We start from the raw sequence: 72,089 nt of genomic DNA on the forward strand, positions 1-72,089 counted from the left end.
AGTCTAAGGGGGTAAAGAGGGAAATGACCAAAGTGCCCCTTAAATAAAAGTTGAAAACTATCACCCAGTCGTTATGGGTGACCTTAAGACTTAAAGAGTCACCCTACGACTTGTGGCCATAAGTCGTAGATTAGAAAGTGTCCATGGTCATCCATATTGGTTTGGTTATGAGAAGCACCATATGGCTTGTAACGTAACCCTATGAGTCGTGGTCAAGATATAGCCACCAAGGCCCTACACTGGTTACCTTATGGAAGGTACATTAAGACTCGTAATGAATCTATATGACTCACTGAGTCTAGTTTTAGTGACATAAGAAACATTGGGATACTACACTGGTTGGCCTACATTTAGACTATACGACTCTAATGACTCCTAACGACTTGTAAGGTAGAAGTCGTACTCAGAGCAGAACACTAGGAAAACATACTGGACAAGCTATGATTGGGGTCTCAAGACCCGTATAGAGACCCTACGACTCGTACAGTGAGTTCAAAACTTGAAATTTTTCAGAGGCCAACACCTATGGTATTTCAATTTAAGTTTTCCAAGCCAGCTATTATTGTGGATGGGTCTCATTTGAGTGGTGCATATAAAGGTACATTTACGTCGGCAAACACTCTTGATGGGGCAGGAACCTAATTTGATATGTGACAAATACAATGTGGAGACTTAATTTTCTTTTTTTAGTTAATGTACTTGGTTTGTGGAAACTTTAAAAATTACATAATGATTTATTTTTATGATTATTAGTTGCATATTACCAATAGCTTAATGTGTTGTAGATTCAGAGAATGATAGTTCATGGACGTGATCTTTTGAGAAGTTAAAAGTGATTTTGAAAAGAAAGAAAATATGTATGTTATATCTGATCGTAATGAAATCATAATAAAGTCTGTTAGCATTTTGTATCGTAACATTCTGCATCTAGCATGTATCTAGCATCTATGGAAGAATGTATACACAAACTTTAATAAAAGCAAAGACAGACTTAGCGAAGCATACTATGCAATGGAAAAGCCATACAAACAAGAAGACTTTGACTTTTTAATGGATCAAGTTGGCAAGGTGGATCATAGGGTTAAGGCATACCTTAACAAGGCTGGATATGAAAAATGGGCACGAGTGTACGCACCAGTTAATTGAGGTAGAATGATGACTTCAAATATTATTAAATATGTAAATGACAAACTGGTTAAGACATGTGAACTGCCTATCTTAGATTTTCCGGAACATGCAAGAATATTTTTTGGATCTTGGAATTACAAAAAACGAAGAAAGAGCAACATATAGAAAAGAAACATTGGGTAAAAGACTTGAGAGTATTCTTCATCAAAATACGAAAAAATCTTTTCAGTTAATACTTAGGTTGTTTGTTTACATCACCCTACAATATTATTCACTCCGTTAGAATACATCTGAATTAGAGTTTATTTTGTGTTGCATGGTTTTTCATCTTCTTTAAGTTGTTGCTTCATGTGAGAAAAATATTTGTTATAATATACAAGAGATACATCCATTGTTAATAAGTGACACATAGTGATTTTGTGTCACGACCTGAACCAGGGCCTAGCCGTAACGGGCATCTCAAGTCCCCGTAACGGGCATCTCAAGTCCTACATAGACCATAAATCACCCCCTGCACCTTACCAATAAAAACACATCATACCATAAGGTTGGATGAATTTCATATAACAAGATAGCTTGCAATGGCTTAAGAAAACTTTAATTCATGTCTATAATCGATGACTGGTGATAGGCCAATCAACCGACAAACACTACACAATAACCACAGTAATCCAAACAAATCCTTCTAAGAATGAACCAAAACTAAATATCAATGAAGTGTCGGGACATGCCCCCGACTATAGCCAACAATAAGTCTAAATAGTATGAGACATAAGAGGCTGAAACATGAAATGTAGTATTCCGATGTATGAAAGCTCACCACTTCCATGTCAACTCATGAGCTAATCCCGAATTCTAATCACTAAGGGGGAGAAGTGGAAGTATGACCAATTCCTGAATTACGTAGGAATATAGCGTCCGAAGAAGGTTAGCAGGGTGAACTATATTATGTAACTCAAGGATAAGGATAACATAATGACATGATCAACAGTCTAACCTCATTCAAACTAATGCACACACACACATACACATATATATATATATCACATGCCGAGATAAGGAGCAAGGCTTAACATGGAATTCAAAACTTTAACTTGGATTATATATCCTAACCATCATAACATGTACCCATGGGCTATATGGGCCCCATATCTCACCCTCCTGATCGGGCCCCAGTGCGTGTAGTCATACAAACCAAAGAATAATCTCATATGTATGCATTGGGACCTCGAACCTCCCAATCATATACTAAGGTGACTTAAACATGTGATCATATAATGATTTATGTAGGACTTAAACCTCCATAATCATGAAATAATAATAAGGAAGACTCAATCCTCCTTGGTCACTTTGATCCCCGCATCGAAAAATGCAATGTTCGATATCGATCACTCGAACCTCCAATTTCACGACTCAGATACATCACCCTTATTAGAGCCCAATTAAAACAAGTATCACACATTCCCATTCATTGAACCATATTCCACATTAAGGCATACATTGTTGGTATCGTCATACCAACTACACTTGCTAGGTAATAACAACATGCCAAATAATTTCCATTGACTTAGGGAAAACAACTCCCTTTGTTCATTAATACAAGGTGGGGGAATACCCACTCCCTTTATTCATTAAATTAGACAATTGTATTTCAAATACCTCTTTGTACCATGCAATAGTTCAAGATTAGTTCAATTTTGAAAATTCCCACATTTCTCATAATTTAAAACCAATTTCACATTATAGTGTTGGGGTCATAACCACTTCAAAAGTCACAAGTTTGAGAAAATCACAATTCTCTAGTTCATTCATCGTACCTATGCACCCACAAGTTCAAAAACATAATTAAAGTAGGAAAATCATATGTAAAACATGAGAAAACATTGCTTAATTCATAATATTCAAAAAAACTAACCCTTGTTTCAAAACTAACATGAACATCTCATGAACAATACTTTAAACACATGCCTTTAACAAATTAACAACGAGGGAAGAGTAATATGCCTTACACACTAAAATATTTAGAGAGAAATCAAACCTTGAGACCTTAGATGACCAACAAGATGAGACCCTAGCTTAACTTGCTTAAGGGAATTCAGAGAGCCATTTAGAGTGTTTGAGAAGTTACATAGATTGTTTCTGAGTACTAATGAAACTCTAAAGTGGTTATAGGGCATGGGTTTAAATTTGGGTAAAAAAGGAAATGCCCAAGATGCCCTTAACTTAAAAGCTAGAAAAGTGTCGTCCTAAAATATGGGCTAATCAGTGACTCATAGGAACCCCACACACTGTCGACCCTATGACTTACCGGTACCACTCGTAATGAGACCCTACGATTTATAGAGTCCGTAGTCAAAATAAAACCCAATTGGGTAAATACTAGACATCCTACGATTTGCACCCAACGTCTCGTAATATGTCCTTACTGCTCATAGTGAGTCACTCATACTCTGAGCAGAACTTAGCCACTTAATTTCAAATTTTGGTTATGATTCCATCCCAATGACTCGTTATGAGTCTTTATGACCTGTGTCCCCATGGAGTACCCAAGACCGAAACTCACACGCCATTCATTGGACACCTTATGACTAGGGTCCCCCATCCTATTAAAATACCCTACGACTCGTCAGGCAAGTCGTTGCCAGGGAAAAAAGCTTAGAACTCAAAAAAAATTCGAGGACCAAAAACTTGGGGCGTTACATACTCCCCCCTTAGGATCATTTATCCTCAAATGAAAGAATAGGGCATTAATCAACATGATTTTACTTCACACACCCCTACTATTATCTTTGTCAAAGACATAAAACAAGATGCTAAAGAAATCACCATTTTCTTTCAAGAAAAAGGTCAAAAAACAAGGATGTTAAGGAATACACATACCTTAAGCACGATTATCCGAAACAGGAAACAAGAATGGATACTTGAACTTTATGTTCTCCTCGGCTTCCCAAGTAGCTTCCTGAACCTTTTGGTACTGAAGCCACGTCCTTCGGCTCTAACCGACGGACTTGCTGATCAAAAATCTCAACCTAGACCTCCTCGTAGGACAAGGAATCGAGATACCCACCTTTTTGAAATAAATAACCATCGAAGGATCACCCACATACTTTCTCAACATCAAAATGTTAAACACCAAAAAATGGGGCTCAAACTAGAAGGCAAATTTAATTTATAGGCAACATTACCAACCTTCTTCAAAACCAATTACGAACCAATATAACGAGGACTGAGTTTTCCATTCTTATCAAACTGCATCACTCCCTTCATGGGAGAAACCTTTAAGAGCACGCAATCGCTAATAATGAATTCCAACTGCCTTTGCCTTACATTCGTGTAGGATTTTAAGCTACTTTAGGAGGCCTTAAGTCTCTTCCGAATCACCTTCACCTTCTTTATGGCTTGGTGAACCAAATCACGGCCAAATAACTTATTTTTACCAACTTCAAACCACCCAATAAGAGACGTACAACTCCTACCTATAAGGACTCAAATGGAGCCATAGCAATGCTAGAGTGATAATGGTTATTATAGGAAAATTTTATGAGAGGCAGGTGGTCAACGTAACTACCCCCAAAATTAAATACATAAGCCCAAAGCGTATCTTCCAAAACCTGAATTATCTTTTTTGCTTTCCCATCCGTCTGCGGGTGGAAAATGGTACTAAGGGTCACCTTAGTCCCTAAACCTCACTTGAATGGCCTCCAAAAGTGAGATTAGAACTAAGTACCCTAATCAGATATGACAGAAACTAAAGTACTATGCAATTTGACGATCTCCTTAATGAACAACTTGTCATAACCTTTAGAAGAGAAATTTGTCGTCACTAGCAAGAAGTAAGTAGACTTAGTCATCCTATCCACAATGACCTTAATCGAATCAAATTGTTGGCGAGATTGAGGAAGACCAATATAAAAAAAAAAATTGATTATCTCTCATTTCCACGCCGGTAGCTCAATCTCTTGAGTCAACCCACTAAGCCTCAAGTCCTCTACCTTCACTTACTGATGCACCATGCTCTTAGCCACAAAATCGGCCACATCTTATTTCATATTATTCCACCAATAAATCACTCTACCCTGGTACCTCAAGATCCCATCACCACCAATCTCAAAAACTATCACTTTTTTCCTACCTATATAATTCTTGATTTGCACCTAGATGGGATCTAACACTTGTTTCTTATTTACCTCAGCACTAAGAGATGACCTTACCACCTCTTAAACAATCACACCACCATCCTCAAAATATAAGAGACGAACTCTGAGATTAGCCAAATGGTCAATATCCTTCACCAAATCTCACTTCTTCTCATCCACATGATACAAGCCTCCCATGGACAACTTACTAAGAGCATCAACAACTATGTTAGCTTTACTTAGATAATAGTGGAGACTCATGTCGTAGTCCTTTAGCAACTTGACCCACCTCCTTTGTCTGAGATTTAATTCCTTCTTGGTGAACACGTATTGTAGGCTCTTATGATCAGAATAAATATCAATATGAACCCCATACAAATAGTGCTGCCATATCTTTAATACAAATACCACAACTAATAATTCCAAATCATGGGTTGTATTCTTCTTCTCATGAACTTTAAACTATCTAGAGGCATAAAAAACTACCTTTCCACTGCATTAATAGGCAACCTAGTCCCATCCAAGATGTATCATAATAGAAAACAAAACCATCAGTGCCTTCAGGAAGAGTAAATACTAGAGTTGAAGTCAACGTATCCATCAGCTTCTTGAAACTAGCCTCACAAGAATCAAACCATAAGAATTTCACCTTATTCTGAGTCAACTTAGTCAATGGGGCAATGATAGAAGAGAAACTTTCCACAAACCTTTGATAGTAACTGGCTAAACTCGAGAAACTCCCAATATTGAATAGAGTCGTGGGTCTAGGCAACTTTTTAACCACCGTAACTTTCTATGGATCCACCATGATCCCTTTACTAGAAACAACATTACCCTGATATGTCACAACAATCAACCAAAACTCATACTTAGAGAACTTTGCATAAGAATATTGATCCTTTTGGGTTTGCAATATAAGGCGAAGGTGATCGGCATGATCCGCCTTATTTTGGGAATACAACAAAATATCATCGATAAAGACAATGATTAACAAATCCAAGAACTAATAGAAAACTCAATTCATAAGATCTATAAACACGGTCGGGGCATTAGTCAAACCAAAGGACATCACCAAAAACTCAAAATGACCATATCGCATTCAAAAAGTTGTCTTATGGATATCTAACTCCCTAATCTTTAACTAATGGTACCCAGACCAAAGGTTTATCTTGGAAAAAAATTTAGCACCCTAAACCTGATAAAAAAGATCATCAATCCTTAGAAGTGGATACTTATTCTTCTTGGTTACTTTATTCAGTTGGCGGCAATCAATACACATACGAAGGGAAATATTCTTTTTACACATGAAGAGAATAGGAGCACCCTATGGAGACACACTAGAGTAGATAAAACTCTTATCCCAAAAATCTTTTAACTGCTTCTTAAGTTCTTTCAACTCTGTCAGAGCTATTTTGTAAAGAGGGATAGAAATAGGATGAGTGTCTGGAAGAAGATCAATCTTAAAATCAATTCTCCTTTCACGAGTTACACCAGGAAGATCATCAGGTAACACCTCAGGAAATTCATAGACCACAGGGTCAGTCTGCAAAGAAGGACCTTCGAATCTAGAATCCTTAACATGTACTAAATGATAGAGGCATCCTTTGGAAACTAACTTCTGGGCTCTAAGATACAAGATAAACTTTCCCGTAGGCACTAGGGAACTACCTTCCCATTCAATCACTGGCTCATTTAGGAAATGGAAACTGACCCTTCAGGTCCGACAATCAAGAGATGCATAATACAAATACAACCAATCCATCCCTAAAATCACATTAGAGTCTAACATGTCCAACTTTATCATGTCCACCAAGGTCTCCCTACCATGAAATGACATCATATAACCCCCATAAACTTTTCTAACCACAATAAAATCACCCACTAGGGTGTACATAAAGAAAGGATCTGGAATATACTCTAGATTAAAACAAAAATGAATAGCCACATAAAGGGTCACATAAGAGATAGTAAACCCAGGATCAAGTAGACAATATACATCATGAGAAAAGAGTTTAAGTGTACCACAATAAAACCACCCACTAGCGTGCACATAAAGAAAGGATCTAGAATATACTCTGGATTAAAACGAAAATGAATAGCCACATAAAGGGTCACATAAAAGATAGTAAACCCAGGATTAAGTAGACAATATACATCACAAGAAATGAGTTTAAGTGTACCAGTAACAACATCGGGGGATGCCTCAAAATCCTGGTGAGTTGCAAGAACATACAGACGGTTTCAACCAGTGTTAGAGCCAGAAGAAGAAGTAGCACCTTTTGGTGTAGGAGCGAATGTAGCGACATGAATCTTATTTGCCCCAAAAGCAACCTTAGATGGATAATCCTTCTGCAGATGACCAGTCTGACTATATTTAAAGTACTTATTCCTTCCTTCCTCATAGAACCCATGATGCACTTGACCACAAAATTTGTAAGGAGGATATGAAGGAACTGACTGAGCCCTAATAGCTTACGATTGGGATCCTGGTGATCTAAACCCACCATCATACTAAGAACAACGGTCACCCAAAAGCTTTACATAAGGAGCATTAGATGTAGAGTATGAACCAAAATTGCCTCATTTTTAGACCACTTTCTATTGTCTCTACCACTTTGTTGTTGACCTCCACCCTGATCCATATAGTGAAAATTTTTATTTTGCCTTTCACTTATATCGTCTTGCTTCTTATTTCCTTTTTCCACTTATTTCATATACACCACAAGTCTAGAGATATCTATATCCTCATTCAATAAGGCAGCCTTGCTTTCCAAGATCAACTTATGGGATAACCCTAAAGTAAACTTACTCATTCTAGACCTTATACTAGATACTAATTCAGGAGCATAATACGATAGTTGATAAAACTTAAAGGCATACACCTTTACTGACATCCTGCCTTGCTTTAGATTTATAAATTCCTTAGCCTTTGCCTCTCTCAACTCCTGAGGAAAAAAATGGTCAAGTAAAGCACTATAAAAATGATCCCACAAGGCAAACTCAGCATCATTACCCCTAGACTGGTCCCACTCTGCATACCATTGGTATGCCATATCTTTAATTGATAAGCTATGAACTCCACACCCTCCATATTAGTAGAATATGTAACACGAAAGATTTTTTCCATCTCATCAATAAAGTTGTTAGGATCTTCCTCAACTTTAGAACTAATGAAAATAGAAAGACTCAACCTCATGAATTAGCCAACCTTAGTGGCCTCAGATGATGGAGCAATAAAAGCAACACACTTAGTTTAGAAGGCCACCAAATGGGTAAGCAAATGAATCAACCGGTGAAACTAAGAATTAGACACATTAGCTTAAGGTTCCTAAGGAGGGATAGGGGAACCGATGAAGATCCCTCAGATCAATTAGAAGCAGCGACCTTCAATCGGGTTTGAACTTGAAATACCCTAGGTTTTGTCCCTTAGAAAACTCTTGAGCATTGAGCTCACTGTCTGAGTAATGACTCATTATAAGAGTCATATAGTAAGGGTACGGTTCAGGTGACTCTAGTCGTTTGATGTCCAATGTATGGAGGTTGGTTTTTCAGTCTTGGTAATGACTTGGTGGTATGAGTCATTGGTGGTGGTCATGATTCATAAGGACGATCCTTAACCAAATTAGTAACTTAGTGAATTGACTTGTCTCTAAGTATAAGTGGCTCATTAAAAGTTGTGGAGATAGCTTACGCGTGGTAGGATTGAGTCATATATTGTCAGTGTCTAATTTCTTGGGTTCTGTCTTAGGTATGACTAGACCATATGAGTCATACGGTCAGGTCATGAGTGGGGTCATAGAGTCTTATGGTGGAAAGTGTATGGGTATACAACTCCCTATCTTAGTAACGACTCAAGGGTGTGAGTCGTATAATGTGGTGTCGAGTCGATGGGTTGACACGTAACCAACGATGGTTTTTTTATTGCTTTAAGCTGGGGACACTTTAGACATTTTCCACTCAAATCCCTTAAGACCCCACATCTCTATAACACTTTTTGGTCATTCATTTCACACTTTACAAGATTAAACATCCCTTTTACTCTCTCAAAATCCTCTCAAGCAAAATTGGCTAGGGTTTCTTCAAAGTGGTTATCTAAGCGATTAAGGATCAATTTCTCTTCATGAATCTTTATAATTAAAGCATGTGACTCTTCCCTCATTATTAGTTTACTAAGAGAATATTTTTAAAATATTACTCATGAATCATTAATGGTGGTTTGACACCAAGGTTGGGGGGTTTGAATGCATATAATTGAATATTATTTTCTATGTTTTAAATTGTGACTATGCATGTGTTTAATTATGGTTTTGCATGTGTGGGTGCATGGGGATGGTGATTTAATTAAGGGTTCATGGTTGAACTCCAAATTTGATGATTTTAGCTTTGATGAAGGCATTTTCTCAACCTATTTGTGAAATTATCTATGAGAATGATATGGTCACAAGTTTGAATTTTGTTTGAACTAAGGCTTGGCATAAAAAAGTTAATGGTTGATAAATGACTTTTAAAGGGGTATTGGTGGCCATAAATTGAATTGAATTGAAAACCTTGAGGGGTACATAGAAATTCACCAAGTGATTTTAATAATGGAGTCTACGAGGTACATGGCAATCCCCTAAGTATTGGCTAATGACATTGTTTGAAATCTATAGTCAGTATGACGATCCCCAAGAATTGGTGGTTTATTTATGTGCTAAAGGTTTTAATTGGTCAATAATGGGGGTTGTGATAGTTAGCTGTGAAGGTGTGGGTCCGAAGGATGGACATTGGAAACTCATGATTTTCGTCATGAGGTTTGGTCTTGATGACTTGTGTACATAGTTCACACTATGGATATGATTGTATCTTGGTTGATGTGGGGTCGGGGCATACCCTGGTCTTCCTTGATACCCCTGGTTTCTGTGGCTAACACACATTGAGGCCCTTTAAGTAGAGGGAGTTGAACTCATAGAGCCTGTGGGTAGATTTTTATGATGGTTAAGCTACATAACCCAGGTTAAGATTTTAAACACATGCTAAATATTGTTCCCTATCCCGGCATGACATATATATATATATGTACGTATGTATACATATGATTGTACATGGTTATTTGATTTGATTTTGAATTATGGTATTATTTTACCTTTATCCCTGAGTTACATGCTAGCATTCAGTCTGCTAACTGTATTTCGATGTTGTATCCCCACGGGATGCAGGAATCGGCTATACTACCATTCCTCCTACTTAGTGACTTAGATTCAGGGACAACTTTGAGTCATTGAAGTGGTGAGCTTCCATACTCCGGAAGGCTCCATTTCATGTTATGGACTTCTTTTCATTATTTATGTCATTGGTTTAGTTTTGGCTATGGTCAGGGGCATGTCTCGAATGGATATTCTATAATTTTGGTTAGAGGCTTGGTCGAACAACTATGGGTATGGACAGTGTCGGTATTAGTGTTAGCATTGGTATTGGGATTGGGATTGGGATTAAGATAAGTATTGGTTGGACGCTAGGTTATTACTGTTTAGTTATGGTTATAGACTTCATCTTATGCATTTAAATTATTATTGTTTTATCTTGTTATATGCTTAAAATTCTTCCGACAGAGGGAGTAGGGAGATTATGGTTTGGGTGTAAGGGGTGGTCTCCAGTCCTGGTTGGGCTTGAGGTAACCAACACAACTAGGCCCTGATTTGGATCGTGTCAGAACTCTTAAAGTTAGATGAGCTCCGTTTATATTATACTCAGATGGGACAGAGAAGTTGCCATAGACATCAGATCTTTTTAGAGGCATGATCTAAAAAGCAAACACACGAAAATTAGAGGAGATTCAAAACCTCAGACTCTATATCTTAAAACAGAACAACAAAAAAGGAAAACATTCCTAAATGCCTTGTAGCCTCTCCCCTTATAAGTGTGGTGCACTACACACTTATAAACGAGACTCTACCTGACATGGCTTCTTTGGACACCCAATGACACCAAACCTTGGCTCTAATACCATTTTTGTTATGGCCCAAACCAGGGCCAGACCATGATGGGTATCTTAAGTTCCACATGGACCAGAGATCACCCCTTACATCTAACCAATCCAAACACATCATACCCCAAGGTTGGATAAATTCTGAACATATAACAAGATAGTGTGCAATGGCTTAAGAAAAATTTACTATATGTCTATAACCGATGATCGATGACCGGCCAACCAACCGACCAACACCGCCCAATAACCACAATAATACAAACAAAGCCTTCTAATAATGAACCAAAAATAAATATCAATAAAGTGTCGATATATTCCCCCGACTATAGATAAAAACAAGTCTAACCAATCTAAGACATAAGAGGCCAAAACATGAAATGTAGTCCTCCGATATAGGAAACTCACCACTTCAATGTCAACTTATGAGCTAATCCTGAATCCTAATCACTAAGCAGAAGGAGTGAAAGTATGACCAATTCCTGCATCGTATGGGGATACAGAATCTGAAGACGATTAGCGGGGTGAACTCTAGTATGTCACTCAGGGATAAGGATAACAAAGAAAATGATCAACAGTTTAACATCATTCAAACCAATGTACATAATCCAATGCATATATATATATATATAATATATATCACATCTCGGGATAGGGAACAAGGCTAAAAATGCACTTCAAAACTTTAACCTGGCTTGTGTATCTCAACCATCATAACATGTACCCATGGGCTATATGGGCCCCAACTCTCACCCCCTGGTTGCTCTCCAGTATGTGTAGTCACACGAACCAGACAATAATCTTATATATACGCATGGGGGACTTGAACCTCCCAATCATAAACTAAGGTAATTTAAGCACCCAATTATGTAATGATTTACTGGGGACTCTAACCTCCCTAATCATGAAATAACAATGAGGGGGAATCGAACCTTCCTGGTCACTTTGACCCCCATGTTGGCAAACGCAGTTTTCAGTATCGGTCACTCAGACACTCTTTTTCATGACTCAGCTACAAAACTTTTATTAGAGTCCAATTAAAACAAGTATCACACATTTCCATTGATTGAACCATATTCCACATTAAGGTATACATTGTTGGTGTCGTCATTCCAACTACAATTGCAATGCAATAACAACATGCCAAAATAATTTTCATTAACTTGGGGAAAACAACCCCCTTTGTTCATTAATATAAGGTGGGGGAACACTGACTCCTTTATTTATTAAATTAGATCATTGTATTTCAAATATCTGTTTATATCATGCAATAGTTCAAGACTAGTTCAATTTTATAAATTCCCATATTCTCATAATTAAAATCAATTTCACATTATGGGGTTGGGGTCATAACCACTTTAAAAGTCACAAGTTTTGGAAAATCACAATTCCTTAGTTCATTCACCGTACCCATGCACCCATAAGTTCAAAACCATAATTAAAGCATGAAAATCATATGTAAACCATGACAAACATTGTTCAATTCATAACATTCAAAAACCCTTAACCCTTGTTTCAAAACCAACAGGAACATCTCATGAACAATACTTTAAATGCATGCCTTTAACAAATTAACAATAAGGGAAGATTTTAACAAATTAACAATAAGGGAAGATTAGCATGCCTTAAATATCAAGAAATTTGGAGAGAATTTATCCTTGAGCCCTTAGATGACTAACTTGATAAAACCCTAGCTTGACTTTCTTGAGGAAATTCAAAGAGCCCTTTGGAGTGTTTGAGAAGTTACTTAGATTTTTTTTGAGTTCTAATGACACCTTAAATGATTTATAAGATGTGGATTTCAATTTGGGTAAGATAGGAAATGTGTAGAATACCCTTAACTTAAAAGCTAGAAAGTGTCGCACTTGACTACGGGTCAATCAGTGAATCGTAGCCATACTTTACGAATCATCACCATAAGTCGTAACCAAGACAGTCTCTAATCCCCCCTGACAGTATTGACCCTACGACTCACTGGTACTACTCATAATGAGACCCTACGACTTGTAGGGTCAAGTCATAGTCAACATAGAACCCAATTGGGTAAACACTGGAAATCCTACGATTTGCACCCAATGACCCATAACAAGTCCTTACAGCTCATAGTGAGCCACTCATACTCAGAGAAGAACTTAGCCACTTATTCTTGGATTTTGGTTATGATTCCATCCCAATGACTCATCATGAGTCTTTTCGACTCGTGTACCTAAGTCTTACCCAAGATAGAAACTCATACATCATTTATTGGAAACCTTACAACTAGGGTTACCTGACCCGTCAAAACACCTCCGACTCATCAAGTGAGTCATTGCCAAGGTAGAAAGCTCATAACTCTAAAAATTTTCAAGGATCGAAAACCCGAGGCATTATATTTTGACTAAACATCTTCTTATTTTTATAGGTTAGGGCATCATCTCCTTGTGTATACTCTTTTTATGATGAAGGGAGAAAATACATTGTATGTCTAGATAGAAGAACACACAATTGTGAAAGATTTTAATTAGATGAGGTAACATGTCAGCACGCCATAGTAGTTCTAAAAAGCAAGCATGTAGTTGACATGAAGCCTTTTGCTCTGAGTATTATCATATAGAGACTTTAGGGAAGACCTATGAAGTATCGATATTTTCAGTACTGAATAAGAAAGATTGGATCGTACCATAGGAAATTCAAGATGAAGTTGTGTTACTATCAAAATCTAAAAGACAACCTAAAAGGCCTAAGAAATGAAGGCACAAGAAGTCAAGTGCAATGCTTATATCAAATGCTAATTGTTGTGGTCGATGTAGTTATTAAGGTCACAACAGACGTACTTGTAATTTCTTTCCAAAAAAGGTATGAAATTCTAATCTACATCAAATTGAGATATATTACTATTTACTAGTTTATTCATTTTTTCGTTGTTGGACCAGCTGGTGAAGAAATTATTGTTACTTTTCAAACTTGGTTGACTAATATTTGTTGGAATATGACTATTAGTATTACTGTATTTAACATATTATTAGATATATTTACTTTATTTTACATATATATGATATTACATAACTTCTATATGTCAGAATATCATAAGAAACTTCCATTTGACAAACAATCTGTCCAACCAACTAAACTAATTATCTATTAACATTTTATAATTTGTGCTACGTGTTTGAATAGGTGGGTTTTGATATAAGACCCATAACTTGTATCACCAAACAAGTCAACTAATTTTTGTCTTATTGCCTCTTTAAAATCATATTTGAACTTAGCATTACATGAAATTTCAATACTTAAATGATGTGGTGGAATGTAATTGATGACATAAATTATTCCCTGAAAAGCGACAAAATATAGATAATTAAGACTGAGATACATTCTATATCTGAAATTATAAAATATTATTCATAAAAATACTCTGCACTTTTATCAAAAGATACACACTAGAATGATAGACACATGTATGTACATCATCATATACATTTGTAAAGACTAAAAGAGAAACACACTACTTTATAATAATGTTATATGTATCTCTTACTGTGCTACTGTTTACCTTTCGTATATATGTTACAATTAACATATCTAATAAGAGATACAAAAAATAGAAGTGTCATATACATTGAGATACAAGTTACCAAAACGTATCCAAAATAAATAAATATGTATTTGGCACATATATAAAATTGCAATAATTTTGTATCTGATATATGTAATCATATACTTGTAATAGCACCTACTATATGGACTCTTAAATGTAATCATATACTTGGAATACTTCTTAAAGAGCATAAAAATCTAACAAAACACTTCAACTTTAATTCAACAAACAACATCATCCACAAAGTTAACTGAAATAGTTCTTTACATAACTATGTCAGCAATCATAAAACATCAGCACTAACTACAACTATTCAACACTAACTACATATTTTACAACTAGAGGTTTCAAATTTGGTTTAGGCCTCAAAATTGTCACTAAAGTATCTGTTTTTTGCCTTATCTACTTCATAATCCACAGCATGGAAACATATCTCAAACAATGGTATTCTGCAATAACCTCAGAATATGGAACTTCTAATCCATCACCTAGATACTCGGCAAACATAGCTACAAATGATCTACAATCTCTGCATCATGATTTATTTTAAAACAATATAGTTAATTATTATTATATCATCAACAAAGAACTACTAAAAATAAAAAATGTATGTACAGATTGTCGTTGTATTGCTGGGCAATTCTAGATACATACTTAACATGACCCGACCAAGGGCCTTGTCGTAATGAGCATCTCAAGTCCAACCAGGCCGGAGACCACCCCTGATACCCAACCCAACCATCCAGCATATACCCTGAGTCAATTGAATTTCAAACGTATAACAAGATAGAGTTATTATATAACCCAAGACTCTGGGATAGGTCTAAGACTATGACCACCCAAACGAGTCCAATCGCCTGATACCAACCAACAACCATAACCAAACCAAACCATAAGCCAAAACCAAAATAATAACCAAACCAAGTTTCATAACAAAACATAAAAGGATGGAACAATGAGAAATTTAGTCCAACGGTATTATCCGCAATACCAATGCCAATAATAAGGCTGACACCAATACCGATCTCGCCCATACTAAGCCATAGTAGTTCCACAAAAGCCTCTAACCAAAAGGAAACCAATATTTGGTTGGGACATGCCACCAACCATATCCAAAATCAATATCCATAAATGAACCAAAGTATGTTAAAACATCCATAAAATCTCACCAGTTCAATCCAGTAGCTGATCCCAAATTTGAGCACTAAGTAGGAGAAGTAGAATGGTCGATTCCTACATCGTGTGGGGATACAGCTGCCCGAGGATGGGTTAGCAGGTGAACGCTAGCAAGTACTCAGGATATAAAATAATTCCTTCCAGTAAAACGAAGTAAACCAGCCATATACATACAACCATATATATATATATAATTATATCGAGAAATTGATCTGGGTTTAGCATGCTTTTAAAATATTAACCTGGGTATGTGTATCTTAACTATCCTAGAACCACCCATGGGCAATATGGGTCCAGTTTAACCCCCTGAACGGGTCCTGATGCATGTAGTGGCACAAATCAGAGATACCATAAGAGTAGGGGATTCCCAAGTTCCCTTTGCTCTCCATGATACATATATACAGTGTACTTAGAGGATTCCCGTGTACCTCATAGTATCATATATGGTTGCTATGACCAACCCCTCATGTCGGCAAACGTGAGTTTCTAGTGTCTATTCATTGGACTCGCACCTTCACGATTAGCTATCACACCCTTTCATTATTGCCCAATTAAAACCATTTCTAACCAAACAAACCATTATTCCATTATTATTAACTAAGGCTATAAGAAGTGATATCGTCATACCAACTATAGCTTACAAGCAATGTCCTTATCCAACCTTTTTATATAAAGGGATTCTCATGTACCCATAGATTATATTATCAAGTTAACTTGGGGGAATCTCGTGTACCCCACAAGTGTTCTATTATTAAGTTTGCTTGAGAGAATCCCATGTACCCCACAAGTTGTTCATTAACATATTTACTTGGGGAATTCCCTTGTACCCCACAAGGATGTTTAATTAACCATAACCATGACCACCATACCTTACCATTTAACCATTCGAAACTATTTATACTATTTAGGGTTATATTAAGAAACGATACCATACAATAGTTCCATTAAAAGTCCCATAATATAGTAAAAGCATTATCATTGGTATTTTATCAAACATGTTGGGGGCATAGTATTTTCAAAGCCAATTCCAATTATCAATTAACCATTCCCATGCAACCAATTGTCCAAACCACCATTAAAGCATATAAAACATAATTAAAACATGAGAAACCATAACCAAGCATTAATACCAAAACCCTAACACAAATTTAAAACTCCAAAATTATACAATGATCATGCCATGAAAACATTGCATAAATCATGCCTTTAGTTGGAGCTAACAATGAGGAAAAAGTATCTTTTCTTAAATTGAGAAGATGATGGAGAGAAATCACCCAATCAAGTCCCAAATTGATCACCTTAGTAAAACCCTAACCTTCCTTTAACCAAAAACCTTAGAGAGAATTGTAGTGTTTAAGAGAGATTTCTAAGTGATAATGAATAGAATAATAGGGCAAATGACCTCCCAAGTGGTTTAGAAGTTGTGGGGACTTAAATGGTTAAGTGGGGAAATGTTAAGATTGCCCTCACTTAAACTGCATAAAAATCTCATCATAGGATATGACTATAACATACCGGTAATACCTCCAATACGAGTGGTACCGACCACTCATACCCTAGGCCTTCTCCTTGCACCCAACACAGTCCAATATATGATTTACCCAAACCAAGTTGTACCCAAGCATATGACTAGTACCCTTGACCCGTAACCCTGGTAGAATAGAATCACAAGAGGTTTGAACACTGCCCACTATACGAGTCCATGGTACGAATCATACCTTGGTATTACGGCTCATAGTGAGCCACTCATACTCATATCCAAGTTATTTTACTAAGTCTTAAATCAAGTGAAGGAAAAACCCAAACCAAATGACCCGTATCCAACTATACGACTTGTACCAACCCAAGTCATAGCCATTCTAGAAACTAATCCAACCCACCAAACAAAACTAGTCAACATACAACCAAGGCATACCACTCGTACCCCATTATACCACTGGTACCCACCAATCGAATGTTGTCTAGAACCTAAAAATTTAGAAAATTTTCCAAGGGTCTCAAACCCAGGGTGTTTCAATACTCCGCTTCAAATAATTCCATGATATGAATAAAGCACTAAACAGTGGGTTAGAATCCTTTATTCTAGAAAATTACTACATTAAAGGTAAGTTGATAGCATTATAGATAACTTGTGAACCTCGATGGACTGATTCCTATTTCTTAATGATAACATTGAATCATAGATGCGTATCCATTATTTCTTTAGTATAATGACTGTTAGAACCTAATGAAACTCACCATCGCAATTTATCAAGACATAGACTTTGTCTAAAAGATGCCAAGAAATACCAGTTGGTAAACTATATCCTCTAATTGTGTTGATAATTGACTCTTAAAATTGAGCAACAACAAAGAAATGTTCAATTACCTGTTGAGTAGGGAGAACCTTCTCACCGACTGATTCATAATAATTTTTATACGTCTTGTCAATGTATATCTTTAAAAAATGTCCATTGTTGTGTATCTATAGCTTATATTTGTTTGTTTCTTTTCCTTCTTCCGCAAGTAGTAGAAAATGACATTCACATGCTGCAAAATTTGAATAAGAATTAAAGATATCTCAATTTATTTGCAGATACATGTTACACTTTAAACTTAAACTGTTTTGAAAAAAATTAAATAGATTTTTTTGTTCTGTTAAATTAATTTATGACATTGGCCATATTAAGTTTGATTTGATATTGCATAATATGATACGTAATTAGTTTTAAAGATAACACGCATAATCATACCTCATTGTTCCAGCACTTGTCGGGTTGGTACATAAGGTAAAACAATTTCATTGACTTTGGAAATGCAAGTACAAAATCAAGTTATCGAAATTCAATACTTGAGTATTTTAACTTTGTAGTGGTCATTAATATGATACAGAAATATAGAACTTTCAACGCTTAAAACTATGACAATATGCATGTACTTAAGGCTATTTTGTTAGATTTGATGTGTTTTTGGAGTATTTTGCAGGAAATTAGGTTTTGGATGCTAAATTCGAGAAAAATATGAAAAGTGGTGTTTTTGAATACTTTATGGTGCAATTATGGATATTCAGGACAACTTCCAACTTGTTCATAATCCAAGTATGTTCGAGAATTGAAGAAGAGCTGAAAATGACTCCCGGCATTTACTAAGTTAACATGTGGACCGCAAGTAGCACATATGGTCCGCATGTAGGCAAAGCAAGTGCCGGAGGTTAAAATCTCGAGAGTTAGGTTGCAGGACTTGTACCTGCGCCCTGTACCTGCACCCAGATTTAGGACCGCAGGTGGTACCTGCGCCTATGCCAGACCGCGGGTATAGAGAGTATGTGGCCGCCTATAGTGATTTTCTTAAATCATTCCAAAGTTGTTTCCTAGGGTTTCTTTGTGTCCCAATTACACCCCTATAGTATTTTTAAGTCCTATTATGATTGGTAATTAGGTTTTCCTATTTTATTTAGGATTTGACTTCTAGGGTTTCTTGTAACCTATAAATACCCTTTTAGGTTTTGTTTAGTTTATTCATTCATTGATATATCAATTCATACATTTACATATTCAGGGGTAGGCCATTAGGGGATATTATATACTCTTGTTCTTGATTTATTTTTGGTTTGTTATTCAAATTAAGACTTTGGGATTTTTTCTCTTATTATTGTGAGATTTATCTTGTAATTTTGTTTGTGGATTCTATGATTGATCTCACAACTATGAGCGGCTAATTCCCTTAGCTAGGGTTGTGGGAACCCTAGTGGATTAACGAAGTAGAGGAAATGCCAAGTCATTCTAGATAAAGATTCTTGCATGTATTGGGTTTTCTTCTTTCTTATTGATTTCTTAGCAGTGGCCAGCATTAAGATCCCACCTAGATTATTGCTACTTACTCCAAAAGAGGAGTATTGACTAGGAAAAAAGAATAACCACAGTAATTTGAAGTTTAATTATCGATCCACACTGCTAGGTATTATCTAAGTAAGATAGTTAGATGTCATTTATTAAATAGAGACTTAAAAGGTAATAGTTAACTAGGATCAAGATAAGGGTTACTAAGGTGACATCCTAAGACTCAAAAGGTAAAAGTGAGATTTGTCAGCTCGTCCAAAAGACCGTTGATGGCACATAACTTATCTATTCTGAATGCAAGATATTAGAATAGTTCAACAGTGCACGATAAGTCTATAGAGTTAAGAAGTTAGGGGGAACACAAGCCTAGTGTTCGTCTTAGATTGTATACAACCAAAAGCAACCAAGTCTTGTTACTACAAATCCCCCTTTTTTACTAATAGCACTACCTAGTGATTTTCAACAAGTTCAACACAAATTTTTGGCCTATTCTCTTGGGATTCGATCCCATCCTTCGTTGAGTTACTATATTTGACAGCGACCACTTTATACTTCAATTGGAGATGCATTTTGGGCGTTATCATTCATCCCTATCTTTCTTGCGAAATAGGAATATAATGGTTATAATTGTACATTATTAATTTTGTTTATGTTAATAAAAAGTTGACTTACTTGAGCACAAGTTTCTTGTAAGGACCCTCTTTGTCCATTCCTCAAATGTTGACATTATATCAGTTACACATATGCCAGTGATGTGATAACCTTTGAACGAATAGGTTTTACGCATATATGAAACCACTTTCTCCTTCTCTTTCAAACTAAAGACAAATTCTGTAAAATAAAAAGACTGGTATATCTTCGACGACTGTCTAGTTTGATGTGTTGGTGTCTTTTTTTCATTAGATATGGGATACTATGGACAAAGAAATGCTTCTAGTATTGTTGTATCACTAATAACATATTGACTCTCAAGAAATAGTAAAGATTTGTAAACTATCAAAGACGGAGAAGAAATTGGATAGGCATCACCTAATATAAGCAGTTCACTTCCTTCTACAGCAGTACTAGGCAGTGATTTGGTGTGGAATTCCAGGACAATTTGTTAGAAATTTGGTAAAAAATAACTACAAAATTATAAAAAAAAATCAATGAGCTACACTACATTATCAGTAACAATTAATAAGATACGTATTAACAATAACAGATACGACATTATCTCAACATCAGATACATTTATTAAAAGGTACTAAATACATAATATTACACTACATTTTATGTGAAACACATATTAACATAAAGAGATACATGTATCTGTAATAATAGATACATCTGTAAGAATGTATGACATACATACTACATTTACATTACATGAAGAAAACATGTTATAAGCTATACAATTTTGAATTTCATCAATGTGGCTGGTGTGCGTCGGTTCTAGGTTGATGTTGATCTATCCTTTATCACCTGGATGGAACTGGATGCCCTTTGGGCTCTCAAATTTAATAGGATGCTCAGAATCACCTTCTCCATTAGAAGGGTGGTCTCCGATTAAGCTCTCATTTACTTGTTCAACCTAAAATTTGGTCAAAGTGATGTTATTATGATATATACAATAAGGTTAGTTTTTCTAATTACAAGCAAAAATTTAAGGGAACTTACTATTGGTCCTAACTCATTATGTAATTTTAAACGTCTGGCAATGAAGTGTCAACCTTACAACATTATGACCTAAATTTTCTAAGCATACTCAATGACATAAAGAACAGAGCACTAACTGTATGTTACTGTTATAATGCTAAGAAAAATAATGATGTATCAGAAACATACCAAGGAAATGTAAAAAGTATGTGAAACCCGATAAGATATTAATGATGTTACTGCAATAAATAGCTAATTAAATACCTTTTTTGCCTCACGTGTGTGACTAGTTATCGTCGGTGGCTAAACGACTTTAATCTATTCAGTCTGAACTTGATGTACCAGGGATATCTTTGGACAGTCTGATTTAGTAGTTCGTTCAGATTCACTTTGTCCATCTAAATTGTGGTCTGGATGGGGATTCTCCATCCCAAGATCAACATGAAAGTTAATAGCGAGACACATGATAAGAATATAATTGATACAAATCCAATAAGATGAACCAAATAAGTTAGCTTATCCTCATGAACATGCTTCAGCTTCAATGATTTCAAATGTCCATGTATTGATTAGTTATTAGTGTCTAAAGGTCATTGAATTTCTGATCAACCTTGTAATGCAAAACAGGTAGAATTTATAAGTGTTTATATAAAAAATAAGTTGATTAATTGAATTGACAATATTAATGTGATACTCATATAGGTCTTGATAAATGACTTCATCTAAGACTCAAATGATTCTAAGTCAGACTGTACCAATGATTGATTCAGAGGATTATTGGCAGATTTTTCAACCACCTTTTTCGATTAACGTGGTGATGTTCGCTGACCTTGAAAATAGGATGCTGAAGTTTCTTTCCCGGTGTAGAAAATGGGATCGATGAGAGATTTAGGTGTCCTATCCGACTGATTTCTTTTTGAAGCAACTATCTCAAATTCTTATTTACTGGGGCACCTTTTTGGACTGAATTGTTTTTCTTTTCTTGTCCGTAGAGGCAGAAGTCGTAACTAATACATGTTGTGTTTTAATAAGATGCTCAAGAGGTGTACTGAAATCCTCAAAACCATCATGATCTATAGCAACAAGTTCTTCAGTAATTTTTAGTTTCGTTTGCCTTTTCTTATCTAAACATGTTGATGGTATACTCTCTGTTGCAAGATCAAATGAAGCAATACTGACAGGGGGCAAGTCTAGTTTATCAAGCTCCTCCACAGTAGGATCAAGGTTGGAATATGAATATTGTACCAAAATATTTAAACACAAAATAAATAATTAAAACTAATTTAATTCATCGTAGCATCTAAAATACATACACCTACTTGTAATCAACTACTCAACTCGTATGAATTAAAATGTGCATGATAAATAAAACATGTATTCTAAGCGATAATGTTTTGTGCTATTTATTAACATATATGTAAAAATGATTTAAACTTTAACCATGACTGTTATACCTTGCTAAACATGTCGGACATAAACTGATTGTATTGTGGCCTGACTGTCATGACCTTTCAATTCAAAATCCTTGGAATTTGATTACCCTGTCGGACTGTAATGCATTTTTTAACTTTAAAGCAGCTTCTAAACATCCACAAATTAAGCATGTGAGACATTCCACATAACCTATATAATTGCTTCTCTATAAAAAAAAAAAATGCTTGCCTCAGGGAAGTCATCAACTAGGAGAAAGCCACTTTACCCCAAGGAAATCTTCATACTTTTCATTCTCAACCATCTTAAAATCTGGTGGAATTGGTGCATCTTTTAATTGAGAAAATAAAAATGTGTCGATGAAGTAGAGAATGTCCATGTTGAGAGCATCTTGATTATCGTCAAAAATTTTCATCAGAAAATGTTGTACTAATCTTTGCTTATTAGCCCCATTTATTAATTGGGGAAATACATCTGCATCAAGATGTTGGGTAATGAATTTTAATTTTGAGAATCTTCAATATTGTCGGTGCATTTCAAACTAATGAGTAAGGCAAATTCAAAGATTGAAAATCTAAGAACATTGGGATTAACGAAAACATATCTCTCATCTTAATTGTAGAGTTGATTCTCAAGCATAATTAAACAATTTGTAATTTCCTATGTTATTGGACCTTGGGATCTTGAGATAACACTCAAAAATTGTCTCAACAAACATGTCAAGTACTTCTTGTCCGATAGCATCTTTAAAATCATCTTTGAACTTTGCATTACAGGAGCTTCCAAATCTTAATAGATGTGGTGGAATCTCCTTGATAACATAACTCATACCCTGAAAATGACATACAAAGTATAGTTAATTTTGAAAGAGATACATGCTACATCTGAGATTACCAAAAATATACACATAATACTACTCTGTACTCTTGTAAAAGATACACACTATTATGAAAGATACATATATCTACAACAACATATACATTTACATATATTGTAAGAAATACATATTACAATATAATAAATAACAGTATACCTCTTGTTGTAGTAAAATGTATCTTGCATATACATAACTCACCCAAAATATATTGTGAGAGATACATACGATACATATAAAAAATTTATATGTATCTCTCATATGGATATTTCACACAAAAAAATTAAAATGAGAGATACATACAACTATGGTGTTACATACCCAAAGATACAAGGTGAAAAAAATGTATCAAATGTATCTAAATATGTATCTCGGACGAAATTATTGCCCAATAACAAATATGCAACACCTTTGGAAGGGTGTAATCTTGTTACAACTTCAATAAAAAAAATTACGAACTACAAATCCTTAACATGCATTTTCAAAACTTTAGCCTGAATTGTGTAGCTTAACTGTCATAACATGTACCCACAGGATATATGGGCCCCAGATTTAACCCCCTGATCGGGCCCCAGTGCGTGTAGCCGCACGAACTAGAGAATAATCGCATATATATTCACACGGGGGAATTGAACCTCCTAACATATACTAAAGTGACTTAAACACCCAATTATGTAATGACTTATAGGAGACTTGAACCTCCCTAATCATGAAATAATAATAATGAGGGAGACTCAAACCTCCCTGGTAACTTTGTCCCCAGCATTGGCAAATGGGATTTCCACTGTCGGTCATCCAGACCTCCACTTTCACGAATCAGCTACACAACCCTTATTAGAGCCCAATTAAAACATTTATCACATAATCCCAATCATGGACCACATTTCATATTAAGGCATACATTGTTGGTATCTTCATACCAACTACACTTGCAAGGTAACATAGCATGCCAAAACAATTTTCATTAACTTGGAGAAAACAACTTCCTTTGTTCATAAATACAAGGTGGGGGAACACTGAATCCCTATGTTCATTAAATCATAACATTGTGTTTCAAATACCTCTTTATATCATGTAATAGTTCAAGCCTAGTTCCATTTACAAATTCTCACCTTTCTCATAACTCAAAACTATTTTCACTCTATGGGATTGGGGCAATAACCACTTCAAAAGTCACAAGTTTGGGAAAATCACAATTCCCTAGTTCATTCGCCATACCCATGCACCCACAAGTTCAAAACCATATTTAAAGAATGAATAATCATAATTAAATCATGGGAAAACATTGTTCAACAATAAGCATTCAAAATACACAACCCTTGTTTTCAAAACCAAAACAATTCCATGTGAATAACACTATCATACATATTCATTTTAACAAATTAAAAATGAGGGAAGAGTCACATGCCTGTAATAGTAAGATGTATGGAGAGAAATCACCCTTGAAAGCCCTAATTGATCAACCTATTGAAAATCTTAAGTGTTCTTGACCATAAGGAATTTGAGAGTGTTGAGAAGTTACTTTGATGTGTTTATGAGGGCTAATGATATGCCAAAAGGGTTATAAGACGTGGGTTTCAAGTTGGGTAAGAGGGGAAATGTCTAGAATGCCCTTAAATTAAAAGCTGAAAAAAAGGTCACCTTTGAGTATGAGTCAACTCTTGACTCATAGCCACTCCTTACGACTCATTACCATAAGTCATAACCAAGGCAGTACCACCAAGGCATCCTACACTGTTATCCTTACGACTCAATGGAACCACTCGTAATAGGACCCTACGACTCATAGGGTGTAGTCTTAGTCAACATAGATCCCAAATTAGGACTTACACTAAACACCCTACTATTACACCTAACCAATCGTAACATATCCTTACGACTCTTACTGATCCATTTATACTAAGAGCAAAATCTAGCCACAAACTTACTGGTTTAGTTATGACTTATCCCAATGACTCGTCAGGACACCCTATGACTTATAGGTAAGTCATTACCAAGGCAGTGGGCCCAAAGCTCAAGAAATTTCCAAGAGCCAATAATCTTGGGTGTTTTAATTCCCCCTACTTGGATCATTTATCCTTCAATGATGGGACAAGACATTTATTAGCACGAATTAAATCCACATACCTCTACCCTTACCTTTAACAAAAATAGAAAACAAAGATGTTAAGGAAATCACTCTTTCCTTTAACAAGTTAGAAAACAAAGTTTTTAAGGAATACACATACGTTAAGCACGATTATCTGGAGCGAAAAACAGAAATGGATACTTGGACTTCATTTCCTTTTCGGCTTCCCAAGTAGCCTTTTCAACCTTGTGGTTCCTCCATAGAACCTTTACCAAAGCTACGTCCTTCGTTCGCAACTAATGAACTTGCTGATCTAAAATTTCAACCGGGACTACCCTCATAATATAAGGAATCGGAAATACCTACCTCCTTTAAAGGAACAATCATTGAAGGATCACCCACGCACTTTCTCAACATCAAAACGTGAAACACCAGATGAATAGAGCTCAAACTAGAGGGTAACTCTAATTCATACGCAACACTACCAACCCTATTCAACACCAAGTACAGACCAACATATTGGGGACTGGGCTTCCTCTTCTTATCCAACTGCATCACTTCTTTCATGGGCGATACCTTTAATAACAACCAATCACATCACGAAACTCTAACTCCCTTCGCCTACATTTGCGTAGGACTTTTGGTGACTTTGAGTGGCTTTAATCCTATATCGAATCACCTTCACCTTCTCTATTGCTTGGTGAACTAAATCTGGGCGAAATATCCCAGCCTCACCAACTTCAAACCACCTGATAGTAAACCCACACCTCCTACCATACAGGGCCTTGAAAGGATCCATACCAATACTAGAGTGGTAGCTATTATTATATGCAAACTCTATAAGAGGTAAATAATCCGCTCAACTACCACCATACTCAATCACATAAGCTCTATGCATGTCTTCCAATGTGTGAATAGTCTTTTTTGCTTGCGCATCTGACTGCGGGTTGAAAGCAGTACTAAGGCTTACTTTATTTTCCAAACATCTCTGAAATGAACACCAAAACTACGATGAGAAATGATTGCCATAATTTAATATAATAGAAACAGGTGCCCCATTCAACTTCGCAATCTCTTGGAGGAACAACTTTGCATAGTCTTCTGCCTAAAAATTTGTTCTTATAGGTAAGAAGTGAGCAGACTTAGTCATCCTATCCATGATGACCCAAATCAAATCAAACTGATTTCGACACCTAGGAAGACCGATAACGAAATCCATATTAATCACTTCCTACTTTCACACAGGCAACTTGATTTCTTTATAAAACCCTCCGAGCTGCAAGTGTTCAACCTTCACTTGTTGACACACCATACATTTTGCCACAAAGCTGGCCACTACTCTCTTTATATTGTTCCACCAATAAATCTTCTTAAGATCATGATACATCTTTGTCGAACTAGGATGAATGGCATAACGCGACTCATGAGCCTCAGCCATGATCCTTTCAGACAACCCATCTACATCGAGAACACAAACTTGCCTTGGTACCTAATGATACCATCGCCACCAATCTCAAAATCTACAACCTTTTGCTACCCATATCTCTCTTAAGTTTCATTAAGACAAGATCCAATACATGTTTTTTCTTTATTTCAGTACCAAGAGAGGATTGCACCACCTTTTGCACAAACACACCCCCATTCTCAAAGTCCAAGAGAAAACCTCCAAGGTTAGCCAAACGGTGAAAATCTTTCACCAATTCCCATTTATCCTCATACACATGAGCTAAAATCTCCATGGATAACCTTGTAAGAGCATTAGCAACCACATTAACTTTACCTGGGTGATAATAGAGACTCATGTCATAATCCTTGAGTAGCTCAAGCCACCTTCTCTGCCTGAGATTTAACTTTTTCTGAATGAATATTTACAATAGGCTCTTATGATCAGAATAAATATCATCATGAACTCCATACAACTAATGCCGCTAGATCTTCAGTGCAAACGCCACAGCAAACAACTCTAAGTCACGAGTTGAATAATTCTTCTCATGAATTTTTAACTGCCTAGAAGCATAGGCCACCACCCTATCATGTTGCATCAATACATAACTAAGTCCCACACGAGACACATTGTAATAAACCATAAATCTATCATTACCTTTGGACAGGGTCAAAACTGGAGATGAAGTCAACTTATCTTTCAACTTTTCAAAACTACCCTCACAAGCGTCAGACCACAAAAACTTTACCTTCTTCTGATTCAACTTGGTCAAAGGAGCAGCAATAGGATAGAAACTTCCATAAACCTTTTATAATAACCGGCTAAACCCAAGAAACCCCAAATATCATTTGGAGTCGTGGGCCTAGGCCCCTTCTTAACTGCTGTGACTTTCTGCAGATCCACCATGATCCTTTTACTAGAAATAACATGACACAGAAAATTAACAGCTTTCAACCAGAACTCGCACTTTGAAAACTTAGCATACAAATTCTGATCTTTCAAGGTTTACAACATAATACGAAGGTGAACGGCATGATCCCCTCACTCTTGGAATACACTGAATGTCATCTACAAATACAATGATGATAAATAAGTCTAAAAAGTGATGAACATCTGATTCATAAGATCCATAAATATTGCCGGGCATTAGTGAAACCAAAAGACATGACTAGGAACTCATAGTGACCATACCGAGTTTGAAAGACAGCCTTAGGGATATCTACCTCTCTAATTTTTAGTTGATGATAACCCAACCAAAGATCAATTTTAGAGAAATATCTAGCACCCTAAAGCTGGTCGAATAAATCTGAGGAAGAGGATACTTATTCTTCATCATAACCTTATTCGACTAATGATAATTGATGCACATCAAAAGGAAATGATCCATCTTATGCATGAACAAAATAGGAGCACCCCACAAAGACGCATTAGAACAGATGAAACCCTTATCAATGAGGTCTTTCAATGGCTTCTTAATCTCCTTCAACTCAGCCAAAGCCATTCTATAAGGAGGGATAGAGATAGGACGAGTGTCCAGAATAAGGTCAATCCCAAAATCAATCTCTCTATTGGGAAGGATACCAAGAATATCATCAGGAAAAACCTCGGGGAATTAATTAACCATGGGAACGAATTGCAAAGAAGGACCCTCTGAGTTAGAATCTTTAACCTAGGACAAATGATAAAGATATCCCTTGGAAATTAACTTTTGACCTTTAAGATACGACATAAATCTTCCCTTAGGCACTAGAGAACCCTCTTTCCACTCAATGACTGGCTCATTAGGGAATTTAAATATGACCTCATGGGTTCGACAATCTAAGGAGGTATAGCATGAGTGCAACCAGTCCGTCCCCAATATGACATCAAAATCAACCATGTCTAATTCTATCAGATCTACCAGAGTTTATCTGCCACCGACAGATACCACACAACCGCTATAGACTCTTCTAGTAACCACAGAGTCACCCACCAGGGTAGAAATAGAAAGGGAGTCAGGGATATACTTAGGACCAAAACCAAAATGCACAGCTACAAATGGGGTCACATAAGAAAGAGTAGACCTAGGATCAAGCAAGAAATAGACATCATGGTATAAGAATCTTAATATACCAGTGAAGACATCGGGAGATGCCTCAGAGTCCTAGTGCAGTAGCAAAAGCATACAAGCGATTTTGGCCAGTACTGGTACTAGAATTAAAAGCAGCACCCTTTGGTGCAGGGGCTGATGAATTGGCAACAGGAATCTTATTTTCCCCTGAAGCAGCCTTAGAAGGACAATCCCTCTACAAGTGACCAATCTGACCATATTTAAAATACCTATTCCTCCCATCTTCACAAAAACCATGGTGCACCTGCCCGTAAAATCTACAAAGAGAATATAATAAAGCTAACTGAGCCTCACTAGCCTGAGATTGGAAACCTTATGCCCTATACCTACTATCATGCTGAGTACGATGATTACTCAATGGCTTCGAATAATGAGCACTAGTCGTAAAGTAAGAACCATAACTCTTCCACTTTTTCTTATACCACTTTCCACCATCTCTACCACTCTATTGTTTGGCCTTCACCTTGGTAAAAAAATCTACATATTTTACTTTGCCTTTCCCCTATCCCTGTCTACTTCTTCTTCTCTTCCTTAACCTGTTGCACATATGCAACCAATCTAGAGATGTCCATATCCTTGTTCAACAAGGTAGCCTTACTCTCTAGAATCAGATCATGGGATAACCTAGAAGAAAATTTTCTCATTTTAGCCCTCATGTTAGACACTAACTTAGGAGCATACCAAGAAAATCGATGGAATTTCAAAGCATACTCCTTGACCGTCATTCTATGTTGCTTTAAATTAACAAATTCTTCTGTTTTTGCCTCCCTTAACTCCTAAGAAAAGAAGCGGTCTAGAAAAGCACTAGAGAAATTATCCCACAGTGTGGATTCGGCATTATCTCCCCTAGATTGTTCTCATTCCTCATACTATTGTATGCTACATTCTTCAGTTAATAGGCAGTAAATTCCACACCCTCTACATTAGTAGCATTCATAACTCAAAAGATCTTCTCCATCTCATTGATAAAGTTTTAAGGATCTTTCTTTACTTTAAAACCAGTGAACACAGGAGAACTCAACCTCATAAACTAGCCAACCCTTGTGGCCTCAGAAAATAAAGTAACAGAAGCTACACGCTCAAATTGAGAAGCTACCAACTGAGCCAACGTATGAATAGACTGATGAAACTCCATATTTGACACAACATCCTGAGGAGCTCGAGGATGAATAGAGAGGACCAGCAGGTATGTACCCCATAAGAAGGGTGTGTCCCTTTAGCATTATCCTCAAGTGGGGCAGAGGAGTTTCCATAATTATCAGATCTTCTTGGAGGCATGATCTTAAAGGAAAACAATTGGGAATTAGAGAGAATCAAGACCTCAGACTCTATAGCTTGAAATATAACAATAAGGAAGAAAAACATTCCTAAATGCCTCGTAGCCTCTCCCTTATAAGTGTGGTTCGCTACTCACCGATAAAAGAGACTCTACTCAATACAACTTTGCTGGACACCCAATGACACCAAACCTAGGCTTTGATACCACCTTGAAATGACCTAAACTAAGGCTTATCCGTGTCGGGTATCTCAATTTCTACGTGGATTGGAGATTACCTATTGCATCTAACCAACCTAAACACAACACACCCTAAAATTGAATGAATCATGAACATATAACAAGATAGCATGCAACAACTTACAAAAATTTCAATGCAAGTCTATGACCAACCACCAACTACCGACCAAACGACCGACTGACACTGCTCAATAACCACAGTAGTCTAAACAAAGCCTTCTATACAATGATCCAAAATTAAATATCAATAAATTATTGGGACATGCCTCCCATAATAGCTAAAAATAAGTCTAAGACATAAGAGGAACAAAACACAAAATATAGACTTCTGATGTATAAAAGCTCACCACTTTAATGTCAACTCACTAGATGATCCCGAATCCTAATTATTGAGCAGGAGAAATAGAAGTATGACCAATTTCTGCATCGCGTGAGGATGCAGCATCCAAAAATGATTAGCAGAGTGAACACTAGCATATAACTCGGGGATAAAGATAACATAATGATATGATCAATAATTTAGTATCATTCAAACTAATGCACATAATCAGATGCATATACATATATATATATATATATCACATTTCGGGATAGGTAACAAGGTTTAACTTGTATTTTCAAAACTTTAGCCTTGATTATGTAGCTCAATCGTCAGAACATGTACTCACGGGCTATATAGGCCCCAGCTCTCACCCCCTAGTCAGGCCTCAGTGCGTGTAGCTACACGAACCAGAGAATAATCTCATAAATATCCACACGGGGGACTCGAACCTTCCAACATATACTAAGATGGCTTAAGCACCCGATCATGTAATGATTTACGGGGGACTCAAACCTCCCTAATCATGAAATAATAATATAAAGGGGGACTTGAACCTCCCTGGTAACTTTGACCCCCGCGTCGGCAAATGCAATTTCCAGTGTCGGTCACTCGAACCTCCACTTTCACGACTCGGCTACACAATACTTATTAGAGCCCAATTAAAGTATTTATCACACTATCCTAATCATGAACCACATTTAACATTAAGGCATACATTTTTGGTATCATCATACCAACTACACCTGTAAAGTAATATATCATACCAAAACAATTTTCATTAACTTGGAGAAAATAACTTCTTTTGTTTATTAATACAAGGTAAAGAAACACCAACACCCTTTGTTCATTAAATCATATCATTGTGTTTCAAATACCTCTTTATATCATGCAATAGTTCAAGACTAGTTTAATTTATAAATTCCCACATTTTTCAAAACTCAAAACCAATTTCACACTATAGGGTTGGGGTCATAACCACTTCAAAAGTCACAAGTTTCAGAAAATCACAATTTCCTAGTTCATTCACCATGCCCATGCACCCACAAGTTCAAAACCATATTTAAAGCATGAATAATCATAATAAATCATGAAAAAACATTGTTCAACAATAAGCATTCAAAACCCGCAACCCTTGTTTTCAAAATCAAAATAATTTCATGTGAATAACGCTTTAATACATATGTTTTTTTAACAAATTAACAATGGGGAAAGACTCACATGCCTGTCATAGTAAGATGTACGGAGAGAAATCACCCTGGAAAGCCCTAATTGATCAACCTCTTGAAAACCCTAAATGTTCTTGACCTTGAGGAATTTGATATGTTTATGAGCGCTAATGATACCCTAAAGGGGTTATAAGATGTGGGTTTCAAGTTGGGTAAGAGCGAAAATGTTTAGAATTCTCTTAACTTAAAAACTGAAAAAAAAAAAAGGTTGTCTTTGAGTACAAGTCAACCCTTGACTCATAGCCACTCCTTACGACTCATCACCACGAGTCGTAATCAAGGTAGTACCACCAAGGCACCCTACATTTTTATCCATACGACTCAATGGCACCACTCGTAATAGAACTCTACGACTCGTAGGGTCTAGTCGTAGTCAACACAGAACCCAAATTGGGACTTACACTGGACACCTTATGATTACACTTAACGACTTGTAACATATCCTTACGGCTCTTAGTGAGCCACTCGTAATCAAAGCAAAATCTAGCCACAAACTTACAGGTTTGGTTACGACTCGTCCCAACGACTTTTCAGGACATCCCACGTGAGTCGCTACCAAGGCAGTGAGCTCAAAGCTCAAGAAATTTTCAAGGGCAAAAAAATCGGGGTGTTTCAGAATTAGTAAATCCTCTTTTCTTAGAATTATCCACTCATTTTTTCTTAGCCTTTTTGGATATTTTTCACGCAATTTCTTCATCATAGTGGGATCGTTTCGGTGTTTGAATCTATTTTCATGAAAATCATCAGATTTTTGTCAAAAATATCAGGAACAAAATTAACATCTTCTTCATATTGTTTGGTATTGTATATTTGAGAGATTACAAGACTAAAAGATGGTCCTGAATTTTATATTCATTATGTCAATTAAACCGATACAGGTTCAAATTTTTGATATGTTAACCCTTTGTTCAGCAATATTAATGAAATAACCTTAGAAAAATTTAAGATGAAGATTAATTTGATTTTTGATATGAGTTGTTGAACATGATAAGAAGATAGTGAATATGAATTTGGGGGAAATATCTTAATTCAAAAATTTGAAGAACTGGAGATAATTATTAGAAGAAATCGCACCTACAAATTCGCCGTAGAAGGAGGATGAAACTGAAGATCAGTTGGTAAAATTATATCTGAAAAAAATGAGTATTTTAGGATGAATGTCCAATTTTTATTAAAAGCAATAAAACTAGAAATATTTGTAATTTATACAAAGTGAGGAATTTTTAATATTTTTAATAACTTAAAGTTGTAATTTTACGAGGAAAGAAAGAAAAGAGAGCCCATCCCTTTTTATGCGAGGAAAGTGCCTTATCTTGGACTTTAGCACGTTGGCAAATGACAAGTTGTAATTTGGAAAAGTGGCCTATTCTCAAACGGGAATAATGGCAAAATTCTTATAATGGGCCCCATCCTACCCAAATTCAAATTGTTGGGATGCCTAGACCCGACCCCACTCCTTAGAAGTCCGTTAGACTCAAATACCGAAGTTTTCGCTAAACCACTCTGTAGTAAAGAAAGAGGGAGTAGTAGGATGAAATAGTATTACATATCTTAGAAAGTACTCTTAGAAACAAATAATTTGTAGATACATCTGAGCTGACAAGAAATTATGCAAGACTGAGTGAATGATGGTGCTTCTTGGTGACTGATATTAAGAAAACAATGTCGTGTTCACCTGAGAAACCAAATTTCAGGTCACCATTGAAAGAGCCACCATCTCCTAGCTGGAATGATTTGTTGCTAAAGAAGAAGAAAGCGCTGAATCACGTCCTTTTCACTATGCATCTTCAATCCCGTAAGCCATCATCATCTCCTTCTCCGCAACTTCGTAAATCCCTAGATTTCACCCTTCCTTCTCTTGTCTCCGATCCAACTTCCCTTCTTTCTGATGAAATACTTCTTTCCATTCTCTCTAAACTCCCTAATTCCCAAAGAAACTCCAATTCCCTTGTATCCAAACGCTGGCTCAATCTCCAAGGCCGTCTCGTGAGGTCCATTAAGCTTCTTGATAGGGATTTCCTTGTTTCAGGTAGGTTGTTTGTTCGGTTTCCAAATCTTATCCATGTTGATATGGTGAACGCGTCTCTGATTTCACCCGGGAATTCTGGTGTTTTTTACTCTCATCAGTTGCTTTCTTCGCACGTGGATTGTAATGCTGATGCGAAAGATTGGTTTCTCAAGGAAAGATTTGTGTTGCCTTGTGATGAAATTGATAAGGGGTTGAGAATACTAGCCAGTGGTTGTCCTAATTTGCGTAGATTGTTGGTGGTAAATGCTAGTGAATTGGGATTATTGGGCGTGGCCGAGGAATGTCCAACTTTGCAAGTGCTAGAATTGCACAGATGCAATGATCAGGTTCTTCGTGGGATTGCAGCCTGTCAGAACTTGCAGATATTGAGATTGATTGGAAATGTTGACGGATTTTATAAATCTTCGGTTACTGATAGTGGACTGACTATTTTAGCTCAGGGATGTAAGAGATTGGTGAAGCTAGAGTTGAGTGGTTGTGAAGGGAGCTATGAAGGGATTAAGGCAATAGCACAATGTTGTCAAATGCTGGAAGAGTTAATTCTTCGTGATCATCGGATGGAGGGTGGTTGGCTGTCTGCTCTTTCATACTGTGAAAATTTGAAGACTTTGAGGTTTTTGTCTTGTAAAAGTATTGATAATTGTGGATGGTTTGATGAAGATGTAGGATCTTGCCCAGCACTTGAAAGAGTACATTTCGAGAAATGCCAATTAAGAAATAAGGAGAGTTTGAGGACATTGTTTCTACTATGTCAAGATGTTAGAGAGGTTATTTTCCACAACTGTTGGGGATTGGATAATGAAATGTTCACTCTTGCCTGTGGTCTAAGGTATTGGTCATCTAATTCTGTTCTCGTTTACTTTGCTTGTTGGTGCGGGATTAGCCTTTTGTTATGCATTTGACATACATGAACTTATTGCGTTTAGGCTTTATGACTTTGAAATGTAATTCCTGAATATTGTAAAGAAATGACTTTGTAGCTTCCACAGTAACCCCCCACCCCTACCCCACCCACAAAAAAAAACTTGTATAATAGATGACAAAATGAAGGGATAGTGCTTGCTTGTAGTGGGTGCAGTTTATGTTAAGTACTTGTGTTAAGGATAGATTGATCTTCAGACAGTTTGTTTATGCTTTTGTAGTCATGCACCCTCTTGGTGTTTCAGTTATTAATTTTAAAAGAGCCTTACCTTTTCTCGAGGAGTATACCCTTCCATTTTGCATTAGAGAAAGCACATAATGTCGAGGACATGACAATTATGCTTCGATTCAATATTGATGCTTGATTTATCAATTATCTTTTTGAATATATGAGGTCCAGTTTTGAGTTTTATCACTGAACTTGCTCATCTGGCAATGTAGCATCATATTTTGTTTTGCATTCAGTTGGAGCAACGGTAAAGTTGTCTCTGTGTGATGACCGGTCACGGGTTCGAGCTGTGGAAGCAGCCACTAATGCTTACATTAGTGTAGGTTGTCTAAATCACACCCTTTTGGGTGTGGCCTACATGAAAACAGAATGCACGGAATGCTTTGTGTACTGAGCTGCATTTTTATATTCACTGGAATAAAGGCCCTGTAATTAACTAAATAACCTTACATTAGGAATTCGTATGTCACAGCTTCTTTTTGGTGTTATTTTCTACAGGAGAGTGAAGTCTCTTTGCCTAGAAAGCTGTTCACTGCTCACGACTGAAGGCCTCGAATCTGCACTCCTTTCTTTGAAGGAGATCCAGAGCCTCAAGGTGATTTCATGTGGCAATATAAAGGATAGTGAAATCAGTCCAGCACTTTCTACATTGTTCTCCGCACTAAAAGATTTTCAGTGGAGACCAGACACAAAAGCTCTTCTTTCAGCTGGTCTTGCGGGAACTGGCATGCGAAAAAGGGGCAATAAACTGTTCAAGAAGACGTGCGACTGGAAGTCACTGCCTGGTGCATAGACTGGATACTAGATTTTACCTCCTCATCATGCGTATAAGGACTTTTAACACATGAAAGAGGTCAGTGTACTGTCAGCAATGAGGCCTTGATGTCATATCCTGTACTTGTAGTCGTTTAAGAATGTAATGTAGGAACTATAGGAAAATTGGCACTTTCTCAGGGTAGAGATGGAGAAAGAGGCCTAATTTAATGTATACGGCTCAATGTTGTACCCTCAGGAGCATTCAGCTAAGCCATCTCGCTGTATCTTCTTTGTCGAGCTTAATGGTATTTCTGTATAGGAACCCCAAAAACTCTTGAAAAGGGGTTTTCCTATCTACAATGTTTTAAAAAATTTTGTCACCTTTTATGCAATTACTATTGCCTTCCACAATTGCCTGAAAGCATATTAGATATGAACCATACCAGCTAGCGTGTCATTTTTGGAGAAGATGAGAACCAGAACAATTTTCTACATCAAGGGCATCTATGTCAAAATGAAATTTTTGGGTATTAACACCTTCGTTCTTTGATAATTAGATGAGACTTCTCTTTGAGACTTATTTCTATATAAAATGCATACTCATTTCTAAATATTAGCAATTTAGAATTATGTCACATCCAGGTTCTCATCTAAAGTTCAAATTTAAAATTTTGTGTTTCATCTTTTCGTTCTGTTACTGTCAACTCATTAGTTCGTTCTGTTACTGTCAACTATTAGAGTAGTTGTTACTGGTTTATCTCTTCTTTAGCAAGGTTGTTAGAATTTAGTGTTAGTTTAAAAGACATAAAGTGACCACTCAAATTTGTCTGAGATTCACAAAAATACACTTTAACATTGCGGATAATCTATTAACCCCTAAACAATTTAAAATAGTATAAATAGGACTTTTTTGTTCAATCTCAGTTGCAAGAAAAAAGTGTCAATCACGCACCCAATAAATAATGCTTGTCACATGTCACATTTATTTAATATCCTAATATTTATTTTTATTGAATATTTTTTTCTTATTTTATTTTTTTTATACTTTTTTCTTTGTCTTTTCTCTTACCTTTCTTCTTCAATCCTATTGTGTGCTAATAAAGCCCAACTATTTGCTCCAACTTCATTATGTTTCTTCTTCAATCTTATCGCTGATTATCTCTGGCATAGCTATCATCAACATTGTTGCTATATTCATCTCCATTATGTTTATCATTAATTATAGCGAAATAAAAATTAAAATCAAAATCTCCACAAAATCAATTGTAAAGTTTTTACCACTCATTAATGGAAAATAATGGATCAAATATTTTGATAAACTTGTTCAGTTAAAAAAAAATAAACATTAATTATAAATTAGAGAAGAAATTTGTCAAAAAAGGATCTTGAAGGAACAAATAAAAACGACAAAAAAATATAAAGAGAAAAGCAAGAAGATTAAGGCCAGAAATTAGGGCTGCTGGACTTTTTTTTCAGATGTATTTTCTTGCTAGACGGCTGAAAGAAGGTTCTGTAGCTATATATATATATGGATACTTCAAGCAATCACATAAATTCGTCTTGTTTGAAATATTGAAGAACTTTGCTGAAATTTGTGGAGTTACTTGCAAGCTCTCTGAACTCGCTCAACTCACTCAAATTCGATCCTTTATGCTACTGGCTAGACATTTAATTTTTCATTTATCTCTGCCTTTGCCTTTTGCATAGAGTAATTTAGAATTCCTTCTTTATTTGGTCGGTTTAATCAAAACTAAAAAAAAAAAAATTAAGGAAAATCTTAATGAAATGAAGAGGAGGAAATGATGAAAAAAGAAGAAATTATAAAAAATGACAAAGAATAGGTGTCTAATTGTGGATCTTCTCAAGGAAGAAGATGAAGAAAAAGAAAAAATAGAAAAAGTAAAATGAAAATACATAAAGTAAGAAAAAGTAACATTTTCTTAATTAAATATATGCTGGAAAAAAAAAGCAAAAGCAATTGATTTTGCTTGTTCACTCACTATCGGAGAGTGAAACACACTCTACAAGCCACCTAAGCTTATAAGGAGGTGACAGATACATACTAAAAAAGAAATAAGGGGATAATGAATCGCCTGCAAAGTTAAAGTATCTTTGTCACATCCCAAACAACCTCTAGGCGTGACTGGCTCCCGCTAACACCACTTGCCGGGAAAATTAATTTTCCATAAATTCACAACGTCTATAATATTAGGATAAAAATTTATACAACTCCAAATCTTGAAATAATTATTAAATGCAAAGTAGTTAACCACCCAGTTATAATAATACGGTTTATGAAAACAACAGTACTTAAATAATAATTATCTAGCCTCAAATCCCACACCAAGATCATGGAGCATCTTTATATGAGTTCGACTTTCGCACATGCAAACCCAATTAAAAGAAATATAATATAAAAATAACTAAAACTGGATGACAGCCTCCACGAACAATGTGAAGGCTCACCTCAGCAACAGAATCCATACATAAAGACCGTCAGCCACAAGTCTCTCTTTCTGCAACCGTATCTACAAATATGCAAGTAAGGAATGAGCTATATATAAATATAACCCAGTAAGATCCACTACCCACTACTTTAATACCCCTGGAACAAGTGTTAGAAAATACAAGGCACAACAAAATACTCAAATAATATGTACATAATGTCTCTCATAAAGTAATGTCAATAAGATCCAAAGAAAGTTCAAAAAGCCACTCTGTATCTCAACTAAGCCAACTCTCACGACTTGTCATAAACGACAGTGAAGGTGATCGGCCTAACACCCCGACAATTCCATGGCAGCATTTATAATTCCCCAAAAGTCTACTACGGCAGTATATACAAGCCCCTAACATATTACGGCAGCATAAGTAATGCCCCTAACATATTACGGCAGCTATGTATGCCCCTAGAGACTATAACGGCAGCGAAGAAGATATGTCCAACTCCCCAACATCACCTCATATATTTTCACTAAACGGCTCTTACTAAACTTTACAAATACACATCCACAAATGATCAATCCACCGATTCTACCAAGCCGCACATTTGTTCTAACACATGGACTAGGCAGAAAAACATAACTTTTGTAAAGCAAATTTGAAAAGCAAGCATCAAAGCTTAAAGTCTCACTTACCTCGCTAATGACAAGTTTTCCAACTTTGCAATGTGTAGAACATCAATCAACAACGACCAAAAGGATCAATCTAAAATAAAATATTAAATAACAATATCAATTATATTATTCGAGGTCAAGTCTCAACATCCCTAACCTTTAAGTTTAGAGCTAAATCTCAATATCTCACACCTTAACCCTTGAGTTTAAGAATAATCTAACAAAAGAGAGGCTGCTAAACAAGAAATTTAAATTACTGGCGAATGTTTTCATCATTGTTAATCAATATCACATCATGAATATTCCCCCTTGTTTGTTTGTTTAAAGTGATGAAATTATCAAACTAAAACAACACCTATTGAAAGAATATGGTTTCTGTACACATAGTGCACTTTGTTTCTTGTTTCTTCTTTCTCTCTTCTTTATTTTATTTTTCAATACCAATTCAACATTAACAATTAATTCCTTCACTTTAGACCAATCATAATCCCCAATTAATTCTATTCTATATAAGCCCCAATTAATTTTATTCTATCACTTAACATCATGAACAAACACCTGTGCTAATATCATAAGCACTCAATGCCCTACTTACAAGTACTTTAATTTTCATGCCAAAGAACAATGAAAAGGTTCTTACCTTAACAACTATAGCTTCAATCCCACTTCTGTAAACGTTTTTATCCTACACTGCCTGTTGATATCTTTCGGGAATAAAGGAAGCCATATTTATAGCCCAAGTATTTGCTTGTAATGTTAGATACATGAAACTGAAGAAGGCTTTTGGCTGGACTCTTTTAATTCCCTTAATTAACATTAATAACTGGTTAAAATTATCAATTAACCCTTCTTTTTAAAAAAAATTAACAAGTTCGGATATTACAATCTTTTAGCAAATTCAAAACAAATTCGATAGTTACTTTATATCTTTTCTCTTTTTATTTTGTTGGTAATGTCAAGCTTTGATACGCCTTTTGTTAAAGTAGTTGGGTTGGTAAAGTTTGTTTGGTTCTCCTAAATATATTAAACAATATTTACGTAGTTTATTGATATTTTTTATGGCAAAAGCCATAACTAATTTAATAAAGTTCACTAAGTTTTTGTGTCTTTACTTTGTGTAACGACCTAAAAATTTGATGAATTATGTGAAATTTATTATTTTGTGTGATTTGACTGTTTTACCCCTCTTCATAATTTTATTATGGTATTTCTGGGGTGTGATGGTGACTAACATGTTTTCCAATGCATTTTGGTATCATTTATGCGATATTGCGATTTTTTATGGCTTCGAGCGCCTTATTTTAGACTTATGATGATATCTTTTGATCCGTATAATGGATGGTTGTACAGACTACGCTAGCAGCTATGAAATATCTATTTTAGGCTAGGTATACCTTTGGTTCGGGTCCCGATGCACCCGAGCTCATTTTGACCTATTGATCGGAAAGTTGAAAAATTAAAAATATGGGTATGGGACCCACATTTGATTGAAACGGTCTCAGATGAAAAATCCGACTTCACCAGCAGATCTGAAATATCGATTTTAGGATGTTAGCATATTTGGTATGATATTACGACTTTTAAATCTCATTTCGATCCTCGATTTGGAAAATTATGATTTCGAATTTCGGGGGTCAACTTGGTGAAAATGATATTTTAAAAAAAATTTGATATCGCCATCGCGTTCAGAACATCGAATTAGTGTGGTTTTATAGTTTGTTTGTATATATCGAACTCCGAACAAATCTCGGGCACCCTGTCGAAGTGTGAGTTGGACTTTAAAAAAGAAAAATTGTTGGTGCAGATTTTTTGCTATATATATAGTAGATTTTTCCCTTTTTGGACTAATTTGCTCATTTTTCATCTTGTCTCTTGAGAGTTAAACCCCAAGATAGTGTGAGAGCTTAAAAGTGAAGTTTGTGAGAGCTTGGGAAATTATTAACACCCATTTCTTGGTTTTATTACGGATTTAAGGTAAGAATTCACCCTTTCTTTTAGTAATTTCTTGATTAAATTGTCAAAACCCCAAAAATCTTAGGAAATGATTTTAAACCCAAATTTCACTCCTTTTTACTTGAATAATATTTTTATCTTATAATTACTAGTTTTTCATCAATCTAACCTTTAAAACAACTCTGATTCTTAATTTTAGCCCGGATTTCAAAGATTTTACCCGATAAAGCTCAAAAAATGGTTTTTCTTTGATTTGAACCTCGTTTTTTTGCTCTATTTAACTTGAGTTATCAACCGTAGTTCCTAAAAATATGTTTTCTATATTTTTGAAGTAAATTTCTGATTTTACCCTTTTTTCGAAAACCTGTTTTGGGGATCTGTTTTAACTCCGAATCAAAATTAGCCAATATGGGTGTCGTTGACTTTATTTGATGCGTAGATTTCACAGTTGATTTTTTTAGTAGAGTTCGGGATCATTCGTGGAAAGTAAGGTCGTGGGTTCGAAGTGTAGCGGATCGATTTCGGCTTTTGAAGTAGCTTATGGCTTAACTCTTTTAAACTGGGCTGGGTAGTAAATGATGATACAAAATGCATAGTAAGGGTGGGAACTACTCATGAAAAATGGCTACTTATGTGTTGTGCCCGCGTGGGGGGCCTATATGTAATGTAATTGTCAAAATTGAGTTATTATCTGGTATGTTTAACCGTGTGGGGTCCTATGTGATATTATTAGCCTTGAATACATATGAATAATTTTTTTGTATTGTTATGGTGCTTAATATGGTACCATTGGTGTATGAGACGTGGAAATTCGTGGATGAAACTGAAATAATGAGTGAATATTGGCTCACATGGTTATGGAAATATATCATTGTGGTTGGTTGTGAAAATACTCATTATGATTGGTTGTGAGAATTACATCTTCATATCATACTCATTCATGAAACATTGGTACCATCGTTGCAACATCTGAGACATACTGGCAACACCTTTTTAAAACCCTCCCCGAGGGGATGTACTAGGGAGGAGATATTGTAACACCTTATAAAACCCTTTTTGAGGGATGTGCCGTAAAGGAGATATGAGATATATGGATCGTATATATTGGTTGATGAACCCCCAATGGGTCCTATGTCGGGAAGCTTTAGCTTAGTAGGTGTATACGGGGATTGTGCGACGATCCCAGAGGTTGTGCGACGACCTCGTGCATCATCATCATTATCATATACATTGCACTTACTTTATTATGTTATGTTTTGTTGTATTGGCATATTGACTTGTCATCAATGTATTTATCGTATTTTATTTTACTTGTATTTGATGATTTTGTATATGCATGTTCCCCTTTGTTCTTCTTATATGTGATATAATACATATTTTTGTTCTATCTTAGTGTGATGTTGCAATAAATGTGAGATATATTAGAACTGTTAGTGCAAGCAGTGTGGGCTATCGTTGTGGGATATTTTCTGATTGCAGATGACGTTCCCTTAGTGTATATTTTGTATTCTTTATTTACTACTTTGCTTGGTCGGCCTATGATACCTACTAAGTACAAGTGGACCATACTCATGCCTATTGTGCCCTTTTGGTGCAGGTCCTAGCTCGAGTGCACCTCAACTTACTTGACTCGCGTGATTATTAAAGCTTCCAAGGTAGCGGTTGGACATTCATACGTCTGAAGTTCACCTCTATCTTTCTATAGTAGTTATATCCTTATTAGTATTCAAAGATAGTTATTATTCCTTTGTGGTTATTTTTTCAATGTATTTGACTCTTGGATTGTATTAGTAGTTCTTACACTATCGACAACTGTTTTTGGGCATGATTGATATTTTAGATAAGTTCTTTCCGCATTATTATAATTACTTATATGGTTTGGCTTCATTCTAGAAGCCTTATCTTGGGATATTTCTGTCTTTTCCTCTTTTCGTATTAATTTAGGTGATAAGCTTACTTGTCAAGGTATGCCGTGACAAGTGCCATCATGACCTTTATTTTTGGGTCGTGACAAATTGGTATCAGAGAATCTAGGTTTTATTGGTCTTAACAGTGTAAGAACAAGATGTATAAGAGAGTCTCGTGGATTGATACGTAGATGTTCGTATCTATATTCGAGAGGCTATAGGATGTATTTAGGAAACCTCCCTCATTTTATTTCTTATCATGTGAAATTCTTTCATACATTTTGTTCTGTATTATGTTTCACTCTTTCTGCGCAGATGGTGTGGCTTATACTATATATTAGTTGAGAGATATTATGAGAGATTGGTGGATATCAATTGTCGGTTGTAGGCCTGTTAATGCTCCTGAGTTTTCGTGGGATCAGTTTGTTGATGCCTTTTTAGAGAGATTCGTGCCTTATAGTTTGAGAGATCAGATGTGGGATGAGTTTGATCATTTGGAGTAGGGCTCTATGACAGTTGCTGAGTATGAGGCACACTTCTATGCTATGTCCAGATATTTCTATGATAGTCTTTCCATCAAGTCTAAAAATATTCAGAAGTTTGTGAAGGGTTTGGATATCTTCCTTCAGTTGGCTACGTCTCAGATGGTTGTGATTGGGGCTTGTTTTACGAGTTGTGGATCATACTAATATTACAAAGAGTATTCTTAGTACATCTTAAGGAGGCGCCAAGAAGGCGCGACATTTTGGTGAGTTCAAGAGTCAGACCTCTCGAGGCAGAGATTTTAGAGGTTCTCATGGATACCATGGTAGGACAGTGTAGGCATTTTTATAGAGTTTAGGTAGTGGACCTTCTAGTTCAGCAGTTCAGGGTGGCCATTCGGGCTTACTTGTACCTTCTTCTATTGAGACTGATCATAGAGGTTGCTATGTGTGTGATGAGATTAGCCATATAGCCAAGGACTATCCCTATCAGGTAGTTCAAGCAACTCATATTCCATCTGTGAGGGGTAGGGGTACTACCAAAGGTGTGAGAGGTAGAGATGGTAGAGCCTGTGGTGTTGGTTGTAAGGCTACTCGGCAAATTGGTAGTCGTGGACAGTGTTATGCTCTATGAGCCAAACCTGAGATAGAGGCTTCTGATGTTGTGATTATAGGTATCTTTCTCGTTTATTTCAGACCTGCATCTGTATTATTTGATCTTGGATCGACTTTCTTCTATGTGTCTATATATTTTGCTTTGGGTTTTGATTCTGTTAGTGAGCCTCTTGCCATGCCTATTTGTGTAACTACTCTAGTAGGTGATTCTTTAGTGGTGGATCAGGCTCAACAATATTGTGTTGTGACTTTTTCCTGGTGTGACACTTTGGTAGACTTGATTGTGTTAGATATGGTCGATTTTGATGTTATTTTGGGTATGGATTAGTTGGCTCCTTATCATGCTATCTTAGATTTTTTTGTCAAGATCGTGACTTTAGCTTTGCCGGGTGTGGCAAGGATAGCTTGGAAGGATGCACTTCATTCGGGTCCTAAGAGGATTATATCTTATATTCAGGCTCATAAATTGATTGAGAGGGGATGTTTATCTTACTTGGACTATATTCGTGACACCAGTGCTGTTTTGCCTCTTACCTTAGATTCTGTTTGTATTGTTCGTGAGTTTATGGACATGTTTCCTACAGATTTGCCTGTTATGCCTCCGAATTGAGATATTGATTTCGCCATTGATATTGAGCCAGGCACCAAGCCCATTTCTATTCTTTCTTATAGGATGGCCCCAGTAGAGTTGAAAAAACTGAAGGATCAGTTACAGGAGTTATTGGATAAGGGATTTATCCAACCTGGTGTTTCACCTTGGGGTGCGCCTATTTTTTTGGTGAAGAAAAAGAATGGGTCTATGTGGATGTGTATTGATTATCAGCAATTGAATAAGGTGACAGTTAACAATAAGTATCTTCTTCTTCGCATTGGTGATTTATTTGATCAGCTTCGGGTGCTGCATTATTTTTGAAGATTGATTTGAGATCTGGTTATCACCATTTGAGGATTAGAGCTTCAGATATTCTGAAAACAACTTTTCAAACTCAATATGGTCATTATGAGTTCTTAATCATGTTATTCGGGTTGACCAATGCCCCTGCTGTGTTCATGGAGTTGATGAACCGAATGTTTCGACCATATCTTGACTCCTTTGTTATTGTATTTATATATGATATCTTATTTTATTCTAAGAGCAAGATTAAACATGAGGTGCATTTGCAAATTGTGTTTCAGAGATTGAGGGATAAGAAGTTGTATGCTAAGTTCTCTAAGTGTGAGTTTTGGTTGGAGTCTGTTTCTTTCTTGGGTCATATGGTGATAAAGGAAGGTATTATGGTTGATCCATCCAAGGTTGCAATAGTTCGTGATTAGACTAGACCTACTTTTGAGATTTCTCTTTTATTGCAGCTCCTTTGACTAAGTCTACTCAAAAAAAGATTTACATCTAGTGGTCTGATACTTGTGAGGCAAGCTTCTAAAATCTCAAGGACTTATTGACTTTAGCTTCTATATTGACTTTTCCCAAGGAAGGCGTGGGCTTTACCATATTTTTTATATGCGTCTCATCAAGATTGAAGCCTCATGAGAGGAATTATCCTACCCATGATTTGGAATTGTATGTGATTGTGATTGATTTGAAGTTGTGGAGGCACTACTTGTATGGAGTCCATTGTGAGATCTTCTCAGATTATTGTAGCCTTCAATACTTTTTTACCCAGTAAGATCTTCATATGAGGCAGCGTCGTTGGCTTGAGTTGCTTAAGGATTATGACTTGACTATTATCTACCATCCGAGCAAGGCGAATGTGATTGCAGATGCCTTGAGCCGAAAGTCAACTAGCATAGGTAGCTTGGTGCATCTTTTGACCCAAGAGAGGCCCGTGGCCTTAGAGGTTTAGTCTTTAGCTCACCAGATGGTTAGACTTGATATTTTGACACCTAGGCATGTTTTGTCATTTATGGAGGCTAGATCTTCTTTGATGGAGTAGATTTGAGCTCATCAGTTTGACGATATTGGATTAAGGTTAATTCAAGATAAGGTGTTCAGTGGGGAGGCTAAGGAAGCCTCACTTAATTCAGTTAGATTTTTGAGGATTGGGGGCCAAGTTTATATTTCGAGAGTGGGTGGCTAGATTAGATTGATCTTGGTGGAGGCCCATTGTTCTAGATATTCTATCCATCTAGGTGTGACTAAGATGTATTGTAATTTGAGGCAAAACTACTGGTGGGGTGGTATGAGGCGAGATATGGCATATTTTGTGGCTCGTTGCCTATGTTGCTAGCAAGTAGAGGCCAAGCATATGAGACCTTATGGATTGCTTCAGAGATTACCTATTCTCGAGTGGAAGTGAAAATAGATCCCTATGGACTTTATGACTGGTTTGCCTCATACATCTCATGGTTCTGACAGTTTTTGGGTCATCATGGATCGATTGACCTAGTTAGCTCATTTTTTTAGGTGCGGGTCTCATTCAGTATTGAAAGGTTGGCTCATATCTATATTCGTGAGATTACTCGTCTGCATGGTGTGCCGTGTCTATTATTTCAGATTGAGGTTGTATGTTCATATCTCACTTTTGGACGACTTTTCAGGGTGAGTTGGGTACTCGGGTTGATCTTAACATAGCATTTCACCCCAAACTGATGGTCAGTCAGAGCGGACTATCCAGGTTTTAGAGGATGCTCCGCACATGTATGATGGATTTTGGTAGCCAGTGGGAGCAGCTTTTGGCTTTAGCAGAGTTTGCATATAATAATAGCTACCGTTCCAGTATTAATATGGCTTCTTTTGAGGCACTGTATGGTAGGCTTTATCGCTCCCCAGTGGGTTGGTTTGATGTTTCAGAGGTGAGACCTCAAGGTACAGGCTTGCTTCGTGAGTCTTTGGTTAGAGTTTGGATCATTCGGGATAGACATCGAGCAACTCAAAGTAGGTAGAAGTGCTATGATGATTGTAGACTTCATGCCTTGAGAAATGGTGTTGTGATCGTATTTTTCTTCGAGTTTCACCCATGAAGGGTGTGATGAGATTTGGGAAGAAGGATAATCTTAACCCTAGGTATATTGGTTCATTTGAGATTCTTTGGACTATTGGTGATGAGGCGTATGAGTTGGCTTTGCCCCCTGATCTATTAGCTATTCATCTAGTTTTTCAAGTTTCTATGCTTCGTCTTTATATTTTAGATAAGTCTCATATTATTCGTTGGGAGCCAGTTCAGTTAGATAAGATGTTGTCATTGTTGAGGAGTCGATCTCCATTTTGGCTAGGGATGTTAGGTGATTACGCTCTAGAGTTATCTCTATAGTTAAGGTTTAGAGGCGACATCGACCTGTAGATGAGGCTACTTGGGAAGTTGAGTTTGATATGTGTAATTCTTATCTCCAACTCTTTGTTGATTCAAGTATTTCTTTTGCCTTAGTTCGAGGATGAACTAGATTTTTAGTAGTGGATAATGTAACGACCTAAAAATTTGATGAATTATGTGAAATTTGTGATTTTATGTGATTTGACTATTTCACCCCTCTCCATATTTACATTATGGTATTTCTAGGGTGTGAGAGTGATTGACATGTTTTCCGCTGCATTTTGGTATAGTATATGCCATATTGTAGTTTTTTATGGCTTCGAGAGCCTTATTTTAGACTTATGAGGATATCTTTGGATCCGTGGGACAAATGGTCAAACGGACTATGCTAGCAGCTCTGAAATATTAATTTTAGGCTAGGTAGACCTTTGGTTCGGGTCCTGGTGCACCCAAGCTCATTTCGACCTATTGATCGAAAAGTTGGAAAATTGAAAATATGGGTATGCGACCCACACTTAATGGAAACGGCCTCGGATGGAAAATCCGACTTCACCAGCGATTCGAAATGTCAATTTTAGGGTGTTAGCATATTTGATATGATTTTACGTCTTTTAAATCTCATTTCGACCCTAGATTTGGAAAATTATGATTTCGAATTTTGGGGTTCAACTTTGTGAAAACGATATTTTTTGAAAATCTAATATCCGCATCGCATTTAAAACATTGAATTTAGTGTGGTTGCATGGTTCATTTTCATATATCGAACTCCAAACGAATCCCGGACACCCTGTCCAAGTGTGAGTTGGACTTTAAAAAAAAAACACCGGTGCAGATTTTCTGCTAATATATATAGCAGATTTTTCTCTTTTGGGGCTATTTTGCTCATTTTTCATCTTGCCTCTTGAGAGTTAAACCCCAAAATAGTGTGGGAGCTTAGAAGTGAAGTTTGTGAAATCTTGGGAAGCTATTAACACCCATTTCTAGGTTTTATTACGAATTTAAGGTAAGAATTCACCCTTTTCTTAGTAATTTCTTGATTAATTTCTCAAAACCTCAAAAATCTTAGGGCATGATTTTAAATTCAAATTTCACTCCTTTTTACTTGAATAATATTTTTATCTTATAATTACTAGTTTTCATCAATTTAACCTTCAAAACAACTTCGATTTTTAATTTTAACCCGGATTTCAAAGATTTTACCCGATAAAGCTCAAAAAATAGTTTTTCTTCGATTTGAATCTTATTTTTTACTCGATTTAACGTGGGTTGGTTCCTAAAAATATGAGAAATATGTTTTTGAAGTAAATTTTTTATTTTACCCTTCTTTTTTGAAAATCCGTTTCGAGGGTCCGTTTTGACCTCGAACCAAAAATAGTTAATATGGGTGTTGTTGGTTTTATTTTGGCGCATAGATTTCACATTTGATATTTTTAGTGGATTTTGGGATCATTCGTGGAAAGTAAAGGCGTGGGTTCGAAGTGTAGCGGATCGATTTCATCTTTTAAGGTAGGTTATGGCTTAACTCTTTCAGACTGGGCTGGGTAGTAAATGATGATACAAAATGCATGTTAAGGGTGGGAACTAATTATGAAAAATGGCTATTTATGTGTTGTGCCTGTGGAGGCCTATATGTGATGTAATTACCGAAATTGAGTTATTATGTGATATGTTTGACTATGTGGGGTCCTATGTGATATTAATAGCCTTGAATACATATGAATAATTTTATTGTGTTGTTATGATGCTTAATATGGTACCATTGGTGTATGAGACATGTGGAAATTCGTGGATGAAACTAAAATAATGAGTGAATATTGGCTTATATGGTTGTGAAAATATATCATTGTGGTTGGTTGTGAAAATACTCATTGTGATTAGTTGTGAGAATTACATCCTTATACCATACTCATTCATGAAACATTGGTAGCACCGTGGCAACTTCTAAAAAATACTAGCAACGTCTTTTTAAAACCCTCCCTGAGGGATGTGCTAGGGAGGAGATATTGTAACACTTTATAAAATCCTTTTCGAAGGATATGCCGGAAAGGAGATATGAGATATGTGGATTGTATACGGGTTTATGAACCCCCCATGGATCCTACGTCGGGAAGCTTTAGCTCCGTAGGTGTATACGGGGATTTTCTGACGATCCCAGAGGTTGTATGACGACCTCGTGCATCATCATCATCATCATATACATTGCACTTACTTTATTGTGTTATGTTATGTTGAATTGGCATATTGACTTGTCATCAATGTATTTATCATATCTTATTTTACTTGTATTTGATGATCTTGTATATGCATGTTCCCCCTTGTTCTTCTTATATGTGATATAATACATACTTTTGTTCTATCTTAGTGTGATGTTGCAATATATGCGAGATATATTAGAATTGTTAGTGCAAGCGGTGTGGGCTATCGTTGTGGGATATTTTCTAATTGCAGGTGACGTTTCCTTAGTGTATATTTTGTATTCTTTATATACTACTTTGCTTGGTCGGCCTATGATACCTACTGAGTACAAATGGACCGTACTCATGCCTACTGCACCCTTTCGGTGTAGGTCCTAGCTCGAGTGTGCCTCAACTTGCTTGACTTGGGCTATTATTGGAGCTTCCAAGGTAGCAATTGGACATTCATACATCCGAAGTTCACCTTTATCTTTCTATAGTAGTTATATCTTTATTAGTATTTGGAGACAGTTATTATTCCGTTGTGGTTATTTTTTCAATGTATTTGACTCTTGGATTGTATTAGTAGTTCTTACACTATTGGCACCTGGTTTTTGGCATGATTGGTATTTTGGATAAGTTCTTTCCGCATTATTATGATTACTTATATGGTTCGACTTCGTTCTAGAAGCCTTATCTTGGGATATTTCTATCTTTTCTTCTTTTCGTATTAGTTTGGGTGATAGGCTTACTTGTCAAGGTATGCCACGACAAGTTCCATCATGACCTTTATTTTTGGATCGTGATACTTTGGTTCTTATATGGTACAAGAGTCGTTAAAATTCTAAGGGTGTATTTGCTACAGAGCGAAACATTCTTCTGAAAAATATTTTTGAATTTTTATAGTTGGTTGGTCTCTAGACAAACAAGTTTGTTAAGAATAACCTCCAACAAGTTTAATAATTAACTTCTAAGGTCATTGTCTCCTCCACACACCCATTTAAAATCTTATCATTGTCTCCTCCACACTCATTCAAAATCCTACTTTTATACCTCCATCCTAGTAGGTAATCGATATCTCAATAAAAAAAATTTACAAAATTATTTAAAAATCATTAACCCAATTATCCGATAGTGATAAACCAATAACATTTATTTCAATTTGATTATCAGTTGAGCCAATTTTTTCATATCTCTAAATGCAAGGCTAGGTAGCGAAATTGTCAGAGATTATAAGATGTAATCCAATAACATATTTAAGATCAAAATGTATTTGTATATGTTAACAACATAAAACGGTTGACAGTTCTTTTTAAAATGTTGCTATTTAAAATTCTTACTATCCTATAATTCATAAAAATATTTCATAGGAAAATATATTTATACACAAAATTAAGCGAAATCAGTATAAATGCTTTAACATAAATAGCAAATATGTATAACCCATACATATTTCATATCATACCATTATTTTATAAGCAAAGTAAGAAATTTATATAAGTGTCAAAAATATTATATCTCAAACTTTCTAATATATACTCTATTAGTTTAATAAATGTAGTGTGAGTTTATTACAAGATACATGTAACATATAATGGATAAAGATTTAACCTTTTCACGATATGAAACTGAGAATGAGGAGGAGAAGATGAAAGATGATGATAGTTATGTGATTGGTACATTAGAGGAGGAGGAGGATGCTTATGTGGTTGATAAATTAGAGGAGGAGGTGAGAGAGGGGTAGGAGGAGAGACAAAGAAAGAAAAATTATCATTCATTACATTTAATGTCGAAAATGAAATAATAGATGATATTGCAAAGATGTTGGACAATCATATGCCTCATGTAGTCAAACTTCAAGAATGCAAGAAAATTGACTCATTATAACGAATATAACAACATTCATAATGAAGTTCCCATACTATTTTGAGATCAGAATTACCATAAAGTTATAAAAAAAACTAGACATCAGTATTAAAGAAAAGCTATTATATATGTGTACGATTTTTCCTTGTAAAAATAAAAGTATCTCTTTCAAATTTTATAGGTGCATGGAGATACAAAATATGATCTTGATATAGAAGCCTTAAACTTGAAATATCATAAACCATGACTTATGATAGGAGACTATAATTTATGCTTTGATACAGATAGAACTTTCTCCCCTCCAACTATCAAAATATATTTTCCCCACTTGAAGAATCTTGTGAAAATGCTACTTACGTAGTTTATGTCAATTCGTCATTTGCATGTGATGATTATACACATATTTCAATAAGGAGATCCAAGTTGAATAGAACTTTTTACAGTTTCAGCGCGATTTCTTTGATTAGGAAATGAAACTTCTGACCATATGCCAGCACTGTTCGAGTTGATGCTCCAGCCACATATTGAGTAAAAGAAGACTCCATTAATCATATTGACACAAAAATAAGTAGACCTTCCTGAAACTTTAATTGTTTTAATGGATATGCCTTATGAGGTGCATATCGAAATTTGTACATTAATCTCTCATTCTCTATCTACATATGTAGTGAGTTCAGTATTTCATATTTCCAATGTGACTATTAATTTAAGTACTTTATTTTTCGTATCCTAACTGTTTAATCGAATCACAATTCATACTGCACTTGTACACGTTATGTGCTCATCTATCCCATGCGATCAAACTTTTTTCTCTCCACACGTGAGACGATATACCTTACACATATGTGCAAATAGTTAGTCGTTATATGCAAAAGGTGTAAAGAAGCCTCCTATTATTGAGAAGAAGAGAAATAATCATTTCTTTCTTCTTATAAAATTCAATTTAATTTTTCATGAGTAGAGTAATATTTTTAATTTTTATGATCTTCAAGACTTAATTTCTTGAAAATAAGATGTGATTTTTTAGAATAACTTGTTTTGCTAAGAAGCTGCCCAATTCTTTTTCATTGAAATTATTGTAATTATATTTCTTGAATTCATAAGGTGCAAAAGAGGTAGGAAAAGGGTGAACGTAGAAGGGGAAAGAAAGTGTATGGGGAGTGGATGGGGGTTGCATAAGAAGAATAAGGTGGTTTGGGGGAGGAGGTGTTTGAAGAAAAAGGAGGAGGTGACATTACCTTTTTATTTATTTTTTATTATTATTATATAATATACATATTAATGTGGTTATTTTTTATTAAAAAAAATTATATATAATTCTGATATGGCAATGATATAGTGATGATGTATCAATGATATGACGCGTGTATAAGTACTTTTTATTGTGTGAGTAATATTAATAATTTTAGAGTGATATTTAATTCAATGTTTATGGGAATATTGTCTTGATTCAAATCCGCTGTGAGTGGCATCCATACTACTCACCCGGTGGGAGGACCATTTAACCTGAAACACCATCTCAAGAACCACACTTAAAAGGTATAAAACTAATCCATCAATAAAGATTTTCAATTTTAAATCAAAACCATAAATACAACTAAAATGCGGAACATTGTACTTAACTAAATCATCCCTAGGACCCGAAAGTCATCCGTATCAAAACTACCAAAGATTGTTAAGAAGGAGATAAAACCCCATAAACTAAAATGAAAGTCTATAATGTCCAAAACAAAGGACTATGTCATAAAAAAAAGATCTCATGGTAGTCCGAATTTGCCGCTCACCCTGAAATCTGAAGTCAACCGCTGAAATCACAAGTGAGGTCTCGTAGGAGTCGCGCGAATATGCGTTGCACTTACAAAAGTAAAAGCAGGTGTAATATCAATACACAAGAAAACAATAGCATACTGGTAGGGTCATTTGGCCAACCCAAAAGTAGAATATGGACATATAACCAAATTATAATACAACAAGATAATCCATGCTCAACCATAATACACTTTGCAACACAAATATCACATAAACCATTTAAGATTCAATCAACAAATCAACATATTATCACGAGTCAAATTCAGTAAAATCAAGTCGAAATAAGTTGAGAAGTTAACTATTATCAACCGTATAAATACATTCTTTGGTTCACTCGTGGAACTGTCAAACTCACTTAACATTGTACATACACGCTATGGGCAATACATCCACCCTCTAGACATGACCTGTAGGAATAATTTTCGTCTATGTACTAAATTCCAGACACAAGTGTCTGCTAATCTTGTTTCACCAGTAACCCGTGGGAACATTTCATATACCGAAACATCCCACAATTAACAATGAAGTAGTCCAAAATTCATTCACAACAACGTATAAATTATTTTTATTTACCACACCAAACAACATGCACTAACAAACCCCACTGAAAAGTAATTAACATACACATATGGTACAACTTGGATTAAAATACAATACCATCACCTACTTCGAACCAAGCTTGCACAACTCTTCTCATCTGGAGCTTTGCCTTTCCGCGTAATTTTTGTTTTCTCTTGGTATTGAACGTGTATGTAAATACATAATTAATGAAATGACATACCACGTCAGAAATTATAATCACACCTAACCCTTAAGGTCAAATTCATTATCAATTCATTCTCGTTCTACCACTGTTCTACCATAATACATCAAGTACTACGAATTTCATGGACAAATTAGTGAATTAACAAAGTGCAAGAGTAAATTAATTGTTAATAGATAAAAATCATTAACTCATTACCTAATTAATTTCCTCCCCTACACCAACAAATAACCAAAATCAGCCCTAAAAGACTCCCCGAACTCTGTAAATTCAAAATTTTAAGGCCTAATTCATCAATTACTAGTTAACGGAGAAGAAATTCTTGCCTTAACAATGTCAAATGATGAAAAATCAATAGTAATTGCCCCTCATTTGAACCAAAATGAATTTTAGAAAAATAAACTACTTTGGAGAAATAATTTGTTAAAACTGTAATTTTCACTGCTATTACGGCATCGACCGCTATAGTAGGCCTTGACCAGTTTAGATCTTTGCTATACCAAAAATTTCTCCGCTATAGTGATACCCCAATATAGCAGCGTGTATGCCTCAGTAACAGCATCGATGGGAGAGAATATCTATTTTCTCCCCAAAATATCAAGTTTTGAAACACACCTGAAACCAGAGATATTCTAAACAATGCCCTTTATGGTAAGACTAATTTTGGGAGTTCCACTCACCCAAATTTGATTTCGTATATTCCTACGGATTTTTTATCATCTTAGCTAACTAGAAATTAAATCAGACACCGAAAAACTCACCCAAATCATTTTCAGATTTCTCTAGATTATACCTCACTCTGATTTTATTCAAAACTAGCCTAGCCTAAAATTTATAACTTCAAAACCAGAAAGAATTTTAACATGAAATTTCAATGGAAGTTTCATATATAACGATGGAAATGATCGTTACACTAGATACCAATTTACCCATTGTTCGTCCTCAAATGATCAAACACAAAGAATAGGCTAAAGGAAGATAGAGGAGAATACATGTATCTTCAAAAAAGTGAGGTTACTTGTCCCATATTTCTTTCTCAGTTTTCAAGTGGCTTTGTATTCGTATAATTATTTCATTGACCTTAATCGAACAAATTTTCTTCTTCTTCAATCTCCGAAAATCCTGATCTAGAATTGCTACTAGTTTTTCCTCGTAAGTCAAGTCTTTACCTATAAGAACTGAGTACCTCTTGAACATAGAAACCTGTAATATCGAATGGAATCCAATAGCCCAAGGGTAGAGCTAACTTGTACATAACTAGATTCACTCCCTCGAGAACCTCGAAGGGACCAATATACCCAGAGTTAAGCTTTTCCCTCTAGTCGAACCTCATGACTCCCTTCATGGAAGACACCTTAAGCAAAACTGGCTTTCTAACCTTAAAGTTCATGTCTCTTACCTTACAGTTTGCATAATCTTTCTACCTACTTTGAGCAACCAGTAATTTGATTTAAATTAACCTTATTTTCTCTTGAGCCTTTTTTACTAAGTCAGTGCCCAAATGTTTAACTTCTCTAGCTTCAAACCACCCAATAGGTGACCTACATTTTATTTTATACAGTGCCTCAAATAGTGCTATATCAATGCTGGAGTGATAGCTATTATTATATAAAAACTCACATAATGGAAGAAACTAGTCCTAATGATCACCAAAATCAATCATGCAAGTGCTCAATATGTCCTCTAGCACCTGAATTATCCTCTATGGTTGTCCATTAGTTTGAGAATGAAAAATCATGTTTAAAGTGAGCTTGGTGCCCAACTCCTCATACAATTTGTCCCAAACTTTGGAAGTGTACTTTGCATCTCTATAAAAAATGATGGTAAGTGGCACCCTATGAAGTCTCACAATCTCCTTGACGTAGATTTTATTTAAATACTGAGAGTTATAGTCTGCCCAAACCGACAAAAAGTGAATTGATTTTGTCAATCAACCCACTATCACCCAAATGGAGTCATATTTTCTCAAAGTATTAGGAAGAACCACTACAAAATCCATAGCAATATGCTTTTATTTCCATATAGGTATAGGCATCCTCTAAAGCAACCTCATTGGCCTTTGATTTTCATACTTCACCTGCTAATAATTCTAACACTTGGACATATAATCCATTATGTCCCTCTTTATCCCAGGCCACTAATAGAGCTGTCTTAGATCATAGTACATCTTGATAATACCAAGATGAATAGAATAAAACAATTTATGGTCCTCTAAAAGTACATCATAAATCAAATCATAAATCTGAGGAACACAATATTTTCTTGAAACATAACACCCCACTTGCATCAAGGGTTGCATCCTCCGCCTCTCTATGCACCACTTTATTCCATAGTGAATTTAAGATCTAGTCCTCAAATTTCTTGGCCTTAATTTACTCTACAAATATTGACTTTACCTCCACACTAGCCAACACTCCACCCCTATCTAAGACCTCAAACTGCATACTCCGAGATGCTAGAGTTTAAGATTCTCTAACTAAAAGGTCACATGGACACAATCAAGAATGACAGCTATGTACTTACTGCTTTTTGGATCAATGCATTTGCCATTATATTGTCCTTAGCCGAATGATACTGAATAGTTACATTATAATTCTTCACCTTCATTGTGCTAGATTTAAATCCCTTTGATTAAACACACTTTGCATACTACGGTGGTCTGTGAAAACCTCACACTTATCACTATAAAGATAGTGCCTTCATATCTTCCATGCAAACACTACTACTGCTAACTCTAAGTCATGTCTCAGGTAGTTTCTTCCACTAGGCTTCAAATTTATTGAAGCATAAGTAGTGACATTCATATCCTGTATTAACATAGAACCCAAGCCCAGAAGTGAAGCATCACAAAACACTATAAAGTCCTTACCTTCAATTCATAGTGAAAGGATAGGCATTGTAGTCAAGAGCATCTTGAGCTTTTTGAAACTCTCCTCATATTGTTATGACAAAATAAATGACACTTTCTTTTGAGTCAACCTGTCAAGTGCATTGCAATGGAGGAAAAGTTCTTGACAGACCTGCGGTAATAACTAGCGAGATCTACAAAACTCCTTACCTTGGTCACTGAACTAGGATGAGTCTAATTTTAACTGCCTCAATCTTTTAGAGAACCACCATCACCCCCTTTTTAGAAACCAAATGCCCTAAGAAGGAAATTCAAGACAACCAAAACTCAAACTTTGAAAACTTAGCAAATAGTTGTTTCTCTTAGAATCTCTAAAACTACGCGAAGGTGACTTCCATGCTCCTCCTTACTCTTGGAGTAGACTAGAATATTATCAATAAACACAATTACAAAAGAATCCAAAATGACTTAAAAATACCATTCACCAAGCTCATGGAGGCTGTAGATACATTAATTAGACCAAAAGACACCACCAAAAACTCATAATGGTCATACTGAGTTATAAAAGATGTCTTTGGTATGTCCTTCGATCTTATTTTCAATTGATGTTATCCCGACCACAAATCAATCTTTGAAAATATTGACGCACCTTATAACTGGTTAAACAAATCATCTATACGAGGTAGGGAATATTTATTTTTGATAGTAACCTTATTCAGTTATTTGTAATCAATGTACATCCTCAATCTACCATCTTTTTCTTAATAAAAAATATCAAGTACCCCAAGGTGAAACACTTGGATGAATAAAATTATTGTCAAGTGATTCCTGTAATTGAGTTTTGAGATCCCTTAACTCTGCTTAAGCAATTCAATAAGGAAGAATTGATATATGGAAAGTGTCCAACTCTAGGTCATTATATAAATCAATGTCTTTATTTCCATCCCCAGCAGATCTACAGAAAACACATCCTGGAATTCAAAACTATCGAAACTGACTCTATAGAATGGGACCCCACACTCACATCTTAGAGATGGGCTAAAAATTCTAGACACCCCTTTTATACTAACCTTATGGTTAGAACAAATGATATAATTCTCATCGGCTTGGCCTTATACACCTCCTCTACTCTAGTTTATCCATTCTCGACCTAGCTAGACTCACTTTCTTAGCATTACAGCTCAAAATAGTATGATAGAGAGATAACCATGTCATAATCAAAATTACATCAAAGTATAACAAATCCATAATAATCAGGTCTACCCAAGTCTAAACGTCCACAAATAACATAGGGCAAAAGTGGTAAATATGGATTACTACCACAAAATCGCCAATCAGACTAGACATATTAATATGGTAATCAAGTACATCACACACCAAATTCAGACCCACCATAAATTGAATAGATATAAAAGAATAAGTAAACCCCAGATTAAATAAAACATAAGCTATCTAATCAAAAATGGAAATGGTACCTGTGATCACCGCATCAAAGGTCTCTACACTAGTCCTTTTCGGAAATTTATAACAGTGAGCCCAACTATCAATTCGAGCTAATTCCTTCCCTAGATGTTTTCTTCCCCTGTGTCGTTATTTCCTCAACCACCCGACTAACTGTCAAATTTTTTCGTCCACCCTATGGATAATCTCTAACATTACCTCCTTTCTTTCTACCCACTGGAATTATAGTTTAGGCCTACTATTGTGCTTGAGCATTCGCCTGTCAAATAGGACACTCTTTCTTAAAGTAACCAATAACACCACAATAGTAACATCCTCAGCAAGAGAAGGTTGGTTGGTAGGAGAGTAAGAAGACTCTTGAACCCCAAAAGTCTACTACTAAAAAGAAACCTTAGTTGGAACCACAGTAGAAGTTTGTAAGGCCAGCTAAATAAGATGGTCTGAATAGGCCTGATAATCATGGCATTTATATTAGGAACCACTAAAATTTCCAACATTGTTGCACTTGTTGTCTAACATCTTAGCTTGATCCACTTGCGTTACCCTCTCCAACATCTTCACATAATCAGAAACTTCAATGAACCCCTCTCCTTTAGAAGTCATATGCATAGACAATATGTGAAGATCATAAATTAAACCCTTAACGAAGAGGCAAATCTCTCTTTCTCAATATTTAATAGTTGAGTGTCACATGAAACTTAGACTCATAGGTTGTAACTGATATATCACCTTACTCCAATGCCAAAAACTCATTCTTTATGCAATCTTAGAGAGCATGAAGCATATATTTCTATAAGAATAAAGCATGAAATCGCTCCCATTTTAATGAAGGCTAAATCACTAACCGACATTCTACGTATTCCCTTTACCATTGATTAGCATCCCAACACAAAATTCAAAAACTCAACTCATGTTGATTTACAATACCCATCTTGTGCAACCTCTTATAACAGTCAATGATAAACTCAAAAGCATCCTCAAGATCAGTACCCTAGAAGGTAGGTAATTTCATTTTCAAAAATATTGTTAATAGCTCATGTTCAGTACCAATCATCATTGAACCCAAATATGAAAAATCATTGATCCCTAAAGATTCATCCATTCTAGGAGCCATATTAACTGTAGGATAACAATCGGAGCCTAAAAAATCAATAACATTGGTGTGGCTCTAGTTCCCGCCAACCCACTCAAAAAAGCTAACACCTATTAGAAAATTCTAGCAGGCATGGGAGTGGTGCTGCAACCCCAGCCGATACCACCATCTCATCCTCCACTCCTTACTCCTCTACTACTTTTCTTTTCTCAATATGTTCCTAAGATAGGGGAGGTGATACTGTCATTTTAAGGGTCTATCCAGCTATTTCTCTAGCTCCACCCCTAATGGGTATGGCTCTTCCTCTCCTTTCCTGATCTTTCTTACTCTTACTCATCCTCTTTCTCTTACATCTAGCTTTATAGCTGGAACGATCAGTGCAGGGGTTGCTGGTTAGGTTCTGTTTGTTGTAATAGTCACCATCTATAGACAAAAGAATGAATAAAATTATATACCAACTTTGATCACCAGATACCAATAGGAATTATTTATAGCACAAAGAAAACAAGAACTACATATTTCATAAAGCCCTATAGACTCTCAAAGAAAAGTACAAACATCTTTGTGTCATTTTGCGAGACTCTACTAAACCCTTATTCGACTAGATGGATGAACCTAGGATATGATACCAACTTAGTCACGACCCAAATTTATCCTGAGTGGCACCCAAACTACTAATGTACCATGGTTTCATGGCACTTTTGATACTTAAAATAAGGAAATTATGAAAACACTTAGGTCTTTTTATAGATGTGATGTGTTTTTATATTGGTTTTGCAGGAAAATAAGGTTTGGAGCAGAGTAGGAGAAAGAGAGATAAAGTGTTGCTGAAAATCTACCTACGGGTCATAGGTAGTACCTATGAGCCCGTAGATTACAGACCAAAGTTTTAAAAGTTAAAAAAAGACTCTAATTTCTACAAAGGCCACTAGCGGGATGTAGGTGATACCTACGGTCCCGTAGGTACCCCTCTTAGGTTGATGATCTGAAGCCTGAAGGATGCTCTGAGACCTACAAATCCACCTAGGCCACATAGGTACTACCTATAGCCCGTAAGTGGGGTCGTAGGTAGATGTCGACCTTATATTCATACTTGGTTTTGGATGGGATTTTTAGGGCTTCTAATATAACTATAGATATCCCACTAATTTATTATTATTAGTTTACGCACTTTACATTCTTACAATACTATATTAAGTTATGAGATACACTTTTGATCTTAGAATTCTTGTTCTTGACTTTTAGGGTTTGATATTAATTTGAGATGTTAGTTTTCATTCTTAATTATACGTGACATCATTCATATGCTTTCAATCATGAATTATATGTGTGTTATTGACATCATGAATAGCTAAACCCTATAACTAGAGTTGTGGAAACCCTACTGGAATAATGAGGTAGAGGAAGTGCAAGGTCTTTCTTGATTGGTGTTCTTGCATGTATTGTGCTCTTCGTTATACTTATTATTTTCTTAATGACTTTAGACATTAAGAACCTAAGTTTGATACTAAATCAAGATAGAGGTTGAGATTAGGAAAAAATAATCATAATAGTAATTTAAAGCTACTAACCTTCATCTAATTAACTTGAGACCAAGAAGAGATAATTAGTCTAGGATCCTAGAAAAGGATTAGTAAAGCCACACCCTAAAACTGAGAGGAGATGATTAAAATTCACCAAAAGGGTTTGAGATATGGTTGGTGATACATAACATGTTAGATTCTGCATGAAAGGCACCGAGCGATCTTGATGACTATGATAAGTCTGCAGAGTTAGAAGTTAGGGAGAACACAATCCTAGTAATCATCTCATATTGATTTCAACCTAAAGTGTTCAAGCATTGTTACTACCACTATTGTTATTACAAAATTCCCCATTTTCTTTCTGCACTTTTCGTCTACATTAGCTAGTTCTTGACAGAGTTTCACCTTATTCTCTATGGGATCAGCCCAACCTTTATTGGGTGCTATATTTGACAAGCGGATATGTTATACTTTTTAGAAGGTGCAATTTAGGAGACATCAATTTTTGTCACCATTATTAGGGAATACGATTATAAATTAATTGATTGAGGTTATTGGTTTTTTTGTTTCTGTTATTTTTGGGACATAAGTCGATATATGCCCAATACTAGGAGTGAAGGCAATCCCCTAATTTTTATTGATCCCGAGCTTGAACAAACCTTAAAATAGAATCATAGAATGGAAGATTATGAGCATGGAGCTTGGCATAAAGGGCTATAGAATTATCCTAATTTATTGAATCGGCAACCTTAGATTGGTGTTCATAAGACTGCTGAGGAAACTACCAATCAATTATTAGTTCAAGAGAATGTGAGGTTATTACTAGCTTGATGTGTTGAAGAAAGGGTTAGATAAGAGGTAGAAGATAGTCGAGCAGCATAAAAAAGGGCAGCTTTAGAAGAGACAGAGCTCAATCGCCACTTGTTCATCAATATTTGCCAATTTTTGATAATTCAGAAGAAGATCTAGGGTATGTTGAGCCGATTGAGACAGGAGCTATCATTCCTTAAAAGTTGCCCCAAGGACAAAATCTGATATTACAAATGCAATGATTTAGTTGCTTAATTTGAAAGGTGTATTTGTTGGTTTGCCGATTGATGATGCAAACATGCACATTATGAAATTCATTGTGATTTTAACTTCGTATAATATACCTAGGGTGAGTCAGGAAGCTTTGAGACTTAGGCTATTGCTATTCTCTCTTACAGGCAAATCAACATTATGGTTAGGGGACCTACCTCATGTGTCCATTACCACTTAGAATGAGTTGTGGGCATAATTATTGGATAAATTCTTTCCACCTTCTAAAATGTTACAATTGAAGGATGAGATTTATAATTTCATGCAATTGTATTCAGAAGCACTGTACGAGACTTGGTTGAGATTCAAGAAGAAGTTAATAAATATACTCAATCATATAATTTCAAGAAGGAATTTGCTCGAGATATTATATAGAGCCCCGAATGCAAATACCAAAGTTATTATTGATACTATTACTATTGGGGCTTTCATGAGTCTTTGTTGGGAGCAGGCAATAGAAATATTGGATCGGATCACTAAAACCAACTGAGGATAGCATACTTGAGAGAAAGATAGGAGAGATAGAAATTATACTATTGGTGCTTCCAGTAAACAGAGAGCCTTAGATGAGATAGTGGCTCAAGAGTTAGAACAACTGAGGATGGAAGTTGGGTTACTTACCAAGCATTTTGCAACAATGAATACAGAAAAGGTAAATGCAATAGGCGCGCGAGGTAAATCTGTTAGACATGATGAGTCTGACTCTAAGGAGGAAGCTAAGTTCTTAGATTGAGAGATAGAGGGTTTTCCAAGATAAGGGCCAAGGGTCTAATCAGGACACTTAGAACTCGAGTTAAGAAAATCAAGGTTGAAACCATTATGGGGACAAGTATAGGGGTAGGATCAAAGAAAGGGATAGTGATTGAACGAGAAAGGATAATTATAAGGAGAAGAGTGGTGTGTATGTTCCACTGAGGAACCGATGCTAACTTTAGGAGGGAAGCATTTCTTGGAAAACTAGTTAAGAGTTTAGAAAGTCAAAAGAGTTTCCTTAAAGATATTAAGGTAGATATTTTGGGACTGAGCCAGAAAGTATAATCGCATACTACCATAATTAAATAGCTTAAATAGTAGTTTGTTAAGATATCGGCTACAGTGAATCATCATCAACCTGCACTCTTCCAAGTAATACCATTCAGAATCCAATAAATAACAATCACTGCATAGCCATCACCACTTAGAATAGGAATGCTACTATTAACCTATCTATGTCAGTAGTTGATGAGGTAAGGGATGATACTATTGATGTGGATGATACATTAGGAGCCAAAATTAAGAATTTAGTGATTAATGGTGAGATGTCATAAAAATCAAAGGGTGTATAAAAATGAGCCGATACTAATAAAGAAAAGGTAATGAGGTCGAACCAGTCTTGAAGTCTATTCCACGACCTTCCCTACCTATTCCTCAGAGGTTGAAATAGAAAGAAAAAAAAAGAAAGAAATACTAAAAATTCATGAGAATAGTAAAGGAATTGTCTGGGAATATACCTTTTATGGAAGCATTGGATCAGATGCTTAGCTATGAAAAGTTCATGAAGGATTTAGTGACTAAGTAGGGGATGGTGAATTTTTAGTTTGGTGATAATATGCACCTCTACAGTGCTATTGTTTTTCAATCTTTGGTTGACAAGAAAGAGGATCCCAGAGATTTCTCTATTTCTTGCACTATTGGGTCCCTAAATTTTGCATGGGCATTATGTAACTTGGGAGATAGTATTAACCTGATGCCTCTAGTTGTGTACAAGCAGTTGGGTTAGGGTTACCTAAGCCAACATCTATGATACTATTGATGGTCGATCATATTGTAAACAAGTCGGTTGGTATATTATATGATATTTCGATAAAGATAACTTTTTTATATTCCAGTTGATTTTGTGATTCTCGACTGTGGGATGGATTTTGAAGTCTCAATTATATTAAAGAGACCTTTCCCAGCCATGGGTAGGGCATTAGTTAACATGGAGATGGGAGAGATAAAATTCAGTCTAAATAATGAACATATTACTTTCAATAAGTGTCAATTAATGCGATAACTAAAAGATATGCGAGTGGTATCTGTTATAGACACTATAGAGGATGATGCAGTTATTGTACCCTTTGAGGAAAGACTTGATGTAGAGGCATTAGCAGCGGTGATCATAAACTTTAATAGTGATGGCATCGATGAGTATGATGAGATGAGAAGTGCTCTTATTGGTAGAGGTTCTTATTCTTATGCGGCAAATAATTTGGATCTTAATTTAATGAATAGAGTGACCCTACCAGCTTAGTTATCCATTGAGAAGCCACTAGTCTTAGAATTAAAAGCCCTCCCTTCTCACTTATATTATGCATTATTGGGGGCCAAAAATACCTTGTTGATTATTGTTGCTACTGATTTGATGGATATATAGGTTGAGGTCTTACTCTTAATCTTGCATAGGTTTAAATAATTCATTGTTTAGAATATTCTAGATATTATTAGGATTCCACCTAGAATTTACACTCATAAGATTCAACTTGAACTAGAGTGTGTGCCTAGCATTGATCATCAATATTGTTTGAATCAACCTATGTAAAAAGTGGTGAAGAAGGAGATCATCAAGTGTTAGATACATTATGGTTTACCCTATTACTGACAACAAATAGGTGAGCCTGGTTCAGTGTGTATCAAAAAAGGGTAGGATCACTGTGGAACTGAATAAGAAGAATAATTTAGTTTCCATGAGACCAGTCACGAGATGGAGAGTTTGTATGGGTTATCAAAAGCTGAATACTTGGATGCAGAAAGATCACTTTCCTATGTCATTCATAGACCAGATATTAGATTGCCTTACGGGTAGAGGGTGTTATTCTTTTAGATGGTTATTCGGGGTATAATTATATTTCTATTACCTCCATACACCAATAAAAAATCACTTTCACATGCCAATATGGTACGTTCGAATTCAAGAGAAGGCCTTGTGGACTTTGTAATGCTCCTGCCACCTTTTAGCATTGTATGATGTCTATCTTTTCTAATTTGGTGGAGGATACTATAGAGGTCTTTATTGATAATTTCTCAATTATGGGTGACTCATTCGATGACTATTTAGTTCACTTGGATAATGTACTTTATAGATATGATGAGTGTAATTTGATTCTAAATTGAGAGAAGTGTCACTTCATGGTTAAGGAGAGAATAGTTCTTAGGCACAAGATTTTGAATAAGGGAATAGAGGTTGACAGGGCTAAAATTAAGGTGATTGAAAAATTGTCTCCATCGATTTTTGTCAAAGGTATTTAGAGTTTCTTGGGTCATGCAAAGTTATATAGGCGGTTCATCTAGGACTTTACTAAAATTGCAAATCCATTGTGCAAATTATTAGACAAAGAGGTAAAGTTTGTATTTGATGATGCTTATCTCAAGGCCTAAGAGTGCCTAAAAGAGAGGTTGGTTTTGGCTTCTATCATTGTGTCTTTGGATTGGCCTCTTCCTTTTGAGGTGATATATGATGCTAGTGGTATAGCCCTAGGGGCTATCCTAGGCCAAAGACACAAGAAAATACTTTATCCTATCTATTATTCCATCAAAGTACTCAACCCCGCACAGGAAAATTATATAGTTACTGGATAGGAGTTACTTGCAGTTGTTTTTTCTTTTGAAAAGTTTTTATCCTATTTGATTAAGACCAAAGTCATTGTGCGTACTGATCATGCAGCTCTGAAGTACCTTATAGTAAAAAAAGATACAAAGCCTAGATTGATTTGGTGGGTACTATTAGTCCAAGAGTTCGACTTTGAGGTTAAGGATCGGAAGGGTATAGAAAATCAGGTTGCAGACCATCTATTTTGCCAAGAAGAGGAGGCAATGCTTAGATTAGAGGATGAGTTTGAGATTAATGATACTTCTCTAGATGAGCGAGTCTTAACAACATCACAAGACTTAATCCCCAAGTTTGCTAATTTTGCTAATTATTTGACAAGTGCTCTCATCCCGAAAGACATATCGTTGCAGTAGAGAAAGTGATTAATGCGTGAGAAAGTTTTTCTAAGAAGAGCCTTACTTATTTTGGGTGTATGTGAATGGTGTAATTTGGAGATGTGTTCTCAAAGTTGAGATGATAAGTTTTTTTTTGGCCTGTCATTCATCTTTAGTTAGGAGTCACTATGGAGGTACTCGCACGACCTATAAGATTCTACAGTGTGGTTAGTATTAGCCGACTATTTATAAATATGCATATGATTATGCTCATTCCTGTGACCAATGCCAGCGATAGAGAAATATCTCATGGAAGAATAAGCTCCCTATGACACCTATTCTTAATCTTAAGTTGTTTGATGTATGGGGAATTGATTTCATGGGTACATTTATAAGTTTTTGTGACATGAAATACATTTTGGTGGTAGTCGACTATGTTGTCTAAATGGGTGGAATCGGTTGCGCTTCCCAATAATAAGGGTCGTAGTGTCATAATATTTTTAAAAAGGAATATTTTTTTTAATTTGGTACTCCACATGTTTTTATTATTGGTGGTGGATCCCATTTCTACAATCTTCTATTCAAGGTCGTACTTAAGAAATATGGTGTTAAACATAAGGTATCAACACCCTACCATCCGCAGTGGGTAAGTTGAGGTCTCTAATAGTGAGATCAAGTTCATTTTTGCAAAGACTGTGAATGTCAATCGAAATAATTGGTTAAGGAAGTTCAATAATGCACTTTGGGCCTACCAAACAGCTTATTAATCTCCCATAGGTGACTCTCCTTATTAGCTTGTCTACGACAAGGCATGCCTCTTGCCAGTTAAACTTGAGCACAAGGCATTATGGGCATTGAAGAAAGTGAATTTTGAGTTAAGTGATGTTGCACACTTGAGGTTGAGCAAGATGAATAAGTCAGATGAATGATGCCTCGGTACATATGAGAGTTCATCTTTGTATAAGGAAAAGATAAAGTTTTACCACGACAAAAATATTGATAATAAGGTATTATAGATCGGTGATATGGTGTTGTTATATAATTTGAGACTTCACTTGTTTCCTGACAAGTTAAAGTCTAGGTGGTCTGGACCATTCACCGTGATTGGAGTATTCCCACATGGTGTAATTGAGCTAAAATGATTTGGTGATGCTCTATTCAAAGTAAACAGCATCGGGAGAAGCATTATATGGAAGCATGAAGGAATTGAAAGTAAGTGAAGATGTTAGCCTTGGCGAAGTCTGATTGGCCAAGGCGATTAAGTCGTACCTCATGTTAAATTAGGTGATTTATGAAAGGCAAAACATATCCTAGTTAGTGAATTCTGAGTACCCAATATAGCCACATCGTGCCGCGACGTTGAATCAAATGTTGTTTGGGAGACAATCCAAGGTGTTAATGTTCACTTTCTTTCTGTTTTGCAAGTTAATAGCATGGAGATATACTTGGATAATGATAAAAAAATTCTAAAATTTTAGACAAGTTCAGATAAGTAGACATACGACCCTACTTACGAGGTCATAGGTTCAACCCATGATATGTTAGTTGAGTCATAGGAATCAGAAAAAAATTTATATCTCTGAAGTTATACTTACGAACCCTATCTATGGTCAACCTACAGGTCGTAGGTTGGGATCGTAGAAAGAAGATGAATAAGGGCTACAGGACCAACCTACAACCCCTACTTACGAGAGTGTAGGTACAACCTACGGCCCATAAGTAAGGCATAGGTAGGGTCTACCAACGCTGAATTTTTTTTTAATTTTTGGGTTGGGCCATATAGAACCCACCCAATCCGGCCTACCAACCCTTTTAAAAAATTCATAACCGACCATTTAACACCCCAAACCTATTAAATTGAAAACTCCCACTTGATTTCAAACTCTCCAACTTCCTTTCACAACCATAAAGGCAAAAACCACACATAAACTCTCCACTTGCAGGCAAATTATCAAAGAGCTAGGGCTAAATTCAAATTGTTCCTCTTCTACTTCCAAACTTTTCAATCCAGGTAAGAATTATTGGCTCCAAATTGTTAAAAACCTTTATATTTATCATTAAACTTGAGATAAATAAGAAATTATTAAATTCTCATGGTTCTTGAAATTTCTGGTGCTTAAACTTGGTAAAATTAAATTTGTTGAATGATTTTTAGTTTGGAAAACCAGTGATCACAACAAAAATTGGAAGTAGCAATTGAATAATGATACAAAATCCTAAAATACCTGTGAAAATTGACTTGTTGTATGTTGTAATGGTCAAAACTAATCTAGAAATTGAAATTATAATTATGTTGGATGGAAATTTTAGGGAAGATCTAAATTACTCTCAGTGGGTACTTATGAAAGTGGTACCTACGAGACTGTAGATGGCCTTGCAGTTATTAGACTTGAATCCCTAAAGGTTTAGAGCTTTGTCTAGTACCTACGACCCCTAGATACTAGCTACAACCCGTAGGTAGGGTTCGTAGGTATCCTCTGCCTTGGGTAGTCCATTTTCTTCTAAATTCTTATTTTGGTAATGTGTTTCAAACTAACAACTCCTTTTACAGGTACTATGGCATTAAATGCTACTCAGAAGAAGGGACTCTAGTATGGATTGAAAAATAAATCACTTGAACAAAGCGGTTCCATTAGGAGTATCCAGTGAGATGTGATGATAACCCCTTGGTCCCATGCTAGACTTGGGTACAGATGCAGAGATAGCTACAGACACAATAGTTATTCATTAGGGCACTCAACCCATACCATCTCCTATTAAGTTGGGCTCTTAGGTCGCACCAGCACAGGGACCACAGGTCGGGCCCCAGATTTCACTGATATGCTTTGTTTGATTTAGGCCCCGAGTAAAGTCAGCCACAACTTCACCACCATACTCTCTCAATCTAATAAGGGAGAGGTTGAGTCAGTAGTTGGTTTTGATAAGGAGGTTGAATCAGGTACAGGTTCTGGTAAGAAAGAGGATGCATCTGGCTCCTAATCTGAGAAAGGGTAAAAGTATGCATCCAATTCAGTTGAGAGTGAGTTTGCATATGGTTAAGTTACACCCCAGACTAATGAGGGTGATGATGTAACTAAGGTTCTACAAGAGATTTTTTCATCTTCTGCTTAAGATACTCAGGCATTTGCTGAGGGTACTCAGGCCACAACTTCAGCACTCGCTGCTTAGGAATCAAACTGCACACACGTCTTTGTAGTTCCCATAGCTCAGGTTAACTGAGATAGTGAGGGAGATCATGCAATTGATTTATGAAAAATATAGCTTTATTATTGAGCAGGGTAGATCGCAATGCAGTATTGTAGAGGAAACCAAGATTGAGTTTGTAGGTTTTGCAGGAGCTCCATACTTATGGGGGTCATTTAAGAGATACCGACTTGAGTGGATGACCCAATATTTAGGTTCATACAGCCCCATAATTGTTTGGGAGTTTTATGCATCATCGTTACTTGGTTACCCCATTTAAGGGTAGAGGAGTTGACCAGCCCCAGCTGACTCACACATTAGTTAGAGGGGCTAAGGTAGATATTTATAAAGAGATGATCAGGCAAGTGTTGTTTGGACCAGAGTATGTGGGGACGACCACCATAATTGAGTTTGACTATCATATGAGGTTAATGAAAAGTAGGTGCACGATGAGGAAGGTTGGAGATAGTAGAGTAGATAGCAAAGTTGGGTACTATTTCCCCTTGAGTTAAGGGAAAAGGTTAGATTAAGAAGGCATCACTGCACTTTTCAGCAAAGTTCTGGTGGATAGTAGTGAGGCATCGCTTGAGTCCCAAATCTGCGGATAACATACTCACCTGGGATAGAGCCGTATTAATTTCTAGCTTGATACTTGGTTATGATATTGACTTTCCTAGGTGGATCCAGACTTAGATCCATGAGGGAGCATTCAGAGAGTTCACCACCCTTCTCTTCTTATGTTTGGTATAATAATTGTGTGATGCAACTAAAGTGTTGCCTGTTTTAGATATTAATCGCAGGTTCGAGGTGACCCGTATGGAAGATATTATCATGATTAAGGATACGGTCAACCCTATTGCATTACAATAAGCACAACCTTTCACTTTTGTAAGTGCAACCACTTTAAAAAGGCCTTTTATTTTGGCTAAGCCTATTAAGAAACCAGGTGTAAGTGTTGATATTGATATGGGCAGTCAGAGAGTTGATCCCACTACTACTATAGGTTGTGAAGAGGCCACAGGCACATCAGCACCAGCTTCAGCTTCTACTTCAGCATCAACTGTGGCTTCTACTTTTCCCTCTCGCTCGATAGTTTCTATCTTTGTTAGTATGCCTCGAGATTTATCTTAGAAGATGGATGATCGCCTTAAGCAGACAAAGACCCAGTTGGCCATACTATTCATTCTGATTTGACCATGGTTCAAGACCACATTAGAGAATTCTAAGGCTAGAGTCGAGGCTAGGATAATGACAACCATGAGGGGTTCATGAGGGAGTTGCATGTCTATATAGACAGTTTTGAGATTTTGATGAGTGCATGACTACATGAGATCCAGGTGTCTAATTTATTAGGCCTACGCAAAAAGTTAGCCATATTACAATAAGAGGTGAGATCATTAGTTTAGAGATACATTCTTGTCGTCCCTCTGGTTATTCCTACTTTCACATAGCTAATGCTAAGGATAGCATCCATGGTTTTTTATTTATTTATGGAGGATGATGAGTCCTCAATTGTTGGGGCCAACAGAGAATAGGGGAGGATTTATAGGACCCTGAGATGGATTTTCAATAGGCCTTGAAAAAGGCCACAACAAAGTTGAGAGTTCAATGTGTGGTGGATGAGGCTAGGTGTTCCCAGATGGCAACGGTCACCTCTTCCAATCACGTGCTACCTCCTTCTCCTATTAATAAGCCATGTGATACCCTAAATAGGGATGAGTTAGCTTTGAACTTTTTGAGTGTCCCAGGTATATCCCTATACCCTATTTTTCTTTAGTGTATAATATACACTGGGGATAGTGTATCAACTTTTAGATGGGTGGGGGGTGACACAACGAAGGGTTTTTGTTTTCGTGTTTCTTTTTTATCGGCTACGTTATCGTAGTTAGAACTAATAAGTTTAGTTTTTGTTTGTCTTGTTATATGTTTTGTGTTTTTTTATTTAAGTGGAAGAAAATTAAGGAACCTAAGTGCAGTTGACATGTTATGTTTTTTATTTTTAAGTGTTTGAAAAAAATGATACCTCTCCAAAAATTTTGTGAATTGTGTGATGTAAATATATGTGTGAAAATTGTGTGAATCTTGTTATGGCCTTAGTATTAGGGATAATATAATCAAAGCTTAGCACTACATGAACTGTATATGTAGTAGTTGGTGAAATAAACCTATACCATGTGTGTGTAAGACACTTGCCTAGCTTCATTTGTGAATTTAATCCAGAACTTGCCTGGTTAGTCTTGCCTAGGTTGTAGGATAGTTGGTTAGGACATGATTATAGGCCGTTTTGAATAAGTCCATTCTTAGCCTAAATGACCATCCAAATTTGAATCAGTATCCCTTGATCCCCAGTTTGAGCCTAAGTGACCCATTTTCTTGTTTTACACCTTTCACCTTCTCGCTTAATTATAATGAACTTGTTTTGGACCTGGTCCTTCCTTGGACACTGTGCACCTAACTCAGGTAAATAGCCTAAGTTGAGGGTGTCTATCATAGGGGTGGGTAGTTAAAATTAGGTATGATAATATTGTTGAATAAAAGGAAAAAGAAAGTAGGTTCGGGTGTGGTAGAAAAGTGTGAAGAAGGAGAAAAAAAGAAAGAGTAAAAAATGGAAAAAAGAGAAGTGAGTAAATGATAAGTGAGAAGAAAACCATACCCAATCCAA

At 36.0% G+C, this 72,089-nt stretch overlaps 1 protein-coding gene and 1 long non-coding RNA gene across 2 annotated transcripts; one reads left to right on the forward strand and one right to left on the reverse strand.

Annotated features, from left to right (window-relative positions):
• Positions 1-23,435: 23,435 nt before the first annotated feature.
• Positions 23,436-33,604, reverse strand: LOC124896739. Its single transcript, XR_007053133.1, has 2 exons — positions 33,504-33,604; positions 23,436-23,701 (listed from the first exon to the last, which is right to left on the reverse strand). It is a non-coding gene; the product is annotated as an uncharacterized LOC124896739 (long non-coding RNA).
• Positions 33,605-33,922: 318 nt separating this feature from the next.
• On the forward strand, positions 33,923-36,638 carry LOC107863519 (F-box protein At5g51370). Its single transcript, XM_016709457.2, has 2 exons — positions 33,923-35,287; positions 36,107-36,638. The coding sequence occupies exons 1-2, from the start codon at positions 34,092-34,094 to the stop codon at positions 36,399-36,401; spliced, it is 1,491 nt and encodes a 496-aa protein (XP_016564943.1). The 5' UTR covers positions 33,923-34,091; the 3' UTR covers positions 36,402-36,638.
• Positions 36,639-72,089: the final 35,451 nt, after the last annotated feature.

This window comes from Capsicum annuum, chromosome 3, assembly GCF_002878395.1.
Source record: "Capsicum annuum cultivar UCD-10X-F1 chromosome 3, UCD10Xv1.1, whole genome shotgun sequence".
NCBI classification, from domain to species: domain Eukaryota; kingdom Viridiplantae; phylum Streptophyta; class Magnoliopsida; order Solanales; family Solanaceae; genus Capsicum; species Capsicum annuum.

Bases quoted from the DNA above. Each gene is read 5' to 3' on its own strand.
- LOC107863519 (XM_016709457.2), top strand. From the start codon at position 34,092: ATGTCGTGTTCACCTGAGAAACCAAATTTCAGGTCACCATTGAAAGAG. The intron at 35,288-36,106 runs GTATTGGTCATC...TATTTTCTACAG, and splicing joins ACTCTTGCCTGTGGTCTAAG to GAGAGTGAAGTCTCTTTGCC.